The sequence below is a fragment of the Echinops telfairi genome, unplaced genomic scaffold (assembly GCF_000313985.2).
Source record: "Echinops telfairi isolate 266 unplaced genomic scaffold, ASM31398v2 ScPeMD7_23;HRSCAF=83, whole genome shotgun sequence".
NCBI classification, from domain to species: Eukaryota; Metazoa; Chordata; class Mammalia; order Afrosoricida; family Tenrecidae; genus Echinops; species Echinops telfairi.
The window spans coordinates 3,741,335-3,797,476 of record NW_022103920.1 but is presented as its reverse complement, the minus strand read 5'-3'; the positions used below and the strand labels follow the sequence as shown (position 1 = coordinate 3,797,476).

General features: G+C 45.7%; 2 protein-coding genes and 1 pseudogene across 2 annotated transcripts; all 3 read left to right on the top strand.

The window, feature by feature from the left end:
- Positions 1-8,214: 8,214 nt before the first annotated feature.
- LOC101651927 (olfactory receptor 6B1) lies at positions 8,215-9,150 on the top strand. The gene has a single exon (XM_013007573.1). The coding sequence runs from the start codon at positions 8,215-8,217 to the stop codon at positions 9,148-9,150; it is 936 nt and encodes a 311-aa protein (XP_012863027.1).
- A 27,866-nt stretch (positions 9,151-37,016) lies between these two features.
- LOC101651615 (olfactory receptor 2A5) lies at positions 37,017-40,986 on the top strand. Its single transcript, XM_004713948.3, has 2 exons — positions 37,017-37,049; positions 39,961-40,986. Exons 1-2 carry the CDS (start codon positions 37,017-37,019, stop codon positions 40,984-40,986), a joined length of 1,059 nt encoding a protein of 352 aa, XP_004714005.3.
- Positions 40,987-52,851: 11,865 nt separating this feature from the next.
- Positions 52,852-53,771, top strand: LOC101639160 (annotated as a pseudogene).
- Positions 53,772-56,142: the final 2,371 nt, after the last annotated feature.

Genomic DNA, 56,142 nt, shown 5'->3' with positions numbered 1-56,142 from the left:
TCATCTGATATTTATTTATTTTTTTAATTTTGTGACCTCTCCAGACAGTGCAATGGAGACATCTTTTATAAAACTGTTAGGAACAACTCGATAAAAGTCCTTGTCTGAAGATTTTCCATTCAACTGATGTGCATGCGTTTCTCAGAGTAGAGGTACTCATCGAAACAAATGAACAGACAAAGGAAATTGGTATCATTATCTTATTTACAATGCCATTTCATATGACCTTAAAAACACAGAAGTAACTTTGAGAAGGGAACGTTTACTTTTGAATATATTAGGGGAGAAACTCTGTTCTCACTGAGCTAATTATCAGCACACGACTGCTAGGGCCAAATCCTTTCAGGGGCAACTGTACATTTTTTTGTTTATTTCTAAGAGGGCACTACTGTTCATCATTTTAATAATCTAAAAATTCAGCCAGTGCATAAAGAGTTTTGCTTATGTTTAGTCCTACTTGAAATTATACATGCTTTTGGCCCTCTAGCGATACCATTTTCAACAGAAAAAAATAGTTCCCACTTTGGTCTTTACTGAATGATAAATAGTCCATGTTCAGTTATATATATCTCTATGAATCTACCCCTCTTTACTGAGCTTCTTCGGGGAGCTCTTTTGCGGAAAGACCATGGAGGTTATATCTGGTGTTTCCTGACTTCATCAATAGGACTGAGGAAAATCAGCATCAGCATCATCCCAAGGCTGATTCCCACGCAGGAGAGGACAGACAGACAAGCCTGCAGCCTTCTACCTTCTTTACCAATTCTGACACCAACCATCCCTCCCTCAGCCTTCTCTACATCTCTGCTGGGTTCCACAATCACTGCAATGGCCACACAGAACTCACAGGATACTCACCACCATGGCCTTGATTCGATCATTGAACAGCTACAGCTCAAGATTAGAAATGCTCAGGACACGGCTCTCCCAGTGAGAACGACCGTGCCCACAGGCACTCTACTCTCTGGTCCTTTGCCTCTCATCTGTGTGGGACCTTGGCCTCTGCCTTGCTCGGGCAATGTTGATAAGCTATGTTAGAGCTGCTGGTAAGAGTCCAAAGGGCACACCACTCTGCCCTAAGCCTCAACCCAGAGACGCTCAGCTCTAGCTTCTTGGGTCCGTAAATCTTGCCCCCAGTTATGCGCCGGGCGGCACCCTACTCTGTAAGCAAGCCTGCTGCTTTTAGGTGCTCAGGTTTACTCCTCCACCTGCCCAGAACCACCGGCTCTGTCTGCTGATGGTGCTGTGGCTTTTCCTTAGCCATCCACTGCTGCGTCTCCACTGAAGAAGCTCAATGTGCCGGGATCCAAGAGACACACTCCACTCCTGGCTCTTCTCTCTTGATGATGAGATCTCCTCCACTGCTGCTGAGACGACTCCACTGAAAACTTAGTGGAAGAACCAACTGACCAAGAACGCCTTTGTTAGAGTTCCAAGTTTATTTTAATCACCATTAATAATAAGTCACAATTGAATCATATCAATAGCTCTCTCTACCTTCTCTTCTCCAGACCCATTAGGAACAAATTGGTTGGTGGAAGTTATGAAGACTCTGTTTAGAAGAGTCAGATTAAATGAGTCACTGAATCAAATCATTGTAATCTACATGCCTCCCTCCTAAGCTTTACTTATTTTGCTGTTGTTGAGAACATGTACAGGCAAACATATTCTGATTCAACACTCTCAGTGTGTACAGGTTGATGATTTAGCAGTCTCAGTGTGTACAAGTTAATGATTCAGCACTCTCTGTGTGTACAAGCTAAGGATTCATCAGTCTCTGTGTGTACAAGCCAAGGATTCAGCAGTCTCTGTGTGTACAAGTTCATGACCATGATGTCATTCTTTGGGCTGCACCACCATTCCACTTCCTTTCTGAGTTGTCCCTCTCTCATTAGACCAAACTCACTGCCCCTGAAGGTTCTCACTACCGGTTTGAGATGCTTTTGTCAGTTCAGTCCCATAGAGATAGTGCCCAAGAAGCACAATGAGCAGGCAGGGCTGATCTTTTTCACTATTTAAGCCAAACTGTTGTTTAATTTTTTTCATATAATTTTCATAAAATAGTTTTATTGACCTATAATTCACATATCATACACTTCCATAGTTCAGTCGTATTAAAAAGAGTTGTATAATCTTCACTATAATTAGTTCTTGAATGTCTCTCTTCTTGTATTCATGGTGAGCTCCCCATTTCCCCTGAACCTCTCCACCCCTTCCCCCAATAAGCCATTCATCTAGCTGCTGTCTGAATAGATTTGCCTATCTTGGATTTCCTATATTGAGAACCATACAAAAATAGCAATAAATAAATAAGTAAAATTAAAATATGCTAACAACAATAGCAAAGTACACTAGAGAAATAATCCCAATTGAAAAAATGCAGGAAATGTGAAAAACTAGAACAAATTTCAAATCAGTCAAAAGGGACATCAAATGATCAGATACTACATTTAAGCCTAATTTTTAGATTAAAGCTTAAAAAGCATGTCAAGGCATTAATTTCAAGGATGTATCTACCTTGTATGGTACCTGAATGTCTCGAGCTCACAAGAATTAGAAATTCTGTGCTCCACGCTGGCAGAGTAGGATGCCCCCGGCTAACCTCTCTGCTCACAACCACTGTCCCAGTGGCCAGGGCTTACTGAGGACCACTGTCGTTGGTGGAAATTGGGTCTTCACTATGCCACATCTTGCTAGGTTGTAAAAGCCACACTGGAACATTGCAGGTGATGTAAAGTTATACCTCTTGGGCATTCTGCATTCTTCCGGGACTTAAGAGAGTTGAGGTCAGATGTCTGGGATTCGAACAAAGAGATCTGTCCTGGAAGAAGTGCCACCAGAGCGCTCCTGGGAGCGAGGATGGTGAGACTTCATCCAAGAGCTGTCGGCGTGTTCCTGGAGAGACCAGTCACTGGAGAAGGACAGGACGCTTGGTGAAGCGAAGAGCAGTGACAAAGAGGAAGATCCTTGGCACGCTGGACTGACACGATGGCAGCAACAACGGGCTCAACCATGGCGGCAATCAAGAGGATGGCACAGGCTGGGCAGTGTTCCATTCTCGGTGTACATAGGGTCACTAGCAGGTGGAACCAACTCAGCCACACTGAACACAGCAATACTAACCTAGACCTAGAAGAGCAAATCCACTGCCATGCGGTCCATTCCAGCTCATAGCAATGGCTGTGGACCAGGATAGAAAGGCTCCCTCGTGACTCGAGGCTCAAGGAAATGGCTCACACGATTGTAGAGGCTGGGGAGTTCTGGGTCTGTGTGTCAGATCGCAGACTCCAGGCTTCTCCTGACTCATAGATCCTATAGAAAGAGGCTGATGAACCCAAGATCAGCAAGCCAGACAGCAGGTTTCTGGCTGCAGATGTGAAGGAACCCAAGCCCACCAGTAAGATGGGAGGGTACGGACTACTCTCAGCATCCACAGGCAAAAGAGCAAAGTACTCTCTCACGTCCAAAGAAGCAGAGGGCAGATGATAAGCCACATGCAGGATCATGAACCATCCAAGACAGCGGTTCTCAACCTGAGGGTCAAGATACCTTTGGGGGTCAAACGACCCTTTCACAGGGGTCGCCTAAGACCATCAGAAAACACAGAAATATTTCACATAGCCAATGGCATATTGTTTTGTGATTAATCACTATGCTTTAATTATGTTAAATTTGTAACAATGAAAATACATCCAGCATATCAGATACTACATTACGATCCATAACAGTAGCAAAATTACAGTAACAACGAAAATGATTTTATGGTTGGGAGGGTTATGACATGAGGAACTGTATTAAAGGGTTGTGACATTAGGAAGGTTGAGAACCACTGAGCTAAGAGAAGCAAACTTTGCCAGCATATTCACATATATCAAAAGCAGGAAACTCCCTTTTGATGGACCGGCTGTAGATCTCATCATGGAAATGATTACATATTAGATCTTATTGCAGAGCTGAACATCTTAACTGTCAAACGAGGGAGGGTCCTGACTCAGCCATTTGAACACACAACCTGAAACATCACCAGGAAGGAAAGTGACCCCATGTGGTAGAGTAGAAGTACTGAGTTTTCTGGGTTGCGATCTTATAGGAACAGACTCCCACGTATTGCTCCTTCTGAATTGCTAGCTGGATTTGAACCACTGACCTTTGGATGGCAGCCAGGCAGTTAGCATGCACTCCAGGGGCTCCTTTCAGTCACACATGGCTGTCATCTTGAGTGCAGTGGAGCTGATTCCAGTTCACAGGGACTCCATGTGACAGAGGAGAACTTTGATGTCTCTGGACTTCAGTCTTTATAGCAGTAGATCCCCAAGTGCTTTCCTGAGGAGCCACTGGGCGGGTGCAGACTGCCAACTGCTTTCTTCCTGGGCGGGGGTGGGGGCTTCTCTTTCATGCCCCCTGGGGAGCTGCTCAATTGTGCTAAAAGAACACTGGTTGTCCTGAGCATTGGCCGTTGGGCTGCTAACAGCAAGGCCAGTGGTTCAAACCCACCACAACTCCCTAGGAGAAGGTGATGCTGTGTGATCTCATCAAGGTTTATGGTCCCAGAAACACCGTCTAGGGTTGCCGGGAATCAAAACTGACTCAAAGACAGTGGGTTTGGCGTGGAATTCCGAAAGACTGTGTGAGGGTGCAGAGGAAAGAACCTGTAACTGTCAGTAGCTCCATCTGCCAGTCACAGAAGCATAGCAAATCAGGAAGCGCTTCTGAGTGGAAGAGCGGTCCAAAGAGGCCGACAGGCTACCGGGAAGGGTGTTTCCTAGATGAGGGCTTTGTCCCGGAACATGGACTAGGTGTCCAGTGGAAGCCAAGGGCCACTGGAAAAGTGACTATCTTCCCATGCTGGCAAATGTTACTACGAAATCAGATTCGTGGGTATAGGGTCAAGCACTATTATTTAGAACAAAATTATGGCAAAAACATTGAAAACAAAGACTCTCATACAACTCTTTAAGAAATGAATGATTGCCTCAATGCTAAAAAACCAACCAGGGGGATCGTCTCATCTTTTAAAAGCCTTCATCAGTCTACTTCAGGCATCTATTTCTGCCTTTGAGCAGAGATTGAAAACCATTCACAAGATATGGACAAAGACTGAAATGTTAGAATAGCAGATCATGTCAAAAAGGTTCTCTTCATGTTTAATTGAAATACCTGAATAATTATTCAATTGAATTATTGAAATGTGAGAATAATTGAAAATGTGTATGTGTGTGTTTTAAAGTGTTTTTCCATATTCCACTTCCCCCCCCTGGAACTCCTAGCAAATAAAAAGAAAGATCGCTGTAATAGACAACAGGCATCTCTCGTGTTTTCCACCAGAGACCCGCACTGCCAGCCTTTGGGGTTGCTCTCTCCTGGGACGTGGCGGTGACGTAGGCAAAGTCCTGCTCTCATAAAATCCTTTAGCGTCTCAAGATGCTCAGAGCTGCTGCTCCTCAGACCACGGGTGGCTTCCATTAAGGAATGGGTGCTCTGGTCCCAGGGCCCCCAGGAGCCAAGCCAGGCCCCGGCACAGATGTGATCCTGGTGCCCCAGGCTGCTCCCTCCTCTAGTGCTGGCCGCTCCCTCAGCTGTGTGGTCATCTGGACCCATCCCCTCCTGCCGGGCCTGCTGGAGAGTGGGCTCCTCACATCTGTTCACTGTCTGGCTCTCTGTCTCCCACTTCTTATCCTACAACCGGTGAGGAGTCCCTTCTCACATTGCTCCCCACCGGGGGTGGCCGAGTCCAGGTAAGTGACCAGAGCTTTCACGGTGTGGGCAGCGCTGGCTCAGGCTCCAGCTTCCAGGGTCTGATGGTCAGTTCTGCTCTTGGGTTTTTCCTGCCTTCCCCCTCGCTCTTGCAGTTCCCAGACACCAGGCTCCTTTCTTTGAGCTAATTGTGACCACATGTGTGAGACCTGGCACTCCTGTGATCAGTGAGAAGCACCCTGCTCACCCCAAGCACCGTGGGGGCACACCTGGCAGCTCCTCTTGATGGTGCCACTGCAGCTGCAGCTGGGCAAGCACAACGGCTTTGCAGGGAGGGATGCCGTCCTCAAACTCAAGAGACTTGGGACCCAGACAAAACCAGACGTGCCCACGTACGTTATTTAGCTGGGGGGTGGGGGTGGGCAGGGACGCTCTTTCTGGCAGAGCCTGCTTTAGGTGCCTTATGGGTGTGACACGCTAGTATGTGCAAAGTTGACTGGGCCACTAGTGAGCAGGTGTGCCTCCTGCACTCTGGCGAAGTGCTGAGGTGGGCATGGGTTTTCCCTCGGCTGTCAGGGTGTGCATCTGAAATGCCCCCCATGAGGTCAACACATGGTCACCTGACCTCTCAACCTCTGGGTCAGCCACCCTGTCCACTCAAGCCCAACCCACCCAAGTTAGTGTGAGTGTAGAGTATCTGGAGCCCAGTTCCCAGCAGGAAAACAGGGGGTGGGGTGGTGCTTACAGAGTGAGGCGATGGCTCCCTCTAGCCCTGCTGCACCCATCTCTCCCTCTGGAGGACCTCAGAGTGTAAATCTGTGTGGGCACAGACACTCTCATCTCTTGCCCAAAGTGGGTGGTGGGTTTGAACTGTCCATGCCTTGTGGTTCGCAGCCTAACACCTAGCTCACTTCGACACCAGGGCTCTTTAGCAAATTCTCTGTAAGCTATTATTCCAGAATATTCTTAATTGATTGCTGAGACCTACTGCTACAATACCACACAATGCAGCCCTGGCACTTCTTGCGATTGGCGTCTCCTTCACAAAGCATGCTGGCCAAGTCGTCCAGTTTCCTTTCTACTGAAGGCCACGCCCTGCACCCCTGTCCCTCCCTCCATCGGTCCAGGCACACAGCCTCCTCTCCGCTCAGTTCTTCCCAGGGCTGGAGCCCCAACCCCCTGCCACCATGTAGCAGGTCACCCATCCCTGATCACACCGACACAGTGCTCTTTTAAGCCCTCGTGGACAAAGCCTGACATCATAGGGTGCATTTGTTTGTTTGTTTGCATATTTAAGAAATCTCCCTGCAGGTGTCCCACAGGACTGAGTACTCTTTCCAGTCGCCGTGGTGGCCCGTGTGGTCACCATGGGCTCAAACACCACTGTTGTGAGGATGGCATAGGGCTGGGCACGGTTTCCTTCTGTTGTGAATAGGGTCGCTATGGATCAAAACCGAACCACAACAGTAGCCAGCGTGACTCTCTGTGGCTCTGTTGGCTTGCTAACAGCAAGGTTGGTGGTTCCAATCCACCAGATGATGTGGGGGTGCAAGAGTCGGTGCTCCCCCCAGGAAGCTGGCTAGCCTGGGAAGCCGTGTCTGGCGGCTGGGAGTTGGAGCTGTCTGTGGCAGTGGGTTTGTTGTTGGACCACACCCCGCCCCCCATTGCCGTCTGTCTCTCACAGTTTCCTTACAGCCCCATCTATACTCCCCTGTTTGGGTTTTACGCTGCAGTCTCACAGACTGCTCAGGAGAAGAAACTGAGTCTCGGAGAGCATGGTTTTTAACACCACCTGGCAAGTCAGTGGCACAGCCAACACTTTGATGTCAGCCATCTGTCCCAGGACACCCTTCCAGGGGACCTTGGAGACAGTGCATCTCCTCTCCATTCCCAGAGATGGGCCAGGAAAAGGAACCAGTGTGGTGTGAGAGTGAGACGGCTCCTGGAGGCTCCAAAGGACGGGGACCAGGAAGCCAGGCAATCATTTGGGATGGGCAGTCAGAGCATGGGTGTTTGACACTTCCTGATGTGGGAGCGTTGGTGAAGGCAGCGTAGGGTCGGGATAGAGGCTGTGTTGGGGACGTGGACTTGAATGAGCTCCCTGCTCAGCTGTCACTCTCCTTGTCACTAAAATGGGTGCAATAAATGCTATGATGAACATGTGTGCATGCATTCATGTGATGTGTACATACTTATACACACACATGCGTGTACACATACAAGGGGGCTTCACCGTGTTCATGGAAAAATGAAATCGAAAGATAATGAAACATTTCCAGGAACTCCTTGAAGCCTTTTCATGTATAAGCTATGTGGGGGTTAACTTGTGTGTCGAGTGCACGTCACGTGTGTTCCAGACCATCATACGTGGTTGAAAAATGCTACCTGTTGATGCGATTGCTAGTCAGAGAAGGCCGAGGCAAACGCCTTTAGCGGGGCCACAAAGTTTGATGGAGTGCTTGTCTCCCCCCCACCCTACCCCCCAGCCCCCCCAGGAGAGCTGGGCCCCGAATGTCCAGGATGGAGGTGGACAACCAGACCCGGGTGACCAAGTTCGTTCTGGTGGGCTTCCCCGGCACCTGGGGGGTGCGTGCCGCGATATTCCTGATGTTCCTCGTGGCCTACATCCTGACTGTGGCCGAAAACCTGGTCATCATCTTGCTGGTGCAACAGAACCGTCCACTGCACAAGCCCATGTACTTCTTCCTGGCCAACCTGTCCTTCCTGGAGACCTGGTACATCTCTGTGACGGTGCCCAAGCTGCTGGTCAGCTTCTGGTCCGTGAGCAACACCATCCCCTTCACCCACTGCATGACCCAGCTCTACTTCTTCATCGCGCTCATGTGCACGGAGTGTGTGCTCCTGGCCGCCATGGCCTACGACCGCTACGTGGCCATCTGCCGCCCACTCCACTACCCGACTGTGATGAGCCATGGGCTCTGCACCCGCCTGGCTCTCGGGTCCTGGGTCATTGGCTTCGGCATCTCCCTGGCGAAGATCTACTTCATCTCCCGCCTCAGCTTCTGCGGCCCCAACACCATCAACCACTTCTTCTGTGACATCTCTCCCGTGCTCAACCTCTCCTGCACAGACATGTCCACAGCTGAGCTGGTGGACTTCGTCCTGGCCCTCGTCATCTTTCTCTTCCCGCTGGCCATCACCGTGCTGTCCTACGGGTGCATCCTGGCCACCGTCGTGCGCATGCCCACGGGGAAGCAGAAGGCTTTCTCCACGTGCGCCTCTCACCTGGTGGTGGTCACCATCTTCTACTCCGCCACGATCTTCATGTACGCGCGGCCCCGCGCCATCCACGCCTTCAACATGAACAAAGTCATTTCCATCTTCTATGCCATCGTCACGCCTGCGCTCAACCCTTTCATTTACTGCCTGAGGAACCGCGAGGTCAAGGAGGCTCTGAGGAAGCTGGTCTCCTGCCGGCCCCCTCGCTCGGACTAGCCAGGAAGCTGAGGATGGGAGGGTGCCTTTCCAGGCAGCCTGCCGCTGTTCTCTTTCAGAAGGTACCTTTGCTCTGCGACAGCATCATGCCCTACCCCAGGATGGGCTCTTGGCTACGTCCTGCCCTTGCTCTGCCTTGCGGTCCTGTTGTCAGGATTCTAGGGGCACGGCTCTGGGAAGAGAGAGAAAAGCAGGGTTTCTTTGTGGCCACGGCCCCCTGGGACTCGGAGCCCGTGAGTACATTCATAGCTGAGTTAGAGGGGAGAAAGTGATGGCAGTTAACTCTTTCTTTTTCTTTCTTTCTTTCTTTTTTTCACTGCTATTACAAAATATCACCAAATGGGAAGCTTTAAAACATATATGAATTTATTCCCCCCAAGTTCTGGATCACAGAAATCTAAATTCAGTCATTGTCCAAACTACCCTCTCTCCTGGTTGTCCCCAGCCATCCTGGTAACCCCAATTGTCCTTGGGGAGTTACTTGGCTTATAGCTGGAGCCTCTTCTAGTGCCTGCCTCGTGTGTGTGTGTGTGTGTGTGTTAGAGCTGAACAAGTGGGTGGCAGAGAGGCTTCCCTTAGGGACCTGGCTGGCAGAGACCACTGAGTGGGGATTATGAGTGGGACAGACTTCCGCTCTAGCATGACTGCACCTGCCACCTCGTCACCACGTTCCCCAGATGAGGTCACACGCACAGGCACAGGGGTTAAGACTTCAATATCTCTTTGGGGAGGACACAGTTCCATCTCTGAAAGTCATGTGTTAGGAAGCCAATTTTGGATCCAGTAAGAAGCCAACCGATTCAGCAGTGGCACCCTGACTTGCCAGCCTCCTGACAGAGACGGTGTTCCATCCACAAACCCCTGCTGGATGTTCTCATGGCGGTCTTGGATCAGAGCCAGCTCCCGACCCACTCCCCGATAAACTGTCAAGAACCTAGTCTCCTTCCTGTATCCATTGACCCAAGTGTATTCTCTGACCTGTAAGCAAACATGAAATTTTATATTGATAAGAGTTTTGACCTTCTTACGTCCCAGCATGCTTACTTGTATCTTCTAGTCAATGAGGATAAAATAGATGATAAGAAAATAGATCCAACATAGGGCTTGCTAAACGGGAGCTTCCCTCACCCCTCAGCCCTCTTTTGTGGTTGGCTCTTCCTTCTCTTCGTCCTCTGCACGTTTGGGTTAACTTGCTCTCTTCTGACCCCCACTCCACCCTCCTTCGTCTCACACGGAGGGGACCAAGCTAAGGATGTGAGAGCAGTCTTCGTTCTGTGGTCCGGGGATCCTCATCTCTCATTGCCGTGCGTCTACTCCAGCACTTTGCGCTAGACCTTGATGCAGCGGGTCTGCGCACCCACACGGGGATTCCCAGCTGTCCCTGCAGAGCTCGCTCTTCCTCACTCAGCTTTTAAAACACTCTGCAAGAGAAGCCGTCCCTGACTGAAGACATATTTGCCTTATGAAAAACTGCTTTTAAGACAATATGCTGTTTTCTTTTGTACATCTTACTGTTATTGACAGGTTCTACGTGCACTGTTAAAATAAAACTGTCGGCTTATAGGTAATGTTTCCAAATCCCCAAAGACAAATAAAGATTAGATTTATGTAGAGACTGATAAAAAAGGGAAATAACAATGAAACTTAGGGGAAAAATGAGATATTTGATTTTCGTTAGAACTGACTTCTGGAGCTGTTGGAATGGGTCTCTATCACAAGATGACCCGACCAGTACTTGTGAAGTTAAAGAAGGGATGCTCCCCTGTTAACCAGAGCACCGAAAAGTAAGAATTTGGAGGGAAGTTCTCTTTCCTTCCATCCTCTTTCTTTCTTTCTCTTTCTCCTTTTTTTTTAAGAAGAAAAATACTTGTAAAGACCAGATGTTTCGTGAGTTAACCTTCACCACTCTTACTGTTCAGCTTGATGGATAGACAGACCACTCAGCAGTCTATTGGATGTACGCCCGCTGAGAAAGAACAGTACAACGCCTCTCAGTGCCTGGGCTCTCTACAGACTAAAGCTAACCAGAGAACCTGCTTCTGGTCCATGGCTTCACCAATGGCAACAGAAAGCAGGCTTCAAGCTGCATCCACTAGAACATGACAGTGCTAGTGGAGATTTATATCCTTTGATCAAGCAACTTAAACGTCTTTCCTTTTTTCCATCTAAGAGCAAATGACACCATCAGGAATGCCTTCTCTTTCTTCTGGAGTAAGAGGCATTGGATGTGATTATTGTCTCACTTTGACAAACTTCCAGAACCCAAGCATACATTATACTAGATATAGCCACAGGAGTTAGGGGACACAGGTCCATCCCTCAGGCCTCATGTTTGTGGGCCCTGGGTCCTTTCTCCAGCTGAGGTCTCCTCCTGGGATGGAGAACCTGTTCCTTCAGCGAGCCAGGCAGGGAAGCTAATTGTGCAGGGACCTGGCTGGAGTCGCTGGTCGCTGTGCCAAGAAACCAGGTCACAAAGCAGAAATGGACACGTGTGCGGTACAGGCTTGGGAAGAAGAGAAACAAAGATGCACTGAAAGCCTACTTCCCTGTGAGGACAAAGACCCCAAAGGACACGGATGTGAGCTCGTGCAGCCTCCTGGGGAGCCTCATAGGGGGCTTCAAAATGTTGCTGGACCCCCAACTATCATGATCCCTGTTTGACCTTACAAATCCGGCTAGACCAGAGGATGTACACTGGAACAGATAGGAACTGGAAACACAGGGAATCCAGGGTGGATGATCCCTTCAGGACCAGTGGTGCGAGTGGTGATACTGGGAGAGTGGAGGGAAGGTGGAGTGGAAAGGGAGAACCGATTACAAGGATCTGCATATAACCTCCTCTCTGGAGGACGTACAACAGAAAAGTGGGTGAAGGGAGACATAGGACAGTGTATGATATGACAAAATAATAATAACTTATAAATTATAAAGGGTTCAGAAGGGAGGGGGGAGCGGGGAGGGAGGGGGCAAAATGAGGAACTGATGCCAAGGGCTCAAGTAGAAAGAGAATGTTTTGAGAATGATGATGCAACAAATGCACAAATGTGCTTGACACAATGGATGGATGTATGGATTGTGATAAGAGTTGTACAAGCCCCCAATAAAATGATTTAAAAAAATAAAATACTGTAAATGGAAAAAAAGTTTCTGGAAAATCCCATCATCTTTCCATTCCATTTCTCCATGATGACATTTTTTCATTCTATTTCTCCACGTTGTTTTGAAGTTCTTTGTGCTCGCTCCTGGAAACAACGAGGAAGCGGTGATGAAAATATGTGCATGTAAAACAAGCGTGATTACTGTTTGACGAGTCAAAATAGGACGGGACATCTGACAGGGAGGTTAGCTATGTGCCTCCCACGCAGTGCTCTACGAACAGGTGGAAAGTAAAGGCCCCTGGGCGAGCTGGGGATGACCTGACGTTCAGTCCCAGGTAACTGGTCCATGGCTTCCCCCCCTCCTCAGGAGAAAGAGGCGTCTGGCTGCCCCTGTGAAGATTTACAGTCTCATAAACCAGAGGGGAAAGTCTACTCGATCCAGTAGGGTCACTATGAGTCAGAATGGACTAGGTAACAGTGAGTGTCCTATTACTTTTTAAAAAATATTTAATGGATAATAAGGGCCCAAGTGGCACAGCAAGTTAAGTATTGAGCTCATCACTAAAGCATCGTGGTTCCAACCAGCTAGTCTGCTTCTGCAGAGATGTACAAGCTCAGAAAGCCTTTGGGGCAGTTTTACTGTGTCAGGGTCAACCAGGCAGCCGAGGGGTTTTGTGGTTTGTTTTAATGGCTGAATGCACAGAGAAGACGGCTGCTGTGAAGTGAGACACACAGAGAGTAAGCTTCCATGTTCGGCCGGGCTGCCAGGGTGGCGTGACTTTGTGAAGCTGTCATCTTCAGTTTGACATTTTACCCAGAGGACCCACCCTGAGGCAGGCAGGCAGGAAGTTCATAAAGTGAGCTATAAATATGTCAATCATGCATGGACTATATTGTTCAAAAGACCATATTAGGCCATCTCATTCTACTTTGTATTGAGTCCTTATTGCGTGCAGGAGTCTGGATGGTGCAGGGGCTGAGTGTTGAATGTCTGCAATTCAGACACGAGTCTCTTCCTAGGCAGGCAGACGAGACGGATGGAATCTGTTGGGAGGGGCTGGGCTTGTTCTCTTTTGTTCTGTTTCCAGAAAAGCAAAGACCCGTCTTTCCTGGAAACTCTGAGGATATGTCTGCCAGGCTTTTAGGCCGGAATCAATCACATGCCTGTGCCCACCCCTAAAGTAGTCACTTCTGGGATGGGGCATGCTAAGTGGCTTAAGGCACTCAGGGGTCACCCCTGGAACTTGGGGTGAATCCACCTGCCCCGAGGCCTACTGACTGCGCAGGTGGGAGGAGTTGCCTTCATTCTCTGGACAACTGGACAACCCTTGCCGAGGGGTCGTGGGGAGATGAGTCACTTAGGGTTCAGTATAACAATAATGAAACCCACAACCTTCCTCTAGTTCTTAAACGCTTCCTCCCCCCAACTACCAGGACCCCAATTCTGCCTTGCAGACCTGGCTAGACCAGATGATGCACAGCAGTACAGATGGGAATTGGAAACGCAGGGAATCTAGGACAGATGAACCTCTCAGGACAAGGGGTGACAGTGGCGATACCAGGAGGGAAGGGGGGTGTAGCAGGGGGGAATTGATCACAGAGAGCTACATATAACCTGCTCTCTGGGGGATGGGCAACAGAGGGGTAGGTGAAGGGAGACGCTGGGCAGTGTAATATAAGATATAATAATAATTTATAAATTATCAAGGGTGCATGGGGGGGGCAGAGGAAGGGAGTGGGGCGGGAAAGGAAAATAAGCTGATTCTGGGAATAAGCTGATTCTGGGAACCCAAGAGGCAAGCGAATTTTGGGAATGATGAGGGCAACAAATGTATAGATGTGCTCTACACAATTGATCTATGTATTGTGATGAATTTTATGAGCCCCAATAAATTGATTAAAAAAAAATTGTGATTCTGCTCCCTGGAAGGGGGAGCTGGTGCCACTGGTTATTTCTAAACAGCAAATGCACACCACCCTTTCCCACTGGACCGACCCAAACGGACCACACCCACGGCTTCCAAGTCCTGGTGACTCAGAGAAGCCCTCCGGAGAGAGTGGCGCGACCGTCTAGGCTTTCCTGGGGTGGACGCATAGAGCCACTGCTTTCTCCTGCGGGGTGGCTGCTGAAGGCCAATCTCTGATCTGTCAGGGAGTCCCTCTGTTCTAGCCACGGTGCCACTCCTTGTGACGCTCCGAACACACGGCCACTGAGTGGCCTCTGACTCCTCCTGCCCCTGTGGTGCTGCTCCGACTCACAGCGACCTTGAGAACAACGTCAGCAGCACGGCCTTGCCCTGCGCCGTCCTCCCAGCGGCTCCTCAGCCCAAGTCCATAGTTACAGACACGATGTCAGTCTGTCTCCCTGAGGGCTTCCTCTGCTTCCCTGCCCTCTACTTTCCCAAGTATGCCGTCCTCTTCCAGGGACTGGTCTCTCCCGACAACGTGTCCAGCGTCCACGAGACTAAGTCTTGTCGTCCTTGCTTGTGAGGCACATGATGGCTGTGTTTTCCAAGACAGACACGTGAGTTGGTTTGGTGGTCCATGATAGTCTTCATATCCGTCACCTGCCCCATAATGCGAACTCATCTATGCTTCTTCGGCCTTCCTTATTCCATTCCACCTGTCTCCTGCTTAGGAGGGGATTGAAAACACCATGGCTTGGGCCAGGCCCACCTTTGTCCTCAAAATGACATCCTTCCTTTTCAACATTTTAAAGAGGTTCTGTGCCGCAGCTGTACCCAGTGCAGTAGCAGCCCTCTGGGGCAGGTGGAACTGTGTGTCTGGATTTCAGAGCTGTACATCTTTACAGGAGCAGGAAGCCTCCTCTTATGCTGAAGTGGGATTGGGGGATCCAATTGGATGACCTCGTGGTGAACAGCATGAAGCCAAACCCGCTCCGCCCACAGGGTCCGCTTTTGACTGTCAAAGCAACCACAACAAAACTCGGTCATTGAGTCGATGCCACTCGTAGGGACCAACTTTGTAGGTTTCTGAGACGAGCTTTTTACCAGAGTTGAAATTCTGTTTTCTCTGAAGGAGCCACTGGTGGTTTTGAACTGCTGAGCTTGCAGTTAGAAGCCGTGGTAGCTATATAATCCTGTCAACTCGAACAAAGGGGTGGAGTCTAGCCTGTCAATCAGGCCATGGGCAATCATGCCTCTGGGTGGGCATGGCTTTCTTCTGAGGATTCTGGGAGCTCCTGTCTTCCTCCCTGAAGGTGGGACATATATTCTCTGCTACACATTCCTGATGACAAGCCAGATGGAGTTATGCTGATAGAGCCAGAGTATGGAGCTGGAGGAGCCACATGGAGCCCCATGCCAGTACTGAGATGCTTCCACTGCCACTGGATCCACAACACTTTCCACTTACTGGCCTATGATCTTCCTGTATTTGACATCATTGCACATGTTGCATAAGTCTGAACAGGAATTTATAAACTGTTCTCGGACAAATGGGCTCATATCAGACTTATGGACTTCATCTGGTCTGGGCTGTGATGTTTCCTCAATATACAATTGCTCCTTAATATAAAGCTCTTTCTCATACACATATGAGCGCCTATGAATTTGTTTCTCTTGTCCACCGAGGAACACAGCAGCCTAACCTGGGACCACTGCATCACCAGGGCTCCCTTGAGTGCTATCACGTCAGGCCCTATTCACAGCCACCTTAGTTAGCATGCGATGGGCGAAGCACCACCTGACCCCAAGCCATCCTCACACGCATTGCTACTCCCCAAGATAAACCTTCTAAAGTGCTCGCACCTTGAAATCAGTCCTTTCCTGCTCCCCCCCTTCCCTTCCCCAAAGGGAGCCGACCCCACTGTCACTAGACACCGCATTGAGTCCCATCTCCAGGGTGGCGAGGTCATGGGCAGGCTCCTCTGGGAGGTCAGCTGGAGCTTTTGTTGAAAATGGTCTCAAAACTTGGAGAAAAGCAAGGTGGTGACTGCTTGATTGTTTGATATCCCGCAAGAGCCTGTTCTCAGAAGCCAACCAGCGCCTCAGGTGGCAGGCATTCCGCCAGACTGCAAGGGGCATTTGGCTAACATTTCGTGTCAGGTAAAGGTGCAAATAAATGGTCATCAGTCCTGTATGGCTAGAGGTTGGCCTGCAGTAATGGACAAGACACTCTCTTCTTAGAGAGGGTGATCCAGGGGGACCTTGGTCTGTTGGGCGGTCGTGAACCCGGCTTCTCTGATGGGCGACAGAGAGTCAGCTCTTCTTGTACGATACATGCTGGGCCTGAACTGCTTACACTTCCCGCGCTTCCTGCTGGGCAAACCTGGGCAAAGTTGCCCTGTGTGGATGGGTAAACAGGCTCTCATGAAATACAAGGGTAAGCCATTCAGGATTTGGGTGTGTGTTGTGGGGTGCACAGGAGGCTAGCCGTGGTTTCCTTGATGGCGGCTTGCACTGAGGGTATAGCTCTGGCTCTGGGTCAGAGCAAGTTGAGCCACCATTCCCTTTCTTAGGAAGGTTGTCATGGAGACTGGAAGCACAGGATAAGACAGCTAGCTGCCTTTCTCACACCAGATAAAGGTATTCAACGTTGGAAACTGCCACACACACACACACACACACACACAGAGTGACTCTTGTTGAGACTGCTACCCCAGGAGCATCCCCCAGGGCATGCTGAGATCACGTGGTCAGTAGCAATAAAACAAAAGATGTGGAAGGGAAGGTCCTGATGCTTCAACGGTCCTGGGTAGGAGCAGGCAGACCCAAGTGGTCTGCAGGTCCTCCCTCCTCCCATCTTCCTTAATCACCTCCCACTTCCTGTTCTTTCCCTGCTGTGTCTGAGATAAAACCATTCAAAATCAGATTACGACACAAATCCGATCCTTCAGGACCCTCTTGAAAGCCTGCCAGAGCTTTCCTTCGCCATCGTGACGGGAGCCTTTATGGGGAGAGAAGGAGACAGAGCAGCTTCCTGGGAATTTTTCCAGGTCGAGTGATTTTTCTAGCACGATTTTGGCAGCGCTGGAAATGCCCTGTTCAGAGAAGCATCGGAAGCACCACAGCTGTTGCTTATGGACACTGAGCTCACTTTCCGCCTTCACAGCCCCGGCTCATCTGGTCTAGTCCCTGGTCAATCACAAGCACGTATTCAGCCAGCCTCGCAGAACGGACGTCTGGGCTTTCGCTCTGCTGAGAGGAGCAGCCCAGATGCAGAGGGAGAGGGAGAGGGAGAGGGAGAGGGAGAGAGAGAGAGAGAGAGAGAGAGAGAGAAGCTCCAGATGTTCCCCATCATCATTTTCTCTGTTATTCCGAATCCTCAGTGAGGCCAGTTTGATCCAGTCAGCCCACTAGGATCTCGGATTCCATTCCCTCACCCGCGCTTCATGCTGTCTCAGGCACTGTGACCTCCCAGGGATGCACTGACATCTCATCTCCTGACGAGTCTGGTTTCCATTCTCTTCATTGAACCAAATAACCTCCTCATCATCAGCAGGAGCAGCAGCAGCAGTAGCAGCACCTCGACCAATGACACAAACAACAACAGCAACAATGCCACCACTACCACCTTCACCAACATCACTATCACCACCATGACCACTTCCACCATGACCACCACCACCACTTTCACCAACATCACCCCCATCACCATCTTCACCAACATCACCATCACCACCACCACCACCACAACCAACGACTACAACAATGACAGCAACAATACCCCCACCCCCATCACCATGATCATCACCACTACCACCATCGCCTTCACCCTCATCATCACCACTACCACCACCTTCCCAACTACCACCCCCACCACCATGATTATCACCACACCACCATCACCACCACTACCACCACCACCTTCACCACCATCACCGCCACCACTCCCAGGCATATTTAAAAACACAGCTCTTGCCACAAAACTCAGTAGAAAAGTCTTATATTTGTCCCATTCGCTACCCAATAATGTCCAAAGACCTTAGCTGGACATTTAATATCTTTTACTATCTGTTGCCACTATCTGGCAGTGGTTGGAGACCGGGACAGGGAACGGACAGCATCGCTGCTGCCACATTAGTCTTGGCTAAAAGCAAGAGATTTGCGGACGAAAGGATGGATGGTGGGCAGAGCAGAGACCAGTGCCTGGGTCTGTGCTATGCTGCTGATGAAGACTGTCGAATGCACCATGGCCTGGAGCAAGAGAGGACAAATGTGTCTCAGGAAATGCCGCCGCCCTGCTCCTTAGAAACAAAGTTAGGGAGAGCATGTCTGATGCCCTTCGGACATGAGCTCAGGAGGGACCAGCCCCTGGGGCAGCACATTACGCAGGGGAAGGATGAGGAAAGACAAGGTTGGTCCCCAGAAGATGGCCTGACAGTGTCTGCAGCAACAGTGAGATCGGATCGTGGCCTGGAGCAGGAGGGGCCGTGTTTTCCTGTCATGCCCAGGGTTCCTGTGGGCCAGACTCAAATCTCGCCACACCCGCGTGCTTGGAGCTCCTATCACAACACTGCTCCTTACACTGTGCTTCTTTGGTGAGAGGGATTCTCATTCAGTGGGTTACTAGCAAAGGCTTGTCTTAAAAATACTCAAATTCTGACTGAACATCACGCACAATTTCATAGAAAAACCCTATGATTCACTGCAATTTCTTGGTCAAACTGAAACGTGTACGTAGTAGGCTACGTGTCTTGTTCATTAGTGTTTACAACTCACTAAAATCATGAAAGTCCATTTTCTCAGGGATAGTAGGGGTACGCATTTTATATGGCGTGAGTTCCATCTAGTGGCCAGTCAGAGTACTGCTTAACTAAATTGAAGCCTTAGAACACTGGTCTGACACTGCTACACAAATGAGTGAGCGGAGATTCAGGTTCCTAAGGAGGAACTCAAGATGTGTGTAAGATCCAGTGCCTGTTATGTGAATTAGCATGTTCCAAAACCGCAGCTCATGGGCATCCAGTTGATACTGACTCATGGACAGGATATAACTGCCCCTGTGGGTTTCCAAGCCTGTAACTCTTCATGCTCATCTTTCTCCCACTGGTGGTTTTGAACTGCTGATCTTGCAGTTAGCAGCCAGTCAATGCCACCACTATGCCACCAGGGCTCCTACTAGCATGTTAAGTGGCCCAAAAAAAAAGTACAACTATAGGATTATAATTAGTAAACATAGAAAGATCCTTTTGTTCTGAATTGTTCAAAGTTTACCACTTTACCTTACTTATATTTCAAGCAATTATAGCGAGAAAACACCTTCTCCTTTGCTTCATGTGTAGGAATGGCCCTGGGTTTCTGGGAGAAGGAGCCGCTAATGTAAGAGGGATGACTCCAACTTGCACATTCAGTGGCCTCTGCATCTATCGCAGGATCCGATCTCTCTGGGGATGCACAGGTGGTTTGTACTCAATCCTAACGTAAGGGTGGGGAGTTTGAACCCAAATAAAGACCTGTGCACGTGCTTCCTTGAAGATAAAACCCCAACACCAAACCTGTTCCAGTCAAGTTGATTCCAACTCAAGGGGTCATTGAAGAGACGACCAGTTACTGAATCTATAGATTTACCTATCCTGGATTTCATATACAGAAAAGCATGTAAAAAAATAACAACAATAACAAAATAAAACAGATAAAACCTCAATAAAAAAGGAAGTAGAAAATATTTTAAATCTAGAACAAAATTTAAAAGGATCATAAGGTAGATCAAATGATAGGGCACTAAACTTGTAACCTAACTACATCCACACGAATTCATTTTTCAATGTATTCTAGAAAACAGCAAGCCAATGCCCATCCCTGGTACATGGTCAGAGGGAGTTCACCAGAGGCCTAATCCACAGGTATTTCTTCTTCACTATTTTTTTTTAACTAACACAAGTTTTAAATTGGTCAAAGGGGGATGTGCATTTCAATAAGACATTACATTTTAACCTAACTCTATCAACTCTACTTGTCTCTCTCATACTATCTGGACATTTCTGTTTGCAACAATCTACCTTGACCTCATTGATTTGATGCCATCTTCATCATAAACACAACCCCAATATATGAATTTATTCTGGTCCATCAGCATCCCTCCTGAGTTCTGCACCAACCACACACAATTTACAGAGCTACAATTTTATGATTTTTGAACATCAAAAGGATAGATTTTTTTTTGTAAGTTGTCTTTAAGAGGAGTCTCTTGGTTGCTAATCCTTTTTGATTTTCTATGGGATTTCAGCACCATAAATCATAATTAACTAACTGATTATCTAACTAAAGAGAGAAGCCCGGGACTTCTTTTCAGGAGTCCTGATGGTGTAGTGGTTAGAGTGTGGTGTAGTGGCCTGTGATTCACAGGGTCAGAAGTTCAAAACTACCAGGCGCTTGTGGGAGGAAGATAGGCGTTCCTGCTCCAGGAAAGGGCTAACGTGTCTGTTCAGAGAGGCCGTCGATCTCCTGTTCTCACACAGAGGCCACGGGAAAGCGGATGATGGCAGGTGTCGTCAGGTTAAAATTTCACGTCTTATCATTTGATCTCTCTTTAGACCCATTTTAAAGTTGTTCTAGTATTTTCTGCGTTCTTTTCACCTGCGGCTTTTCTCTATTTTGTTTTTGGTGTTAGCGTTTGTGTTTCTTTGATTTTGTTGTGTTTCTGAATGTGAAATCAGGATGAGCAAATCCATAGAGGCGGAATAACGGGACGAATGGGTCCTTGTGGGCGTGGCATGGGAGGTTGGGGGAAACGGGGCGCGAATCACAAGGAGTACAAGAAAGAAGAAAATGTTCTAAAATTGATTGTGGTGATGATTGTACAACTCTTCTTGATATGATTGAACTGCTGAATTGCATGATATGTGGATTATCCTAATAAAACTATTTAAAAAAAAGAGTTACAGTCTTGGAAGCCCACAGGGGCAGTTCTACCCTGTCCTATGGGGCTGTGAGAGTCATCATCACCTCGGTGGTAGGGTCTTTGGTTTGGTTTTTGACTGAGCTTGCTTTATGTTTACTGAGCTGTTTGGGGGACACTGATATTTATATCGTTTGATTTATCCAAGAACATAAGTGTTTCCATTTGGTAAGGGTTGTGTGCCACTCAATGCTTTATACTCAGTGCCATTGGCTCAATTCTGTCTCAGGGTGACCCGATAGAACAAGGTAGAGCTGCCCTCTGGGTTTTCTGAGACTGTAACTTGTATTGGAGTGAGAAAGCCTCATCTTTCCCCATTGGAGTTGCTGGTGGTTTTGAACTGCCAGCTATGTGCTTAGCTGCCCAACGCATAACCACTACCCCACCAGGGTGTGTGTGTGTGTGTGTGTGTGTGTGTGTGTGTGTGTGACTGGGGAGAGCTTGAATTTCCTTCACATTATACCTACTCCGTTTGCTAGATTTGTGCACGTTAAGATATCATATATAAAATAAAACCTGCAGACATGCCACGTTTTGAGACCTGATAGACGGCCCGTGGCTCCTTTCTGCGAGTGCTCCCGTGTAAAGCCGGCAGTGGGAAAGAAGATGCACTGTGCCAGTTTTCACGATTCAGGGTTCGTGAACTATGAATCAGAACTACTTTATTAAGTTTCCTATTTGGTCCTCTATTTTAAATCCTTCCTGCCATCTGATGTGGATGAAGAGCACTTCCGAATAATGCCCTTTCCCTCGGTTTTTCTCTTTCAGTTATGTTTAGTATTTTATGAAGGTCGGTCGGATGTCATTTGAACTTCAGGTAGTTATAACTACTAAATCTCTGTTAATTTCACTGTTTGGGGTTCAGTGTCCTTATTTGATGTTAAAATACATATTTTTTCGGGATGTGTGCGTGTGTTTTGGTCTGAATTAACCTTGTCTGAGACTAAGATTACAACCAAAGAAAACCCAGCCCACTCACTGCTGCCGATTCATTCCAGCTGACAGCGCCCCCCAGGACAGGGTGGAACTGCCCCTGCGGGTTTCTGCGGCTGTACATCTTCATGGGAGTGGGAAGCCTCATCTTTCTCCCAAGGAGCAGCTGAGCTGATGGTTTCAGGCTCTGACATTGCACTTGGCAGCCCCACGCATAACTCACGGCCCCCGGCTCTTGCTTTATTTTCCCTGTTTGTGATAGGCTCCGGTGAGTTCCTTTTGCATTGACCCCGGCTGAGGATTTACAGCTCCATCCCAGGTATACCGAGTCAGAATCTAGCTTTGATCATGATCCTCAGGTGATTCTTGTAGATCTCCATATGGCTCTTACATAGGTTAAGACTGTTCATGCTCATCTTACATGTACACAAATGGTTTTGGTACAAACTATTTTAAATAGATTCAGATCCCATCTACCAAGGGTGGAAAGGCCAAAGTTCAGCAGAGAAGTTCAGCAGAGATCGGCCAGGAATCAAACAATTCAAAGTTCTGGTTTGCCATCAACGTCTTTTCTTTCTAAGTAATCTGAATCATCGTTTTGTTTGGCTCTGTTTCCCGTGTACAGCAGACAAGCGAGTCCGGCTTTGCTGTCGTTTTTAATGCAATCAGTAAGTTCTCTTAACATTTCACACTGTTCTCTGCTCTTTTCACACTGTGATGTGATGGGGCACGTCCTCTGGGCTCTGTCAGGTGACCTGGCACTAAGCTTTGAGGCTTCATAGCATAAAAACACTCCCGTCTGTACTCTTTTATTGTGCACATTTCTTTCAATAATTACTAGGAGAACGGTGGCTTCACTCTATTTGTTATATTTGTAGTATTATAGGATGTGAAAGCTAGAAGCTGTGAAACATGAAAACCTGTCAGATAAAGAAAATGCAAACAAACCAAAACCAAGCCCATGGCCGTCCAGTTGCTCCTGATTCACAGCATCCCTATAGGACAGGCTAGAACTGCCTCTGTGGGTTTCAGAGACTTTACCTCTTTACGGGAGTAGAAAGCCTCACCTTCCTCCCATGGAGCATCTGGTGGTTTCAAACTCCTGACCTTGTGTTAAGCAGCGCAACATGTAACCACTTCACCACCAGTTACCACTCAAGGGAGCGAGAGGAAAAGAGTCAACACTGCTCTCTGTGTATCTTTTTTTTTTTTTAAAACAGCTATTGACATTTCATCCACAAATCATACAATTTAGTAGTTCGACCATATCAAGAAGAATTGTACAATCTTTACCACAATCAATTATAGAACATTTCCCCCCTCCGGAACTCATTGTTATTCATGTGATTCAGCAGATACTAAAGATAAGGGAGTTGGCAATATACCACTTCTTTTTCTTCTTCTTCTTCTTCTTTCAAACAACTTCCATTATCAATATTCATTCCGACATTGTCGGGGCACATTTAGCATTTGCAATCTGGTCTGAGCCTTTATCCTCATCTTAACCCCTAGCAGAGTCCCGCAGTGAGATTCAGTGCTCAATGCCAGTCCTTTGACTGCAGCTCTCCTCATCATCCCATGGTGAACCGGTTTTCCCTCCCTAGTGGCTTTTTAAAAGAAGGGCCTATCGCATTGCTCTGCCTTGAGCACCTTCATGCTGGAGAGTGTTTGTCCCTTTGCGTGTGTTAAACCCTTTGCCTGGCTCTAAGACTGGATTATTTGGTCAATGGGAATTCCTCATCTTGCATCCGTGAATACCGCTATGGGCCTACTTCTGCTTTATAAATGACTTGCTCCTTTTGCTCAGCAGCCCATGATTCTTTTTTTTTTTCCCTGTTTAAATTCTTTTTTTTTTCCTTTTTAAAAAATCATTTTTGGGGGGCTCGTACAACTCTTATCACAATCCATCCATACATCAATTGTGTAAAGCATATATGTACATTCGTTGCCCTCATCATTCTCAAAACATTTGCGCTCCACGTAAGCCCCTGGCATCAGCTCCTCATTTCCCCCTCCCCCTCCCCGTTCCCCCCTCCAGCATGAACCCTTGATATTTTTTTCCTTTCCTTTTTTAAAGATCATTTTCTTAGGGGCTCATACAACTCTTATCACAATCCATACATACATCAATTGTGTAAAGCGCATTTGTACATTCATTGCCCTCGTCATTCTCAAAACATTTCCTCTCCACTTAAGCCCCCGACATTACATCCTCATTTTTCCCCTCCCTCCCTACTCCCCCCCCCATGAGCCCTTGATAATTTATAAATTATTATTTTGTCATATCTTGCCCTGTCCAACGTCTCCCTTCACCCACTTTTTGGTTGTCTGTCCCCCAGGGAGGAGGTCACATATAGTCCCTTGTAATCGGTTCCCTCTTTCCTACCCACTCTCCCTCTACCCTCCCTGTATCCCCACTCACACCACTGGTCCTGTAGGGATCATCCGCCCTGGATTCCCTGGATTTCCAGTTCCTATCTGTACCAGTGTACATCCTCTGGTCTAGCCAGACTTCCAAGGTAGAATTCGAGTCATGGTAGTGGTGGTGGGGGGAAGCATTTAGGAACTAGAGGAAAGTTGTATTTTTCATCATTGCTAGATCGCACCCTGACTGACTCATCTTCTCCCTGAGACCCCTCTGCAAGGGGATCTCCAGTCAGCCCATGATTCTGTTGATTGATTGATTTTTTTAAACTGGTAATGTGGGCTAGGGCACATCTTTGTATGCCCATCCTGTTTCCATTTCTTAGGGACACAGTCTGTCTTTCCAGTTTCTAGGGTTAAGCCTTCATGACTCCTAGAAAAGATATTTAAAAGATTCCTTTGCTGGTCTACCTGTTCTTAAAAAGGCAGTTAGATTTCCTGTTTCTGTCTTCCACACACCTCCTTCATCTGATAATCCGTTTTAATCCATAATTTTAACGTGATGATGTTTGTTTTGTCACCCATAGTTGTGCAGCATCACTGAGATCCAGTCTCTCCACACCCTCGCTGGCGTCTGTTATTTTCTGTTTTGTTGTGTTTTCTTTCTTTAATTTTGCACTCAGTGTCGGTGGGAGGTGGTATCTCATCACGGCTTTACTTTGTCTTTTTCTTATAACTAATTCCCCAGGGCATTTCTTCGTAAACACGTTGGCTGCCCTCCTCCCTTCTCAGGGCCATCTACCCTGTGCTCCGTCCATCACAGCCGCGCTCATTCATCTGGCGCTCCCGGCTGGCTCAGTGCCCGTCACCAGCACCGCCATTCAAATGCCTCGATGCTTCAGTCTTCCGTATTCCTTGTCCAGTGTTCCCATGCAGATGAACCACTGAATACCATGACTTGGGTCAGGCCCACCTGTGACACCATTGCTCTTGAACACTTTACAGAGGTCTTGCGCAGCAGATGTCTGAACCGCCGCTTCCCCGCACACTGAGTGTGAATCCAGCCAAGTGAAATCCTTGACAACTTCTTTCTTTGCTGTTTATCACGATGGTGTTTATTGGTGCCGGGATGAGGGTTTGGGCTTTCTTTACGTGGATTTATAATCTATGCTATGGGCGGCAGTCTTCGGTCTTCATCAGCAAGTGCTTCCAGTCTTCTTCACTTTGAGCAATGAAGGGTGTTCCCTCTGCATATCGCAGGTTGCTGATAAGCTTTCTTCTGATCCTGATGCCGTTCTTCTTCAGATGGTCCAGCTTCTTGGAGTCTTTGCTCAGCATATAGCTCGAATAAGTATGGTGAAAGGATATAACCCTGCCGCGAATCTTTTCCTATTGTGAACGACTCAGTGTTACTTTGTTTGATTGGAAAGACTGCCCATTGGTCCACGTACTAGATAGGCACGGGCGTCATGAAATGTCTGGAACTTGCCCATTCTTCTCACGGCTCTCCATAGTGTGTTAAGATCCACACAGTCACATGCCTCTGCATTGTCAGTCAAACACCAGTGAACGTCTTTCTGGTGTTCGTGGCAGTCAGCCAGGGTCCATCTGACACCAGCAGTGATGGCCTTCTTGCAGCATCCTCTTCTGAATCAAGTAGCAACTACTGTTGAATGTTCTTCAGCAACCTTTTACGTTCATGTCATATTAATGGTATTGTCCAATAATTTCAACAGTCTGTTGGTCCACTTCTCCTTGGAATGGACACACATATGAATCTCTTCCAGTCAGTTGCTTCTTCAGACTGTCGGAATATTTCCATTGCTATTTTGTTCATTCCCGGAGCCTGGCTTTCCGCTAACTTCTTCAGTGCATCTTAGATTTATTCCTTCTGGTTGACTAATTCCTTATGGTACAGTGACTCCCTGTAGTCCTTCCAGTGTTGTTTGGTGTTTCCTGTATTGTTCAACGTTTTGCCCATAGAATCCTTCAATATTTGAGCTCAAGCTTGGATTTTTTCTCCAATTATTTCAGCTTGAGATATATGGAGCATGTTCTTCCTTTTGGGCTTTCTGACTCCAGGTCTTGGCACATTTCATTAAAATACTTTATCTTCCCGAGCTGGCCTTTGAAACTTTATTCATCTCCTTTACGTTATCATTTCTTCTATTTGCGTCGTATGTTCCATTTCAAGAACACATTCCAGCGTCTCTTCTGACATCCACTTTGTCTTTCAAGTCTTTCCTGTCTGTCCAATGCTTTCTTCATGTTATTGCTGCAGCTTCACGATCTATCAGATCTTCTGTCGCTCGTGTTTAATGCGTCCAACCTATTCTTCAGATGTTTTTGGAATTCAGGTAGAAAAAACGTAATGTCATAGTAGGGCTCTCATGGACTTGACCTAATTTTCTTCAACTTCAACCTGAACTTACATATGAATGATAGTGTTGCTTCCACAGTTGGCCCCTGGCATCCTTTTGGCCGTTGATTTTGAACTTCTCCATCATCTCTTCCTGCAGATGTAGTCAAATTGATTCCTATGTATTCTGTGGGATGAGGTCCTTTGAAGTTGGTGTTTATGTCATTAAAAAAAGGTATTCATAAAGAAAAAGTAGTTGGTCTTGCAACATTCTATCAAGCAGTGTTCAGCTGCTATTTTATCAACAAGGTCATATTTCCCAACTTCTTTTCCTCTTTGTTTCCAATGGTCAAAATCCGGTTGCCAATTAGTATCAGCGCACCTTCCTTATATGTTTGATCAATTTTAGACTGAAAACATTGGTAGAACTCTTTGATTTCTTCATCACTAGCTTTATTGTTACAGGAAAAAGGTGAGGCTTCCAACTGGCATAGAGGGTTACAGGCTCAGAAACCCTGCCTGTAGGGTCACTCTGAGTCTGAAACCACTGGAAATGGACACATCAAATCAAATAAAAGCATTATTGCTTGGTGCATCAATTTGAATAATAGTTGTAGTAACATGAATTCCATGTAGGCATTCAAATGATATCCTACCACAGATAGAAGTGTACTTCAAGATAACTCACTCATTGCCAACGACTCAATGGGGACACACAGTGACCTTGTAAGACAGAGGAGAGCTGTCCCTGTGGGTTTCTGAGATTGTAACTTCTTACAGGAGTAGGTTTTGAACTGCTGATCTTGTGGTTAGCAGCCCAATGTGTAACCACTACACCAAGATAGATCTTAAATCAGCGGTTCTCAATCTGTGGGTCACGACCCCTTTGGGGGTTGCCTGATTCATAACAGTAGCAAAATGACAGTTATGAGGTAGCAACGAAAATAATTTTATGGTTGGGGGTCACCACAAAATGAGGAACTGTATTAAAAGGTCGCACACTAAGAAGGTTGAGAACCACTACTCTTTTAAAACAATAATCTCTAAACCATTCCTCTTGGAGTTTTCATTCCTGGAAGAGTAAAAAATAAATTGCTTGATTCAAAATGGCCAATACCAGTCCATTTCAGCTTGTCAATGCCTAGGGTATCAATCTATGTGTTCCATTTTGTGTTTGTCCAGGTAGACTAGAGAAACAAATGCAGAGAAATGCATATGTGTGTAAGAGAGAGCTTTATATCAAAGAGTATTTGTATATCAGGAAAACATCCTAACCAAGTCCAGATCAAGTCCCTACATCCAATTTTAGCCCATATGTTTGATAACATTCTATAAATTCTATAAATTCCTCTTCAGACTCATGCAATGATGCTGAATGCAGGAAGATCACTGGCCAGTTGGGGGAGAGTCTTGTGGATCCAGTGATAGTGGAAGCATCTCAGCCCTGGTGTGGGTCTCCACGTGGGCTCCTTCAGCTCCAGATCTGTGGCTCCATCAGCATAACTCCTTGTGCCTTGTCAACAGGAATGTGAAGCAGAGAGAGTGTGTGCCCCACTTCCAGGAAGGAAGACAGGAGTTCCCCGAATCCTCAGGAAGGTCATGCCCACACAGAGGCCTCATTTGGCTATGACCTGATTGATAGGCTGGACTCCACCCCTTTGCTCAAGTTGATAGATAATGTAACTGCCACACATTTCATTTTTGACGACTTCCAATTTTCCTAAATTCATACATACTTCATACATTATAATTTCTCAGGATTAATAGATGCTTTCAGCTATTTCTTCTCCTTTTGAGTCAGACCCCATCAATGAATGAGGGTCCCAAGAGCTTTACTCCATCCATGTCATTATGATCGACTCTACTTTGAGGAGCTGCTCCCCACTTGTAGTTTGAGTGTCTTCTAATCTGGGAGACTCACCTTCTGGCACAACACCTGACAATATTTTGCTGCTATTCATAAGGTTTTAAGTGGCCAATCCATAAGAAGTGGACAGTCTTGGCCTTCTCCATCATCTTGTAAGTCTGTTCTTATTTTGCAAACATTGCTGAAACCTGCACACCTTGGGTGACTCTCCTGGTATTAAAATCCTGGTGACATAGCTTCCAGCATCACAGCAATACACAAGTCACCATCGAATGACAAATAGACAGGCAACTTGCGTGAGGTCATTATGAGAATGGCCAGAATTTTAAAAACTTGAAATTTTACCATAAAAAGTTTTGTGGAGCAACTTGGTGCCTCATCAACTGCTGATGAGAAGGTAAGATGTTTCAACAACTCTGAAAAACATTTGATCAGTTTCTTTAAACATACCACTACCATATGGGCCAGCCATCAGTCAAGAGGGGAAAGCACAGATCTTCACAAATGCATATACAAAAATGTTCAGGGGAGCTTTATGTTTTACCGCCCTCTGGGGGGAGGTCAGATGTTCAGGCATCTCTCCTGAGGGCAATCAGTTGCCAGACTGCAGTGGGCCCAGCTCCCTGCTGTTAAAGACAATGGACAGGCCTGCAGTCATCTATTTGGTTCCTGCAGGTGGGGTTTTACACCCTACTGATAATGGTTCCTATGGAGACCCAGAGAACAGGACAAAGTTAGGCTGCCATCCTGTATGTAGGATCCGCCCATCTTGCCACATGTATACCCCCAATCCCTCATCTTCCTATTGCATGTATGTCCCTAGACCACCCCCTCATTACTGTGCTCCCTATAGTGCAACCCCTTTCTGTGATGTATGACTTTACCTGTAATTAGTGGGCTTGCATGCCCCCAAAAGGTATATAGGCCTGGGCTAGCAATAGAGTTCTCTCTCTCCTCCTCGTGCCCCCTCTCTCGCTGGTTGCTCCCCTCTCTTCCCCATGTCTTCCCCTCTCCTCTCCAGTCTTCTCTCCCTTGTTCCCTCTCCCATCCTCCTTCCCTTCCTGCTCCCTCCACGTGGACCACCAAGCGGGGCTAAGGTGAGCATGCTACCATAAAATGTGTCTGATTGCATTATTGTAATCTCTCTCATGCTCTTGATGACTTTAATATAATATGTATATAGCTCAACTGTACAATTGTGCTTACTGAACCCGTGGGTAGTAGTGGTGGTGGGCTGGCTCCCCCTTCACACTTAATACTACACCGCCCCAAATGGGAAAGAACACAGATACTCAACAGTGAAGGAGTAAATCAAGTCGTGGTATATCCATACAATGGAATGTGGTGTGACCAGAAAAAGAAACAAACCATTGGCACAAGCAATTGCATGTGTGAGTTGCTGGATAAGTACATGGAGTGAAAGAAGCCATTCGATGAAGAGAACACACTGTATGGTTCTGTTCATGTCAAATTCTGGAAAATGCAAATTCCATGGCCTTGGCAGGAAGCTGACTAGAGATTGGCTTGGGGTGAGGTCAACATGAGGGAGGGCCTTCTAGGGAAGCATTGCTTTGGGGGATGTGGTTGTTTATGGTCTGGGTTGACGTGGTGGGTTCATGGATGGGGCCTTATGTCAACAACCTTTAAACAGGACATTCTAAACATTTGCAGCCTATCAACCCTCAACTGACTCCAGTAGCAAAAGGAAGCAGTGCTTCCAAAATCGTTGGTGGGTGACTTCCATGAAGAAAGGTGAGCCCATCAAATGTGTTCCTCACCATAAGGTCCTGAAGTTCCTCTTTTTAATTCTGAGATCCTGATAAATGAAATTGTGAGGCAACACTGTCTTTGAAATAATGTGAAATTAATTGATTACTACAAAGAATTTCGAGGAGTTTTAGTGAAAGAGTTGGGTGGTTGAATAAAGAGAGTAAGCCTAGTTGCCTAAACGGGTTTGGCAGGAAGGGGAAGACTAACCAGAGTGGTGGAGATGTCGATCTGGTTGTGCTTCGTGGACGACGTGTGCTGAAGAGACAAAGGGGAAGATGAATGAAGAGCAGAAGGAGTCAAGTTCTTTAAAAATAAAAATTAGGTGTTTACTGTGAATTAGGTGGGGGTCTACATTCAGATCATGATTTTTGCATTCATCATCTTAAACAGCTATCAACCCTCCCTCCCAATCACCTATCCTGGCCCCCATGTTGCTCTCCTTCCCTCTTGCAGGCTCCTAACTTCTCCACCGCTCAGGACCTGTCTGTCCACCCTCTGGAATACTGCTTCCCCTCCCTCCCCTTCTCTCCCCGTCCTGGTAACCATCCGTCTGTTTCTTTCGGTATTGAAATGCTTATTCTTGATTTTTAAACAGACAGTGGTCTCATACAATATTTGTCCTCAACATAAAGTCCTCCAGATTCATCCAGGCCATGAATGCTTCAGTTTCCTCATGGCTCTTTAAAGATGCATAGTATTCTGTTGTGTGTATGTCCCAAAGTTTATCCATCCATTCTGTCCCTGGTGGAATAGTGTTGCAATGATCCTGCTCTTTTCTGTTCTTTATTTCTGTAGGTTCTACGTACCAAGCAAAGGAGTTGTTGGGTCACCTGGTATTCCTATTCCCAATTGTTTGGGTAGCTCCATAGTATTTTCCCATCGGTTACTCTTTTGTAGTTCCACCAGCAGGCTACGAGGGCTCCAGTCTCTCAGTACCCTGTCCTGCACTTATTATCCTCTGGCTTATTTTTTTTTTAACATTGCTGTTATTGCTGGAGTGAGAGGGTATCCACCAGGGTTTTGACTTGCATCTCTTAAATGGCTAGTGTTCTTGGACATGTCTGCCTATGTTTGCTGGCCACTTGGATGTCTTCTTTGGTGAGCTCCGGAGCCTAAATGGTGCAGTGGGAAGGAGATGATGGAGATAAACTTGGAATCATTAGCAATAAGGACAAACATGACTGTGGCATGGAAGTCTAATATTGGAATGTTATTCATCAAAATAAGTTCCTGCCTATTTCCCTTACAGGTTCATGCGGCTCTATTTTCCTACCTTCTTGTTGTCAAGGAAGAAAAGCAGTTGGAGATTGCTCATCTGACTGTGGGGAGGGGTTTACAGGAAGCCTATTTGGTGACATCCATGTGGAATTGATCAGTGTAGATTAGTGAGTAAACATAAGTAACTCATGATTACCTTGTTTACTGGGATTGTGGAACTGTGTGTTTTAAGAGTCTGATTCTGTAGCACTGAAGCACCTTCCTAGGTGGGACAGACACAGAAGTCACCCAAACCTAGAGGCAGCATCTTTGCTTGCCGAAAACCTGTGTAATCATTCACAACAGGTCCGTAGGCAAGCACAAGTGCACCTGTGCTTCCGTTGATTGTTTGGCAATGTGTCCGCAGAGAAAATGGGGAGCCTTTGGAGTCTTTTTCAGACCCCAGGGTTAACACTTGCTGTGACCTTGTGAGTTATTTAATGTCGTCAGCTCATCTCCAGGGAAGCAATGGCTAACTACTGCTTCAGCGCACTGTGATGACTGGCAACAGCTGTACAGGAAAGTCCTAGACTTTTGCTGGAGCTGAAAACGCTCAGCAGCTTGAAGCTTACTTGGCTTAGTATTCTAATGCGCAAATGGGAAAAGATGAAGCCCATTGATAAAATGCTTGGTGCGCTGGTCCCGGGGAAGGCATCTGTGGGCCCATTAGGTCTCACCTCTGGGGCCTCTGTCGAGCTGCCGGGCCCTTCCTCATCAGGCCCCATGGTGTTGTGAGCAGTCACACACCGAGAGAGCTGCACCATAATTAATGGTGGCAGAGTTTTAATGAATGCTACCAGGAGGTTTTTCCCGACACTTTGAAAATTCTGAAATACTCTCTATCCCTTTGAGATCAATTAAAAAGTTTTTGTTTTGTTTCTTAATCTTTGCCAAGGTGCCTGGGGCAACTTTCCAGCTGTGTCTCTTTAATGAACCTCTGAAAGGGTGGGACGTGGTTCTCTAGTGGGGATTGTGAGAGCTCAGAGAGGGAGGCATGGAGACTTCTGAGAACCCTGCAAGGGACGGCTCTGCAGCCACCCAACCCTGCAACTTGGAATCTCTCTGGGCTCACTCACATGTGCTGAGGGACAGAGGTAGGGGTGGAGAATACTGAGAAAACTCTAGCAGGCCAGAGTTAGGAAGGGCTCTCACTGGTCTCCTCTCTGAGGACACGCCTCAGGCTCCCGGCGATGGCCTGTTGGCTGCCAAATGGAGGATGTGGAGTGTTGCCTCACTCTGCAGCGGCAAGCCCCTGCGCCCTGCAGTACACACTCATCAAGCACACACCCCACGCTTAGCGCTTCACGCGTTTGTTTTTCCAAAATAACATTTCACTGAGTTTTTTCGTAACACATTGCACAGCAAGCCAGGTTCCTATTCCACAATTTCTTTACAAGATGTTCAATGACAAAGGTAATGGTTTTCACAGTGTGTCACCATTCTGGTTATTTCTGTTGGAATTATCCCATTTCCAGCAATCTGCTTCCCCTGCTTGAAAGTCATGTTGAACATTTGGTCTCATATAGATTTTTTTTTAATTTGGTAGAATTTTGGGACTCGTGGATGATGTCCATTAGTTAGTGAACCAATCGGTTACATAGTCAAAGGTGACACAAGAGGACAATTCTGGCTCCAAGTTTAAAGAATACCCCGGGTCATAGTCTCCTGGTGCCCTCTATCACAACTGGTCTAATGAGACTGGACTTAAACACTTTGAAATCGGTTCAAAAGTTTTCTCCCATTCTATTAGGATCCACCTACTATGGCCCTGCCTCTGGTCTTCATCAACCTGACAACCCTGCCAGGTGGCCTCTCCTCCTCCAGTAAAACAACACCCACATTCTATGTATATGTCTACACACCCACAAGTGAACTTGGACATTTGATTGAGATCATCAATTCATAGAGAAAATCCTTTCATTCAGTTTCCTTTTTTGACTGGATCCATGGTGACCTTTCGTTTGGATCTCTGACCTTATGGGCTCCCATGGGTTTCCACGTTTGTCCTCTGACAGTTGGGCAAACAAGATGCAGCTGGGGTTCAGGTAACTAGAAGAAGAGCCGAGGGGGTCTGGACTCCTTGTAGTTGGAGCAGACAGGAGAAATGCTGACATGGTGCCTCTGATGGAATTCCACAAAGAGGCTTCAGATTATACAAAAAATTATTTCAATCTTTGATCAAAAGTATAATGAGGTTCTGGGTTGTCAGCAAGTCCTATGACAATTAGAAATGTGTTGTGTTGTGTGATTCCTGTCTGACAGTGAAAGTTCCTCAAGTAACTGAGTAGATGTAATAAACTCTTCCAGAATGTAAGTTTGGTAATACGAAAAGAAAAAAATTCAGCCTTTATCAAAAATTAATTAAATAATTTAAAATGCCTGAATGAAACCAGCTCACTTTGTTTTCAGCAATGTTAGATCGACTTCCCACAGCTGCCTGTCGTTGGGCCTTTTCCCTGTTTAAGCAATAATAAATAATTAAGGGAAGTTTTTTTTTTTTATCTTTTTTCCCATCTCCTGTGAACAAGCCAAAACATAGAAGGGATAGGCCTAATGGAAAGGGCTCGGGGTCCAGATCCATCACTATATAGTGGCCTAGAGAAAGATTCCCTTCGTGATGGATAAAGGTGTAGAGACAGTTCAAGAAGAAGTCCTGGACCGCTAACTTATCTCAGTCACCCAGACAGCCAAGCAAGTGTCATTGGAACGAGTCATTTCTAAGATAGAATCCTAGTGCTAATTTTTATCACCAACTCCAGTCCAATAAACGCTTTACATCAACCTAGACATTTTTATAGCCTGTTCTAAAAAGCATACATGGTAAGCATCTTTTGACTATGACTGTAAATCTTTGTAGCCCATATAAGCTTATCTTAGAAGCCTCTGCCCTTTCCAGTCCCCCCCGTGTTTTGTGGCCCCCATCAAAGACTCCCCAGTCCGTTCTTTTATTGTGGTCTCTCTGTCTCTTGCCGTAGGCCCATCTTCCTTGGGACCCTCTCACTGGAATCTCCATGTTTTCATTTATGCCAACCGGTGGTTTTCCATTGGAATACTGCTCCAATTCTAACTGCACACTCCAATTCTTCTCGGAAATCCCAGTGGTAGTTTCCCTTCTACCCGGTCATGAGTTCCTGGTGAATGGAAACCCCATCTCTGAAATGCCTGCTAAGAAGAGAGGGCCAGCGAGGGACTGACTGTCAGAAGACTTTCCTGAATAAGCTGGAGAAACATCTGTGCGAAATAATTTACCTAACGACATGTTTAACGTACACTGATACCCCTAAAGGGAACATCAGAAAATGTTGAATCGGCAAATGTTTATATATATGTATATATATGTCTATCTATATATCTATTTGCTGATGTTAGCATATAAACACTTGCCAATTCCATATTTTATATATTTATATGCTTCATGTAAAAATTGAATTAAAATTTTCCCCATGAACTTTTTGAAGTATGTATGTACACATATAGATACATACACACATCTACTAAGTATAGATATACATATATTACATATGTGAATGCATGTAATACATATGTGCGTTTAAGTTTGCTCTAGATAAATTTGATTCAATGAATTTTGGAGATAAAGTCTTTAGAGTAAAGAATTAATCGACAAAATCTAAGTAGATCTTTTTTTATTAACACATTTATCCCTACTCTGTTCCCAGACAGTAAATGTCAGTAAAGCAAAACACACAAGCTGCAAGAACAAGTAAAGTGGGAGAGGAGACACCACAGAATAGAGAAGAGCAGCATTTTAAAAAACGGATAATTGTGAGGAAGGTTGTGTTTCATTCTGTGGTGTGCAGGGTTGCTATGGGTTGGAACAAACTGGATGGTGCACAAGAGTTATTACAACCTATGGAATCAGACAGAGGACTGGTAGCTAACTTACTAGAAAAGAAATGACGGGGCAACAAGTTCTCTGGAGGAGACCAATGAGATCTGAGACTCACTCACTCCAAGGACCCCTGTCAAGGCTCCCAACCGGGACATTGACAGTGTTAGTAGGTGAGTGGCAGGCAAAGGGATGGAAACAAGAGATAAGCGGACAATGCTTGTCAGAGTCCTTGGATTTTCCAAACCCAGTACCACCCCGGCCCCAGACAATAATTCACACCCAGCAGGAGGCTGCAGGCTTATTTTCTGGAAAAATTAAAGAAGCTCTGAGTGATGGGGTCCCTGTTGATGTAGACATCAGGGAGACTCCGTTAGAAACCACAGGAATTTTGTGACATTCTGAGCCCTGGAGGGCTGTACCCCACCGTCTCTCCCTCCTCTTTTGTCTCTGTCACTCAGATTGGTACTTCCTTAAGAACAGACACATCGGCCAATCGAATAGAATTGAGATTCCAGAAATGAGCCCATTCTTAAAACAGCCAGTGAATAATTTGCTGGGGTGGGGTGCGGACAGCCAGTGAACAATTTGCTCAGTGTATTCAATCTCCCAACCATTCCACACCCGAACTCTTTATCCTGGGTGGGGGGAGGGGAGGGGGTGTCAAGAGGCTGAAGAGCTCACTGGGTCAACTAAACAGCAGCCCTGGAGATACTCACATTTGAGAGAGTCTCAGGGAAATAGCCAGTCTGAGGCAGGGGCGACCTCATTCCTAGGAAAACACGATGCATAAACACATGTGTCCAGATGCTCATCCAACTTGCAAGTCGGCTGGACGTTTACATGAGATGCCTTTTCCCTCCCGTGTGGGGTCACCATGGGTCATCATCGACTTGATTGCAGTGACCCCTGTTTTTAATATAGTTTCACCCTATGCAAACCTTTATGCATGGAATTTCCAGTAAGACACAAATATGAAAATATAGGAACAGAGATGACTCCACGGCGAAAATAAAACTTCAGACTCCTGAAATCAGATTACCCTATGTTTCCCATCTATTCTTCCCTGCACAAAGAATCAACATTTAACCAGTTGCTTGGTACAGGGATAGGGGCAGGGGGAGAGGGGAGCATTGCAGGAATCATGTCAACTTGAAACCCTCTAGGATAACGAGTGTGGTGGTGGCGTGGTTGGGAGGTGGAATACACTGAGTAAATTATTAGTTGGCTCTTTATGTATGGGCTTATTTCTAGAGTCTTGATTCTATTCTGTTGGTCTATGTGTCTGTTACTAAGGCATGGTCAGACTGTTTTGATTTTTGTAGCTTTATCTTATATTTTGAAATTGAGAATTTTGAGTCCTCATAGTTATTCTTTTTCAGGTTTGCTTTGGCTACTCAGGGAGCCTTGTAATTTGACATGCACTGTGGGTTGGGTTTTACAACTTTTGCAAAGAAGGATTGTTAAAATTTTTATAGATGTGTGTTAAATCTATCGATCACTTTGAGTATGATTAGCATCTTAACATTGTTGACCATAAATGTTCTAAACCCTAAACACAATGTATTCAGTTTTAAAACCATGTATCCGACAAAGATTTAATATTCAAAGCATATAAAGAAATTGTACAAATCAATAAATAACAACAGCAACAAAAAGATATACAACCCAATTAAAATGGATAAAATGTAAGAACCGCTATTTCAGCAAACATATACAAATGGTCCCTAAGCACAAGAAATATCATTAACCATTAGAGAAATACAAATTGAAACCACAAGGTAGCAGATCACACCTCGCACTTGCACACTCACTGTAATTGAGTCACTTCTGACTCACCTTGACCCACAGGTCAGAGTATGACATAATATCCATCCTACATCGCACCCATTAAGATGGATATTATGAGAAAAATAGAAATAACAAGTGATGGCGAGGACACGGGGAAAGAGAACCCTTGTCTGTTGTTAGTGGGAACATACAATGGTCCACTTGGAATGGAAAACAATTTGGTGGTTTCTCCAAAAATTAAACAGATGAACATTTTGTTGTTGGGAGGTGCCATCCAGCTGGTGGGGACTCATGGAGACCCTATACGCTACTGAATGACACACTTTCTGGTCCTGCACCATCCTCACAATTGTCTTATTTGAGACAAAGGTTGGAGCCACTGTGTCGACTGACCTTGTTGAGGGTCTTCTGTTTCAATGCTCTATTAATTTATCAAGCTTTATGTCTATGTCTAGGGACTTGTGTCCTGATAACTTGTCCAAAGTATGCGAAACAAAGTCTCACTACCTTTGCTTCTAGGAGAGCCTTTTGATAGAATGTCTTCCAAGAAAGGTTGATTTGTTCTCTTGGTACTCCGTGGAGCTGTCCCCATCCCCCGCCAGCACCATCGTTCAAATGCACTGATTCTGCTGCAGTCTTCCTTCCTCACTGTCCAGCTTCCTCGTGCAGCTGAGGCAACTGAAGACACCACGCTGGGTCAGATGCACCCTAGTCTTCAATGTGATGCTCTTGCTCTTGAACACGTTAAAGAGGTCTTGTGCAGTTGATGTGCCCAATAAAATGCATCCTTCGATTTCTTGGCTGCTGCTTCTATGAATATTGCTTGTAGATCCAACCAGCATGAATTGCTTGAAAAGTTGAATCTTCTCTCCATTTTCCATGCTGTTATTTCTTGGTCCACTTGTGAGTCAAAATCCATACTGAAGGCCACGGCCATTAATCTACCTAGATTACGGTAGGACCATTACCATTGCTATGGACAAAGATGAACTCACTGCAGTTTGTCTGACAGTGCATCGTGCTCTGATGGCTTCCCTGCTGCTTGTGTTTCAAATGCCATTAGGGTCACCCCAGTGGAAGAGGTTTCAGCAGAGCTTCCAGAATAAGAGCAGATCATGAACAAAGAATAGACTATCAACTTCTGAGATTTTAGCCACTGAAAACCAGCACAAGATTGACAGGTTTCTCTCAGTTTAAATCTTTATTGGGCGTAGAAAGCCTCATCTTTTTTCAAGAGCAAGATTAAAGCCCATGGCACCATTATCATCCCAATACCCGGAGATACAATTTGTCCTGTGATCCCAGGGGTGTATATGTTCTGTTGCTAAACGAGCTTCATGTGCATGGATCCATCTGGGCATTCAGTCACTCCTGAACATTTCCTTTCCTCCTGAACATTCCCCCCAGGGCTCACAGCAGCTTTTGGGTCTCCTGGTAAAGAGGGTGCCTTTGTGCTGAGCTTAATTGCCTCCTCTCCCTTTACAAAACCCTCAGGGGTGATCAGGAAAGGGGTGCAGGCAGGTGATGGCCTTACAATAAAACATTCTGTCCTGGTTCTCAAAGTGAGCAGGCCCAGTGTTCACTGAAAGAACCTGCTGGAAGAACAATGAAGGTCTCTTTCAGAGATCCCCAGGAAGCACAGGTTTAGACTGGACCTTCACAAGTGCTTCCGCCCTCTGTAATTTCCTTGAAAACTACGCAGAGCTCTGAGAAAAAAAAAGACCAGGGCTGGTCCCACAGTATGTAATGGGTATTTTGTAAAGGGTGGTCATTTTTTTAGAAAAGAGGGTTTGTAAGAAGGACGTTTCCAGAAATCCATACACTGCATTGGAGGGACAATTCCACTCACAGGCGGGTGGCTTTCTGGGCTTTGAGACAGGCTTGGTGTTTTCAGAGGTGAGGACTTAAGCAGCTTGTGGATACTGACCCATTGGTTGTGCAGTGGGCATTTGCTTCTCTGGATCATCTCAGTTCTCTCTTTCTAGAGCTTGGTGATCAGGTGGCCAATGGAGTTACAGGAAAGAAATAAAAGGGGAATAAAAGGACTTGATTAACACCCAGGATATGCCCACTGGGTGTTGTTCATAGTGTAATGCCTGCCACATACCCATTCACCCATCCATCCACCCAACCACCCATCCATCCACACAGGTACCCTTCACCTATCCTCCCACTCAGTCATCAACCCAACACCTTCCATCCACTCATATGTCCACTCTTCCACCCTTCCTTCCTCCTGCCTTCCTTCCTCTTTCCTTCTTTCCTTCCTTCCACCCTTCCTTCCTTCCTTCCTTCCTTCCACCCTTGCTTCCTCCTTCCTTCTACCCTTCCTTCCCTCCTTCCTCCCCCTCTTCCATTTAGCCCACACATGTGCTAGGCGGTGTTCCAAAGCAGTGGGTCATAGTAATAAACAAGACCCACCAAGAACCGTGAAAGTAGCACTGCAAGGCGGTTGGAAGTGGCTGTAGGCATGCTATATTGCTAAGGTCACATAGATAATCGCTCACCCACATACGTGTCTATGTGTGAACTACACGTGATTATACTCTATACATTTACATTAGCTACTGGAAGTGAACTTTTTTTCCTGCTTTTGTGGATTATGAGATTTGATGGGATGTCTCTGTAAACAAATAAGTCTACCATTGCTTACGCCATGCAGTCTCCCTTTATATGCAACACTAACGTCTACCTGCATTTGCCCCCACGCAGAGCACCGGCTGCAGCAGTGGCCCGTACAGGCCTGCCCGAGGGCATGACAACAAACCAAACCTCAATCGCAGAGTTCATCCTTCTGGGGTTTCCTGTTGGACCCCAAATCCAGCTGCTCCTCTTCGGCCTCTTCTCTTTGTTCTACGCCTTCACTCTGCTGGGGAACGGGGCCATCCTGGGGCTCATCTGTCTAGACTCCAAGCTGCACACTCCCATGTACCTCTTTCTCTCGCACCTGGCCATTGTGGACATATCCTATGCCTCCAACAATGTCCCCAAGATGCTGGCGAACCTGGTGAGCAAGGAAAGGACCATCCTCTTTGTCCCTTGCATCATGCAGACCTTTCTGTACATGGCTTTTGCGCACACGGAGTGCCTGATTTTGGTGGTGATGTGCTATGACAGGTATGTGGCCATCTGCCACCCTCTACACTACACTGTCATCATGAGCTGGAGGGTGTGCACGGTCTTGGCTGTCATTTCCTGGGTGTGTGGCTCCCTTCTGGCCCTGGTCCATGTGGTCCTCCTCCTGAGACTGCCCTTCTGTGGGCCTCATAAGATTAACCACTTCTTCTGTGAACTTCTGTCTGTCCTCAAGCTGGCTTGTGAGGACATCAGCCTGAACCATGTGGTCATCTTTGCCGCGTCTGTGTTTATCTTAGTGGGGCCCCTCTGTCTGGTGCTGGTCTCCTACACCCGCATCCTCGTGGCCATCCTGAGGATCCAGTCTGGGGAGGGACGCAGAAAAGCCTTCTCCACCTGCTCCTCCCACCTCTGCGTGGTCGGGCTTTTCTTCGGCAGTGCCATTGTCATGTACATGGCCCCCAAGTCCAGCCACCCTGAGGAGCAGCAGAAGATCCTTTCGCTGTTCTACAGCCTGTTCAACCCGATGCTGAACCCCCTGATCTACAGCCTGAGGAACGCAGAGGTGAAGGGCGCCCTGCGGAGAGTGCTGTGCAAGGAGAGGTCAGTGTAAAGGTGTTCAGGAGAAACCTGAAGGTGGGGATTTTGCTCTCTATGTGATCAGGAGGAGCAGTGATGTAAATGCCTTCAAGTTCCATCTCTTAGATGTCTGCCATCGGGACCGTGTGTTTATTAGAATCAATCCCGAAAGATGGCCTAATGTCCATATCACAGTATCCCTGAGGAACGGAGTCTGCATCAGAGAGGCCCAGTGCTCCTGAAACAACCATCAGGCAGACTCTTTGGTAAGCCCTGGCTCATTCTAGGACAGCCCTGGAGCACTCTGAGTCGATCCTGTGGGCTATGCATATTGTGATGGGGGGATCCTTGAGGCTCGGTGTGACGGTTCTGGTTGGTTCCCAGGGGACAGGTGTCTCACCTTTTCACTCCTGGCAGTTATCCCAGTCCAACAGAGCTCTCTGCCATGTGGAAAAGGGCTTCATGTGGTGCAATGTTCAGTGCAGTAGTCGGAGCCACATGTAGCGACCAGACATTTGAAAAGTGTATCCAAGGAACACGTGTTTGACTTAATGTTAGTGAACTTGAACTTGAAATCACTGCGTGTGATTTGTGGCTGACACATTGAACAACAGACAGTCTCCCAGGAGTATGAATCAAGGGGCAGACACGCATATGCCCGCAGACCCCCACACCGCCCATGCTGATGAAACTGTCACACGAGCATCACGTGCTCCCCTCTCTTCAGGCAAACTTGAGAACATCTAATTCATAGCTCGGAGAATGGTCTCTGTGTGAATGCGATTGGATTACATGTTTGAGACATGAATCGAGAAGCCTAGAGAGAAGATGATGCTTAAAACCCCCTCAAATGGAATCTGCTGATGTGACGTTACCTCTGACTTGTAGGGACTTGCAAAGAGTAGAATTACCCCACAGGCTGTACATACATCTTTACATCAGCAGAATAGTTTATCTTTCTCCTGTTGAGTCACTAATGGGCTTACACTGCCAACCTCGGGGTTAACAGCCCCAAAGTGAACCCCACTGTGCCCCCAGAGCTCCTTATGCTCCAAGGATGGATGATAAGAAAATGAAGAAATGAAGTTCAGGACATGGGCTGTCTTGACCAGATGAAGTGTTAGACCACACCGACAAGCCAGGACTAGAAGCCAAGTACATGGACACGGGGGCAGTGGAGGGTGTTGGGAGACAGGCAGAGAGATGTGGATGTTCATGGTGAGTCTCTGAGGGAGGGCTACAGAGCCCTCTTGCCAGTTCCCAGAAGTAGCTCCCATCCAGATTTTGTTATTTTTAGGCTTAGCTCCATCAAAATTCCCCCCCTCCCCCCACTTTTCTATGGCTTCCACTCCCCTTATTTCCCCAAGTGGCTGCCACTAACTGTCATCGTGTTAATTCTGACTCCCTGTGGCTCTGTGTCTGTCACAGTGGAACTGTGTGCTTCCTAGGGTTTTTCAGTGGCTGGCTTGTCTAGAGTACAGCTATCTCATTATGCTTGCTTTTCTAGTAGGCAGGCGTGTTAATCACTTGCATCACCTGGAATATACTAATAATTCTCTCAAACATGCTGCGATGGGCTAGCACACAAGTAAACACTGCCTTGGTTGAAGCAGTCCCTCTCAGAGATGCAAGAGAAATGAGGATGTTTCCCTACAGAGATGCAGCAAGGATGAACTGTTCCCTTATAGAGATGTGATAAAGATAAAAAGGTCCTTTATAAAAATGCTGATGTAAGGATGAATCCCTTATAAATATTTGGTAAGGGTGAGCAGTCCCTTACAGAGATGCAGGAAGGATTAAGGATCCCCTGTAGAGAGGCAGCACTGTGGCGCAGGTCCCTTGAAGAGGGTCAGTACAAATCTTGCCCACCCCCTCCGCCTCCACCAAATAAATGAACAGTGGTAGTAAATGGAACTGCCCAGCACTCTGGATCTTTTTATGCTGTATTCTAAAGACAGAACGAGAAGCTTTTATAAAATCTTCCAAAATATGTACGTGTTGAATTACAGTTAAAGCTCTAAAAGAAAAGAGGAAATCAAAATTTTTTTTCTCTTCTGGAATTATCAACCATAGATTTGGATACAGATTTTTTTCCCTTCCTGAGTCTACTAGGAAAATGAGGAAATGATCATCATTCTCAGGCCAGTTCAGCAGCCCTTGAGGAAGCGGAGACAAGAAGGCCTATGTTCTGCTAAAGGAAGCCACTGGAGGGGAAGGGGATAGACCTGGTCTGATAAGAGGTCCGTGGAGCAATTCTGGCCACAAAACCAACGCTTTTGTTCAAAAATTGCAGGAGGGCTGAAGTGAAGGTGGTGAAGTAGTCAGGCTTACCGCACAATCCCTGAAGAGCAGTGGTTCTCAACCTTCCTAATGCTGTGACCCTTTAATACAGTTCCTCATGTTGTGGTGACCCCCAGCCATGAAATTATTTTAGTTGCTGCTTCATCACTGTAATTTTTCTACTGTTATGAATCGGGCAACCCCTGTGAAAGGGTTGTCCGACCCCCAAAGGGGTCGCGGCCCACAGGTTGAGAACCACTGCTCTGGACCAAAGACCTGAAAACTCAAGAGAAACTGATGCAGAGGATGTTTTCCAAACCCTGAGATACAGGCCGATCAAACACCGGTGGGAAGAAGAGGACTGAACCTGGTGAACACAGAGAGATATAGAGTAGAGGTCTCTTCCTCACCGGCCAAGCAGAGCCTGGTCATTTGAGGTCTTTGGAAAGTAACTGAACAGAATGTCTAATAAGATAGAGACATCGTGTAGACAAATCTAGAGTGAAGAAAGAGGAGACGTTGAATTTGATCTAAGAGAGGAAAGTGCATGAGGGTGGGTGAAAACACCAGAGATCCAGGCAACCGCAGAGCAGGGAATCAGTCAAGAAATAGGAGAACCACTCACCACCCGTGGTCCCTGGTCATTTGTGTTGGGCACTCACACATTTTTGGACACCTGTGGGATGGCAATTACGGATGCTAGACTTTGCGAAGCCCACTCCCCTTGCAATGAGTTGGGTCAAGGACCAGACAGCTGACTGTATTTTTAAGAAAATAATTTTATTGATACAAAATTCACAAATCATTCATTTCCATAGTTAAGTCCCTTTTTAAAAGAGTTGTATAACCCTTAGGGGATGTGAGACAGTGGTTGGTGTGAGATATGAAAATAATAATAATTTATAGTTTATCAGGGGGACACAAGGGAGGGGGAAGGGACAAAAGAGGAGCTGATATCAAGGACTCGATGGAAGTAAATGTTTATGAAATGATGATGGCAACATATGTACAAATATATTTGATACAACTGATAGATGGATTCTTATAACAGCTGTTGGAGCCCCCAATAAAAAGTTGTGTATATATCATCACAATCAGTTCTAGTGTCTTTCCTCTCTCCTTCATTCTTTATTTGATCCCCAATCCCCCTCATCGTCCGCACCCCCTATTCCTGGTAAAACATTGCATCCGTTATGTTCTCTATGCATCCACTCCTTCTGTACATCATGAACATAAAACCTAACAGAAACCATAAAAACCAAACAATTAAACAGAAAGAAAAAATAATCACAGAACGGTAAAAATATAGAGTAAGAAGGACAAGACCACCAACAATATTTAAAAAGCCAGAGAAGAAATTTATGTCATGCAACAAGTGAGAAATATTCAAGCCTAGAGAAAATTCAGATTGGGTCAAGTGGAGGGTCAACTGGTCAAGTATCATATCATACCATAGTTTGATCCACCATTAGCAAGTTTGCAATAATCTCTGATAATGAAGCTGTCTTGTCCCTTGTCTGTGGCCAGAGGGGGTCTGCCAGAAGCGTAATCTGACCAGATGCTCTGCAGATGGATTTTGGCCTCCTGCTGTCATCCTGCGCCATCTACAAACCAGGTGTCCACATTTTAAGCTCTGATACTTTTCCCTTCATAATATTTGGATATTTTTATTTGTCATCTTTGGATAGCAAATAGGGGGGTGTGCTTCTTCCGTGTGGACTTAGTTGACGCCTCACTTAGATGGCTGTTTGTTGGACTATAAGCCTTTAAGACGCCAATTCATAGCGGGGCATCATATACTTTCTTCACCACACTTTGCTGTATGTAGCACCTCATCTTCACTGATCTCTTCATGAAGGAGTGCATTGAGCAGGGAAAACTGGCTGTATTTACTTAGGAGGTCCTTAGCTCTCACAGTCATGTATAGAAGTCACTTTCCACTGGATGGTGGGGGGGGGGCGTTATCTATGACATCCTCTCTTCCTTCTTACCACACACAACTTCCCAGTGCCAGAGGTGTGCCCCATCATCCACCCAGTGATCAGTGATGCCCCTAACCGACCCTCCCTTGCCTGATCTACCTCCACCCACTGTAACCTCCCTTTCTTTGCTTCAGAGGCCTTGCAGTACACGCTTGCGAGTCAAACCCTGAGCACTCACCACCACTGTGATCAAACCAGTTGTATATGCTCCCATGAGTCACACACCACATGTCCACAGTCTTTACACAGGCAGTGTTCATTTCTGTTCATCAGTGATGCATGCCTGTGCATCCATGATTGGCAATGTGTGCTCCCATCCTGCCACTTCAGTGATGGATGGCATGTGCTCCAGCAGACTGGGTGCCACAAGACTGCAACCTCCCGTGGATGGGCACTGCCCTCTCCTGACTTCCTTAATTGACATCACACATTCCTGCAACTATGCATTTGTATATATGTATATACATATATATATTCATATACATATATATATTCCCTTCCCTCTATTCTTACCCCATCCCCCATCCCCATCCAGTGGAAAGTAGTTGCCACAACCACACAACCAGACACACCCTCAGCACACTTGCCACCCCGCCCACTGCATGAGTGCCACCACCTGCTGTAGTACCAATGAATTGATGAAAATGATGGTTAGCACTCAACCAGCTCACCTTAAGGTACTCTACAAGGTAAGCATGCAGAGACCTGAACCCACACTCTAACCTGCTACCCAAACCACAGGTGATGCCTGTCCAAGGGCTATCAAACTATTGACTAGAGTTGCTTGCCCACCATGCCTGTCAGATATATATTTTTTAAGGGGCAAGAAATCCGGTGGAAACAAACCATCATACAGTCAATTCATACAATAACACAGCAAATTCTCAGAGGGAAAAATCCACAGCCATTGGGTGAATGGCAATTCGTAGCATCCCTATTCAGGCTCTCCAAGCTTTTGTAAAGGTTTACAGGAGCAAACAGCCTCGCCTTCCTTCCATGGAGTAGTTGGTGGATTTAAACTACCAACATTGCAGTGCTTACCTAATGTCTCTATCAGTGCTCACTTCAAACCACACACACAAAACCATGACAGTATGGCTCACACAGTGACCAACATAAAGGGGTATAAGACTTCCCAGAGTAAGATATTGTCATGGAATTGCCAGATAAGAAAATTTTAACAAGAAACACAAAAAAGTCTATTTAGTCACTTAATATCAGTAGTCAGAACGAGGCCAGGGGCCACCTGTGGGACTCACCATCAATTGTTCACATACCAGTTCAAGGTGAAACGGAAGAACTTTAAACCAAGTCTACAAAAGCCAAAGTACAACCTTGAGTATATTTCAGTTGGATTTAGAGATAATCTTGGGAAGAGATATGACGCACTGAACACTAATCACTGAAGATGGGGTGAATCGTGACAGCAAGAGCATCATACATGAAAACAGAAGCAAGTAACTCAAAATCCAGGAAAGAAAGAAAAGATGCAAAGGATTTCAGAACTTTTTCTTGAATAAGGAGTAGCTAAAATGGACGGAAGAAATGACATACAAGAGCTGAACTGAGTACACAGTGTGGTTGGAGAAGAAAAGTAAATGATTGTAATGAAATGTGCAAAGACCATGAGTTGTAAGACCCAAAGGAAAGGGCATATTTCACATTTCTCAAGCTGAAAGAACTCAAGAAAAATAACCAAGCCTTAAACTGCAATACTAAAGAATTATATGGGCAAATGAAGAATGACATAAAAAAGGACAGAAACACACAAAGCCATTATAACAAAAATATTTGGCTGATAGCCAACCATTTCGGAAGGTAGGATATGATCAGAAACCAATAGAATTGGAGGATCAAAGCCCAATAGTACTGGAGGAAGTTGAAGCCCAGCTGAAGTATTGGTGAAAAATCGGGCCCCAGGAATTGGTGGACCATCAATTGAATTGTTTCCACAAACATCTGCAACATTGGAAGATCTTCGTTTTCTGTGCCAAGATATTCAGAAAACATTCATTTAGTCAACTGGTTTGAAGAGATCTGTATTGGTGCGTATTCCAAAGAAAGATAATTCAACAGACTATGCGAATTATTCATCAACATCATTAATATCAAATACAAATATAATTTTCCTGGAATTAATTTGAAAATGGTTGCAGGCGTACATAGACAGAGAACTACTAGCAATTCAAGCTAGATTTAGAAGAGGGTGTAGAATGAGGGCTCTCATTTTTGATGCCAGATAAATCAAGGCAGACGTTAACAGAAAGATATTTACTTGAGTTTTACTGACTCTGCACATACGTTTAAATGTGTGGGTCCCCACACATTTCTAATAACATTGTGTTCAAATAGGACCTGTGGAAGAGACAATTGTTAGAGTAGAGCAAGGGGTTATTTCGTGACTTAATATCAGAAAAGATGGGAGTCGGGGTTGTCTATTTTCTCCATATTTGGTGAAGATGGACAAGTAACCCAAAACTCTGAGCTACGTGAAAAACAACGAGACATGACGATGGGTGGGAGACCTTTTTTAACATCCGTCATAAGAGCAATGCTTAGTTCTGTGGTACCCAGGGTCGCCATGAGTCAGGACCAACTCCATCACCTGGCAACAACCAGGTGCAGACGACACCGCCCTGCTGGCTGAGAGTGAAGAGGACGAGGGACTCGTGGTGATGGCGGCGGCTGAAGCTGCGAGGATGGGTCAGGCCCTGGCGTACCGCAAGCAAAGTCTCCACGAGAGAGCCAAGAGCAGCATCGTGGTCAAAGAAGAAAATGTGGAACGGGTCAATGATTTCACAGTATTCGGATATTCTAGCAATGCCTACGGAAGAAATCATCAAGAAATCAAGTGAGGCGGTGCATTGGGAAAATCTGTTCTGAAAAGCTTCTTTAAGGTGTTAAAAACAAACAAACAAACAAACAAACAAACAAACAGAAAAGTAAAGCTGTCGCTTTGAGGACTAAGGTGCACCTGACCCAAGCCAAGCTACTTTTGACCCCGTTGGGATGGCGGGTGCTGAACAAGGATACAAAAGAAGCATCCATGCTTTTGAGTTGTGGGTGTGGTGGAGCAGAGGGAGCCCAGCGCGGACAACCACAGAATGGCGCCTCTGTCTTGGAAGAAGCACAGCCAGAATTCTCTTTCGATCAACGGAGGGCCAGCTCTCATCTCATGCACTTGGGACACTGATCGGAAGGAGAAGTCCGTCTCAAAGAGGAAGGCCTGCACGAGACGACTGAAAGCGTGGCTGTAACCAGGGACTAAACAGCCACGTTTGCGAGGTTCACACAGGACCAGGGGTTATGTCACTTTGAGGCCTGGTGTCACGAGCCAGAACTGACTCCAGGCCACCTGACGACAGGAACCACCCCTCCTGTGTCTTCGTGTGTGTGTGTGTGTGTGTGTGTGTGTGTGTGTGTGTGTGTGTGTATGTGTGTCCAAGGAAAAGCCCCCAAACATGGCTTCACAAGTCTCTGTGGAATGCATTATCCTCTTCCTGCCCACTTAACACATTCCCCAAGGCTTCCACGGTTTCTACTACCTGGTTTTATGTTATGAATTGTATTCCTTTTGGAATATATGTTTAATTTCCTCAGTCAGTGCTACCATAAAAGCTCCACTAATGCTAGAGCAGTTTGGTATAATGCATAGGCTCTACCTGCCTAGAGTAGTAATCCATCTATTTACAGGGTCTAGAAATGTTGATGTAGTTGAAGCCATTAAAAAAAAACAAAAACGAAGCTCATAGTAACGGCAATGGATGAAAGGGTCATCCAGGTCATTCTAATACTTCTTCAACATATGTGTCTCTCATGATTGAAGAAATGATCATGCCCATTGCCTGAGCCTGGTCCTCCCTCCAGGAAGAAAAAGGAAAGTGCACAGGGAGCCCCTCTCCCTGGAAGGGGGCAGATCCCTGTCTGTGCAGAGGGCAACCATCCCTGTCACCGCCGGACTCTCAGGAGCATGAACACAACTGTCTCTGCTGCGACAGACCCTGCCTGCATGGGCACACCTGTGCCCCGGAGAAGACCCTTGAGGAAAGTTTCAAAAGTAGCGTAGCGATGTCTATATCTTATTTGTGAAGCTTCACCTGGGGCCGTCCTCCTGCCTTCTCGTCTTCAGCTGTAAGCATGGAGTCAGTGTGTAATGGCACCCTCTCGTCCCTAACCGTGCGCTTTTAGATAGGCTGTGATGAACAAGCACAAAGCAAGATGTAACTGGCGTTGTCTCTGATGGATCGTTCTACTTACAGACTTATTTCCTAAGACAATTCAAAATTACCGTTGCTTTTAGATACCTTGAACTGGATACCTCTAATTTAGTTCGTGGCATTTTGTGTTGGATTTCTTATTCAATCTGTGAGATAAAATAGCGGTGTGAGAGAATTCATTATAAAAGCTGGTATTGCCTCCTGCAATTAAGTAGTATTTTTATGGCAGAGTGGGTCTAACCTATAATAAAATGGGCTCATGTTATAGAAAAAGAAGAGCGTTTTGAAGTTTTATTTTGGGATATAGACTCCTTTTAGCTAATTAGCACAGTAATTATCTTATCTGTGAGTCTGTTAGCGATCTTGTCAATCCAAGCCAGCAATATGAGCCCTGCCTATGAGCTGTGAGGTAGAACAGATGGTAAATGCAGCAAATAACCTGTGCCTCTTATGTTGAATGTCGAACCAGCCTCCAAAGAGGAGGAAGCGGAGGTAAAACCATTGATCCGACCGCTGTGTTGTCCTGCCTGCATCGTGTGAACTTTTCCTTGCACTGTTATATTCAGTACTTTTCTGTTTACCTTGGGGCCACTCAAGAGTATAGTGGGAAGAGCCCTTAACATAACTCTAGTCCAACTTCTCACATCACACATGAATCCCTGATGGTTATTCAGTCTCTGATTTAAAACATTCATTGACAGGTAAGCCCCAAAGAAACAACCAGTTATCAAGGAAGCAATTCTATTTGCTATTAAATTATTTATTAGACAAGATGATATCCTCTCCCAATTATTTCCACTATGAATTATATTCTTTCTCTGAAGTAAAGCAAATGTTTACTCACTTTTGCTTATGAAATCTATTTTATATTAATTTATCATAAAATTCAAATGATAGGAACTCTGTTATGAAAATTTACAAGATTCTTATTTTAGTAAAACTCAGGCGGTAAGTTTAACATTCTGTACTGGACAAGGATATGGAAGTTAGATAGAAAGCAGAGGAAATGGTTTATAACGTATGAAGGGAAGTTAAAATAAAGTATTGCCACTAGTGTTCTACTTCATATACACATGGGTTTATTTTCTTTTAATAGTTTAAACACATCTCTGTGCTCAGTGGATGGCTGAAGGCAAGTTCTCTCATTCTTGTCTTAGTCTCGTGAGAACGCCCTAAAACAGAAGAGATACTTCTTGTGCCGTAGAATGAAACATTTCTGAGGTCAGAGTGAATATCGGACTTTAAACAAAACCCAAGTGGACATCTTCCCAAGTCATTGCATCATGTTTGCAGGGACAATGTCCACACGGCAGGCATCTTCAGGAAGGTGGAGATGACCTCAACATGGGTCACGTGAGGGAAGAGCATCAGTGCCAATGTGTGCAGGGATTGTGGTGGAAGTTTAGAATCCGGTGGAAGAAGAGCAGAGAACTGCCACTGGTGTGATAATGACTGGTGTTGTGATTTTAGGTCTCAGTTTTCAGTGAGCACAATGGCTTCAGCAAGCTCTCAGCTGGATGGGGCCAAGGTGTTACACAGAGGTCAGCTTGCTCAAAGAGCTCATCTTTCCACCAGTTTTTGAGCAAGATCAAAGCTAGCGAAGAAGACTTTCTGGAACGAATCTCGATCCGTGATAAGTCTTGGATTTACCAATACGATCCAGAGAATAATGTTCAAATGAAACAGTGGCTTCTGAGGAAATGGGTTGGCTAGTTAAAATCAAGGCAGAGAGAGGTCAGTTCAGAATTTCATGGTGACTGTTTTGCGAAGGGATTCCCAAGGGGGAATCTTGATAGATTTTCTTGATGGACTCAGGACAATCATAGGGGCCGACTAGGAAATGTTTTCAGGAAATGGAAAAGCTCACTCGTGAGAAAACGGAAAATTACAATGAGAATTTTTCCCCTCTTTTTTCATGGTAACATCCCAGCTCATTCTTAGGCTGTCCCATGAGAACTCGGTGGAGAGGGTTTTGGTGTACTTCAGCTCTGACCCTGCCTTCTCAGACAACGTTTTGTTCCCAAAGCCGAAATAATAGTGTAAAAGAATATAAGTTTATTCCCTCAAAGATGCAAAACCTACATTTTGTGGTGATGTCAACAAAAGAGTACAGAATTCTTTGAGGAAGGGTTAGATAAATAAAAACTTCTTCTGAACAGACCTCCATGGAGGCTGCCTGGAAAGAATATTAGCTTCAGGTTTTGATATTTTATTTAATAAAAGGCTCTATGATTTTGTAACAGTAATATTTTACTTAATCTCATACATTGATTCAAATCTCAGAATAAGTGTGTTGTGGAAAGATTTTTTTAAATTGTGATGAGCCAACACAAAAGAAAGATTTGCATTAAGTTAAAATTTGTTCAACTTTTTATTTGACAGTTAAGGAACTATCAAATATGAAGTTCTATGGATATGAATTTATAGTTAGAGCTAAAGCTATAGGCTTGAGTATTGTTCAATATTATTTAAACTCCAGCACATGATTCATCATGGACTCAATTAATAGGTTCCAACCAGATTTTTTCAAAATAACGGATTAGAATAAGGCAGATTAGACCACAACTGAATAGAAAATAACAATGTTTTCCACATACTAGGTGCTCTAGTATATACTTGTTTGTTTGTGTTATGACCAGACGTTTCTTACATGAGATGCTGTAAGCATGTTAGGAAAATTCTAGTACAAGTACATAGAGAAATAAACATATCAATTAATAAAGAATAGAAATATACCCATCATGACCCTTGTGGCCTTCTGGTCATGAGACGGCAGGTCTGAGTAAAGTCCATGAGCACAGACGTTAGAAGACACAGACTGTCTTCACTCTGGCCCGAGACAGAAGCCCCTCTAGCAATTCAAGAGGATGCTCTCAACACATGTCCGACGTCTGGCAAATACAGTGCAATTTGAAGGACAACTCCATGAGGAAATGCCCTAGAGAGCTCACTGAGATTGTCCTCCCCCTTCTCTCAGTTACAGACGGCCAGGACTCGGGGACAGTCACACGCTGCACGTACGTACGTGTGCTGTGGTAGAAACAGGCAAGTCTGACGAGCCTGAGGAGAGGGCCAACCCTCGCCATGACGGCTATTGAAGTACTGACGTGTTTTGAATGCTGGTCAAAGTTGATTTGAAAATAAAGACAATGTTTACTGAACATTATAAGCGAATATGAGCACTTTGCTTATCATAAATTGATTTTAAAAGATCTCCCTCAGTCATATCACACGGTTTCCACTTAGTGACCAGCAGACCAAACAGCTCATTGGAACAGCTACGCTGTCCTACAAAAACCCAGTCACACACACACACACACACACACACACACACACACACACACTCGCACACATATTCAACAGGTTTGGACACTACCAGAGACTTTCCATGTTCATGGGCTGTCCGGTCTCTTCAGAGAAATGGGGGGAAATCAGACAGCCGTCACAGAGCTCATCCTCCTGGGATTTCTTCTTGACCCAAAGGTTCAGCTCCTCCTCTTTGGGCTCTTCTCCTTCTTCTACGCCTTCGCCCTGCTGGGGAATGGGGCCATCCTGGGGCTCATCTCGCTGGACCCCAGGCTGCACACCCCCATGTACTTCTTCCTCTCGCACCTGGCTGTTGTTGACATTGGCTACTCCTGCAACACCGTGCCCAGGATGCTGGTGAACCTGCTGAGTCCCACCACCTCCATCTCCTTCGCTGGCTGCGTCACACAGACCTTCCTCTTCTTGACCTTTGCTATCACCGAATGTCTTCTGGTGGTGATGTCTACGATCACTACGTGGCCATCTGCCACCCCCTACACTACACTGTTCTCATGAGCCGGAGACTGTGCACTGTGCTGGCTACTGCTTCCTGGATATGTGGATTTCTCCTATCTATGGTGCATGCAATTCTCCTCCTGAGACTGCCCTTGTGTGGACCCCACATGGTGAACCACGTCTTCTGTGAAATTTTGTCTGTCCTCAAATTGGCCTGTGCTGACACCCGGATCAATCAAGTGGTCATCTTGGCTGCCTGTGTGTTAGTCTTAGCGTGGCCCCTATGCTTTGTGCTGCTCTCCTACATGCGCATCCCCTGAGCCATCCTGAAGATCCAGTCCGGGGAGGGACGCAGAAAGGCCTTCTCCACTTGCTCCTCCCACCTCTGCGTGGTCGGGCTCTTCTTTGGCACAGTCATGGTGGTTTACATGGTACCAGACTCGCAGCAATGACAGGAGCAGGAGAAGATGCTGTCTCTGTTTCACAGCCTCTTCAACCCCATGCTGAACCCCCTCATCTACAGTCTGAGGAATGCTCAGGTGAAGGATGCCTTCTACAGGATGCCTTCTACCACATGAAAGTGAATGCCACTTCTCTAGGAGATGTCATTTCATGAGGACTTCGTGGTCAGAAAAATGACCTAACACAGAATGTGATATAAGGGTGTGACTTGACCACATCTTGGAACCAGATAATGGGCCAAAATGGATTGGTGTGTCTCCCTTAGCCAGTCCTGGGAGGACTGGCATGGCCCTTACAGAGTAGTCTGGTTGTGCCCTTAATAGAAATTGGGGTGTTAGGGTCACATTGTCATGAGTCACGTCCTGACTGCCTGAACCAAGCAGTGAGCTCCTCTGTCTTCTAGTAGAGAGTGTGTGTCCCAGTCAAGGCCCCCTGCCCTCTGCTGAGGTCCCGCCTGTGAGTGTGATGTATTGATCTGCCACCAAGCTCTCCTTGGTTACAGCTTCCTTTGCTCTCCCGTGTTTGTTATGAATCTCTGAATCTCAGCAAATCCTGGAACTCCACTGTGACCTCCTGCTAATGCCTCTGTTATCTGGATGATGTGGCTTTGTGTTTTGTTTGTCTTTTCCTGTTTAAAATGTATTAAATGTTCTCCTTAAATTGTATTTCAGACGTGGACTATCTTTTGTACCCTAAAGCATCTTACAATATCAACTGAGAGGCCAAAAATAAAACGACTGAGTTTCACTGCTGGATCGCTTATCATCATCTCTATATGCTTTGATTGCCGTAGATTTATTTACTGTCAAAAATTAATAAGATATTTCTATCTTACAACCCCTGTATGGATATACTTATACTTTCTTTAGCATTGGTTTTATTTTGCTAAAAAAATTTCTTCCCTCTCTGTTTTTCATTTGTACTATGTCACACATAGAATTAAAGGTGGATTTAGTCCATGTGCTACTCCAGAGTGTTCAATTCTAAGGCATTTTTTCATGTATTTTTAAAAATTTGAAACCATGGGTAGAATACTTTGAGGAACGAATATCTCACTTAATGACATCTCCTAACCTTTTTTTTTAAGAAAATGAAACAGCAAAGATAAATAAATACATTTTGTAGCTATAGCAATATGAAGGATGCTTAAGTTCTCAGAAGACAAAAACCCCACATGCAATGATAATCACATGGGAGAGAGATTTCCAGGTAGTGCCCTGCAAAATGACCAGTACTTCCCAGGCCTACTTATATCCCAAGTCTCTTCTCCTGCTACCAAGTCATTAAAACCATTCTTTTCCCAACAATATTGTAACTACTCTACTGTGATTTAAAATTATAAAAAGTGTATAGGTAATTTATAGCTTACATTAAAATTTAAATTAGCATGCATCTCAGCTATAACACAGTGGTGCCATGAGATTTCCCATCTCAGCAAAAACAACCATGTAATCTTTACAAACTATTGAAAACAGCTGTTGACAGACATTGAGCTAATACACTGCTGGGGGGGACATTGGGGTCCAGACCCAGTCTGAGGGTAGAGATTGGGGAACAGCCCAGAAATGCAGCTAAGATTCTAAAAAGTTCCATGTCTTATGAGAAGGATCATGCTATGTAAGGAATTAAAAAAAACTATAATATATACATACATACTTACATATATATTTATATATATATATAAAGGCATAATGGCTCCTGGGGTGTGTGCTGGGGGAGGGAGGGGAGAAAGGGAAGCAGATGTCAAGGAGTTCAAGAAGAAAGAAAATGTTTTGAAACTGATTGTGGTAGCCATTGTACAACACTGCCTGGTGTGATTAAATTATGGAATGTTATGATATCTGTAAGAGCTCCCAATAAAATTATTTCAAATAATAATTAATTAATTGATTTTTTTAAAAGCTTAAATTGATAAAATTGACATTCACCCAACAGATAGCTGGTAAATAAAACATAAATTTTCAAAAACTAAAAAGAGTATACAATTGCAAACTCATAATTGGAGCTTGCCCATCCGTCTCAGTCCCTGATGAGTAAATACGAAATAAAAACAGTATGTAGAATCAAGCTGTAGATGAGATCAACAGTCTAATTAATCACATTGATCTGGCAGATAAGACAAATTACTCTCAAGAATAGCGGAACACCTACTCTTTTTCAAGTTCTTCAGGGACAGTCACCAAGTAAAACTTTATCTGGGCCCTAAAATGAGTGCCAACTCGACTCTTCCAGCCTGAGAAATTAATTATTTGTCTGGTTACTCCTTGTTCTCTTATTAAATTAAACAGCTACAAAAGAGATAAGTAATAGAGCAAGTGTAGAAGAACTACAGTATACAATTTATAAGAGAATGAATAAAATTACAACTTGATAACAGAAAAATGACTAGACAATATCCAAAGTTTAAAATTGACACCTAAAAATGACTAATGTGATAAAGGCCTGGCTTCTCCCTCGAGGGCCCCGACTCACTCCAACCACATCTAC

Bases quoted from the DNA above. Each gene is read 5' to 3' on its own strand.
- LOC101651927 (XM_013007573.1), top strand. From the start codon at position 8,215: ATGGAGGTGGACAACCAGACCCGGGTGACCAAGTTCGTTCTGGTGGGC.
- LOC101651615 (XM_004713948.3), top strand. From the start codon at position 37,017: ATGATTAGCATCTTAACATTGTTGACCATAAAT. The intron at 37,050-39,960 runs GTTCTAAACCCT...TACGCCATGCAG, and splicing joins TAACATTGTTGACCATAAAT to TCTCCCTTTATATGCAACAC.